Consider the following 69,948-nt stretch of genomic DNA (forward strand, 5'->3'; position numbering starts at 1 on the left):
AGGTTAATTAGCAACATGATTGGGTATAAAAGAGCACCTGAGAGAGGCAGAGTCTCATCTACAGAACAGAATCCAAAGATTCAGAGGATCTGGAGACATCTCTGTGACCTTCAGGCCTGGATGTCTGTGACCTTCAGTCCTGGATGTCTGTGACCTTCAGGTCTGGATGTCCGTGACCTTCAGGCCTGGATGTCTGTGACCTTCAGTCCTGGATGTCTGTGACCTTCAGGCCTGGATGTCTGTGACCTTCAGTCCTGGATGTCTGTGACCTTCAGGCCTGGATGTCTGTGACCTTCAGTCCTGGATGTCTGTGACCTTCAGGCCTGGATGACTGTGACCTTCAGGCCTGGATGACTGTGACCTTCAGGCCTGGATGTCTGTGACCTTCAGGCCTGGATGTCTGTGACCTTCAGGCCTGGATGTCCGTGACCTTCAGGCCTGGATGTCCGTGACCTTCAGGCCTGGATGACTGTGACCTTCAGGCCTGGATGTCTGTGACCTTCAGGCCTGGATGTCTGTGACCTTCAGGCCTGGATGTCCGTGACCTTCAGGCCTGGATGTCCGTGACCTTCAGGCCTCAGGCAGCTCTGCATTAAAAACAGACCTGATTCTGTCCTGGAAATCACTGCCTGGGCTCAGGAACACTTCCAGGAATCATGGTCTGTGAGCACAGCTCAGCGTAACATCCACAGATGCAGGTTAAAGCTCCACCAGGCAGAGAAGAAGCCACATGTGGACATGATCCAGGAACTCTGCCGTCTTCTCTGGACCGAAGCTCGTTTAAGATGGACTGAAGCAAAGAGGAAACTGTTCTGTGGTCAGATGGATCAGAACCTGAGGCTGCGTCCTCCAGACTAAAGAGGAGAGGGAGCATCCAGCTGGTTATCAGCTCTCAGTTCAAAGCCTGCATCTCTGATGGTGTGAGGGGGCATTAGTGCCTGTGGAACTGGAAACCTGCACATCTGGAAAGGCTCCATCAAAGCTGAAAGGTATGAACAGGTTTTAGAGCAACATCTGCTCCCTTCTTCAGGGAAGGCCTTGCATATTTCAGCAGGACAAAGTTAAACCACATCCTGCATCTACTCCAGCAGCCGGACTCTTCTGCTCCCAAAGGTCCAGCAGCTGGTCTCCTCAGTTCCAGATGTTTACAGATGTTCTTAAAAGAAGAGTCGATGCTGCACAGTGGGAAACATGGACCTGTCCCAATATTTATGAGACGTGTTCACACTCAAGATGAGCTGATATTTTTCAACATTTTACATATTTTCTATGTTGTATTATGACTAAAATTTAGTTTTTTGAGTTTTCTTAAAACACAACGTTTTAATTCACAATTCGAGCAGTTTTTTGGGTAATTTGATGTTGTCTTTCACAGATCTGTCGCCTCTCTGATGCTGTTATTCATCTGGAGAAGGCAGATGAGAGGTCCTCTTCATGTTCTGCACATCTTAACCTGTAAGATGGTGCAGGTGCTTTTTGACCTGTTCTGATGGTTCTGGTTGCAAAGTTCTGCTCAGCCTCGAGCTTCTTGCTCTCTGTTCGCATGTCTTTATACTTCATGATTTCACCATCAAACGAGAAGAGATGAACAAAAGCTGCGTGTGTCGATGGAAATGTGTCATAAACGTCTGTAATTTACCTCGTTACTAACAGGAAGATAATGGCTGTGGTGACCGTAAACAGTGCTCACATTTAAACCTGCCGGCTGAACGGAGACGCAGCAAACAGATGAGTTTAGAAGGGAGTCGCTCTGTTAATTGTGTCTTCATTTTCTGTAACACAAACATGCGAGCCGCTGTTTTTCAGCCTTTAAATTTTTCGTGTGTTTCATGTTGTGTGTGTGGGCAGCTGGCTTTTATATTGCCAGTGTGTGTGTGTCGTTTTGTGTGGGTGCTGCCTGTTTGTATGCATGTGTGAGGAGAAGGACGACTGGAGCTCAGCAGAATCTGACACACAAAAGCATGAGAGAATATCAAGTGGATTCAAGGTTGTATCGCAGGATTGTACATAAAAAACACCCAGATAGTAAGCTTATGCACCGGACTGCTCAACAATCATGAGTATAAACCACCACGAATGTATCTAATCTTTCCACGTAAAAATGAAGATGCTGCAGTTTTATTTGTTAAAGGATATGACGGAAACAAATCGGCTTAAAGTTTCCAGATAAGAGGAAACACAGTGAAGACTTTCAGCTGATGATGATCTAAGTAAATCGAGAGTTTTCTGCCCTTATAGTCTCCAAATCTATAACGTGAGTCTTACATGGTCCATATAGTCAAGTAAAATTTATTTGTAGCACATTTCATGTGCAAAACAATTCAAAGTGCTTTACATAAAATAAAATCAGCAGCAGGGAGCAGAAAAAGCATTAAAAGACATAAAAGAATATAAAGTGAATAAAAATGATTAAAAACAAGCAACAGTCTGGATAAGTTGAAATATATCCTGCAGATTTCATGCATAGACACAAGAGAAAAGACATGTTTTTAACCTGGATTTAAAAATGTCTCCATTTGGTGACAGTTTAACCTCTGGGTTAAGGTTAATCTAACCTAACCCTAACCCTATCTCTGGCAGTTTGTTCCACTTGTTTGCAGCATTGCAGCTAAATGCTGCTTCTCCAGGTTTAGTCTGGACTCTGGACTGGACCAGCTGACCCGAGTCCTTGGATCTAAGAGCTCTGCTGGGTTTATATTCTCTGAACATATCACAGATTCTGGGATTTATAAACCATCAGCAGGCTTTAAAATCTATTCTGTGACTGACTGGAAGCCAGAGTAAAGATTTTAAAGCTGGTGTGATGTGTTCAGATCTCTTAGTTCTGGTTTAAACTCCAGCAGCAGCGTTCTGGATGAGCTGCAGATGTTTGATGCTCTGTTTGGGAAGTCCAGTTAAAATACCATTACAGTAATGGAGTCTCCTGAGTTTCTCCTGGTCTTTTTGGGAGAGAAAACCTTTAATTCTGTTGATGTTTCTGAGTTGGTAAAAAGCTGCTTTGGTAGTAAAGCCTTTTGAAACCCTGCAGATTTTGTAGTCGCCTGCAGCCTGAAAAGCTCGATTTAGATCTTTTTTATTGGACTGGAACTGTCATCTGCTGAGGTTTGCAACAAAGGGCTTCACTTTTTGTATTCAAGACAAATAATGAAGAAATCTACAAACAATCACTCAAATGTGTCACGTTGCCATCTTCAAACGCCTGTGTCTGGATCACTGAAATGCACAGAAAATCCTAAGAGCATGACTCTGAGCTCACATAATGACATATAAATCTGATAAAACTGCAGTCACATACAGGGGAAATGACGTTTAAAGGGAAAATACAAGGCATCAAGTCAGGAAACAGATTTAATTGAGGGTCTTAGCAGCCAACTGTACACTCGACAAAATAAAAACAAATTTAATGAGAGTAGAGCTAAATTAAAGGTGGGTTATGCTGACTTGTCCTCATCTGTACTGGGCCTTCCCACACACTCCCAGTGGTACCAGAACAAACAAGGACTACACTCAATCTGAAAAAATAATGTTGTTAGATGATGCCAGGATCAGAACAAAGAGTAGAAATGATGAGAGGCCATTTACCCAACAGACAGACGTGTCCTTGTCCCCACAGGACTGGTAAAGGTCAGTTAGGTCATCTGTCAGAATCGAGTTTATAAAAAGCTAAAAGCTTTTTTAGCTGAGGTTGTAATAATTCAGGCCTTCCAGGGTTATCAAGCTTTTTGCCATTTCCTGTCGCATTGAGTGGATACCATCTTCACTGACTGGATAATCGAGTAATAAAGTCACAAATCTGCCACTTTCACAGTAAATTAGCGTTGTGTTGAACAGTGGAAATGTTCTGCTGTCAGCTGCACTGAGGAGCATGCATCTTCCATCCAGCAGCAGCCTCAGAGGATATAAGAGCCCAGTGGATAAACTATATCTGAGGCTAATGTTCCAGCAGAGTTAGCTAAAGATTGTGAATGTGCAGCAAACACTTTTACATCTCTGGCTTGGTCCATTACTGTTGATGAGAAAGTATTGTTTGCTAGCATCTGCTGCTAACTTACAGCTAACTGCTAACTTACAGCTAACTGCTAACTTACAGCTAGCTGCTAAACTGTTTCCTTCTGGGATCAATACAGTAACTATCTGTATTTATATATAGAGCTGGAGTGTTTCTGACTGCAGGAACAGCTTCATTATGTCTGTGTTACTGCATTAAATCACACGTGTCCAGTTGTGGATAACAGGTAACGCAGGTAAACACACCTGAACTCTCCACAGCAGCATGACAGCGTGTCCTTAGCTAACGTACGAGCATGCAGAAACTAACCCTCCACCAACGTCCTGTTGCAGCCTTGTTGGTAGAACCTCTCTGGGAGCGAACTGACTCCAGTTCAAACTCATATACTTCCACAGTTCTGTCAGAGACAGTCACTTCCTGTTCACAAACTTTCTCCCAGAGCAAGCTTTGGAGTAGCAAACTGGCTCAGCTGAACAGTGAGCCCTTAGCTCGAAAACAGGGCTAAGAGAAAAGCCACCGTGCTTAAACTAACAGGCATTTTGACCAAAGCCAGTCTCGTACAGCTCATTAAGACCTCAGAAAATTCTATAAAATAGTTTTAAAAAAAGGCTTAAGAGGCTTAATATGTCACCTTTAAGCGATGTGTCTTATCTGCACACTGGTGACCTGTTTATATTTCATATCAAATGTCATCACGAGACCTAAAACCTACAAGAAGATCATTTAAAGTGAGCTCAGACACAAGGCTGAGCTGTTTAAGGCTGGTTTCCTCAGCAGTCATGAAGCTCGAACACAGGCGTGCTGAGTGATAACTCATCGAGTGCAGTGAGCCACTCAGTGATGGAGAGTTTGTGTAGGTTGGTTGATGAGAGCATGTTTCCTCTGCAGCCTTCAATCAAACGCTGCCTCCTTAGGTTGGCATTCGATCATAAAAACTTTGAGAACCACGCTTCCTGGTTTTATCTGCCAAGCAGCTAGCTTACTCAGACTCATGTCCCAAACTAAAATCTGCTTTAATAACCTAGTAAAATGACAAAAATCCAATCCAGAATCAGTCAAAGACAGAGTCGGCACAATCGGAGAGCAAACAATACCGGGAAGTCTGATAAATAAATAGGCAGGAGACAAACTAACATAGCACAGGTGTGAGGGGAAAAAATGACAAAAGCAGGTAAAACAAGGTCAGGAAGCAAAATAAATGGGAAGTGAAGCTGACTGAGCTGCAGAATGAAAGAACAAGGTCAACACCAAACACAGAAAACACTGCAGGTGAGCAGATAAAATTACCTTTCTGATTTACAAAGATAAAACGTCTCTGACTGAGGCTGGTAAATCAGGGGTATTCTCACAGAGAAATCCTTCCTGATCAGGAAGCTAGCATGTCTCTGTGGGGTATTTAGGACAAATGAAACCCAGGGTCACATGCATATTGCCCTCCTTTATGTTACAGAACAGAAGTACGAGGATTCTTCTGTTTGCCCGTCCGTCTGACAGCACAGGCACGAACAGACCGGCTGCCTTTGCCGTGAAAATGACTCCTTTTTCTTTTATTTAAGCCGAGGAGAGACTGAGGCAGGCAGAACGGGATACAAGCAGCAGCATGAAGAGGAAGAGGAGATCAGGAGGTGCAGATTATATAAGAGTATAACAAATATCGTGGTAAAGACCTGAGAGGGAGCTGAGCTATTTTAAACCTGGGCTCGAGCTCCGGGAGAGAAGCAGTGTGGGCTGATATGTTGGCCATCGTGGCAAACTGTGCTTTGGTGTGTGTGTGTTCACCTCCCTGCAGAAACCTGGCAGATCGCAGACTGGGACTTTAAAGACTTGTTACATAATGAGGGACGGGCGTTTATGCCTCCAATTCTGTGTTCTGGTCAGATAATTTTCAGTCTTTTTAATGTTTCAGGATTCAGCAGAAAATACAAAGAGGGAATGTGAGTAAAAACATTAGAAATGTATCATTGGATAAAGCCAATATTAGAGATAAACTGCCTCAGCAGGCAGTTGTAAATGGATGGCATGAAAGATGAAGGAGCTATCAGCTGGTACTGAATCATTATGGTGGCCAAGTTATTTTAGAGAGATTTTTGAGCCCAATATGAGTGACCTATATGCAAAAAAATGAATTCATCTGCACTTAAGGAGCAAAATACCTTTATGGACTGCTATAAATTTACAGTGGATCTCCAAAAGTATCGAACAGAGAGCAACATTAAGCAACTGGATCGAGTGTTTCTCAGCTCAGGAAATTAACTAACAAAGCATATAAAAAGGCTAAAAACTGAACATGCAAACAGAATACAAAGAACTCCAAAGTAAAACCGGACTGAGGACAAATACTGGTGAGTCTGGGAAACTGAGACAGAATAAACCAGAAACTGAACTGAGATCAGGACTAAGAGATAAAGACAAGGACAAAACTGAGACTACATCTGATGAATATAAAACAAAAGCAAGAACAACAGCTAAGGAAAATCATAAAAGAGAGACCAGAAACAAAAAGGCACATCAAGAACAGACTAATACAGACGGATTAAATCCTGATTCAGACCCAGAACTCCAAAATACTGAGAACACAAACAAGAACAAGACGAGGAAATCTGACCCAAAGTCACAAAATAAAACAGAAAAACTATGAAATAAAACAGAAAAACTACAAAATAAAACAGAAAAACTACAAAATAAAACAGAAAAACTACAAAAATAAAACAGAAAAACTACAAAATAAAACAGAAAAACTACAAAATAAAACAGAAAACCTACAAAAATAAAACAGAAAAACTACAAAATAAAACAGAAAAACTACAAAATAACACAAAAACTACAAAATAAAACAGAAAAACTACTAAATAAAATGGAAAAACTACAAAAATAAAACAGAAAAACTACTAAATAAAACAGAAAAACTACTAAATAAAAGTAATGTTAAATGTTGTCTCTGACTCAACTCTGAGTTGTAAGGACCAGGTTTCTGAGAATAAATTGCTCTTTTTACGATCAATATAAGTTTTTACTCTGAATCTGATAAAATAATGACTCGGGGATGAACATTTGTTTCTCTTCTGCAGCGTATTCATATTTAGTCGGTAGGACCAGAACTTTCCATTTTACCGGATGTCATAGCAGATGTGATGTCATGGTGGATGTGATGTCATAGTGGATGTGATGTCATGGCGGATGTGATGTCATAGCAGATGTGATGTCATGGTGGATGTGATGTCATGATGGATGTGATGTCATAGCGGATGTGATGTCATGGTGGATGTGATGTCATAGCGGATGTGATGTCATGATGGATGTGATGTCATAGTGGATGTGATGTCATGGTGGATGTGATGTCATGGTGGGTGTGATGTCATGGTGGATGTGATGTCATGGTGGATGTGATGTCATGGTGGATGTGATGTCATAGTGGATGTGATGTCATAGTGGATGTGACGTCATAGTGGATGTGACGTCATAGTGGATGTGATGTCATGGTGGATGTGATGTCATGGTGGATGTGATGTCATAGTGGATGTGATGTCATAGTGGATGTGACGTCATAGTGGATGTGATGTCATGGTGGATGTGATGTCATGGTGGATGTGATGTCATGGTGGATGTGATGTCATGGTGGGTGTGATGTCATAGTGGATGTGATGTCATGGTGGATGTGATGTCATAGTGGATTGATGTCATGGTGGATGTGATGTCATAGTGGATTGATGTCATGGTGGATGTGACGTCATAGTGGATGTGATGTCATGGTGGATGTGATGTCATAGTGGATGTGATGTCATAGTGGATGTGATGTCATGGTGGATGTGACGTCATCTCATTTTGGTTTTTCTGTCAACCTTTCTTTCATTAGTAACTAAAGATTTTCCCCAAGATGATTCTTTCACTGAATCTTCAGTTGATGCTCATTAACTGCTCTAAAACATTTAATCTCTCATGAAAAGCTTTTTTGTTAATGACTATCAGGGGAGGAGTTCAAAGGACACTTAAGCACATTAAATGAGGAAACCAAGCCTCAAACGCAAGACCAGGACAAAGATAATGGACGTCTCCTCCACCTCCTGAGCCACATCAGCATATCAGGGGTTATAAGGCAGTTTCTGATAAAAATCCACTGCATTCGTCAGGGCTGGAGGACTGAAATGTGCTCAAATCGTCTGTTCTGGCTTCTGTCGTATGTGGTTCTGTTTACGTCTGTAAACCAGCGAGCTGTGCCGGCCGATATGACACATCCACATGACGTCCTCTCTCCCCGTGGAGGCTGAGGTGTCTGGTTCACCTTGGAATTAAAGACACTGAGCCTCGTGGGTCTTTAAAAGACATGGAAAAAGCACAATTTAAATGCTGTAACCCTGCAGCCGATGCTGTGCTGTGTCTGCCTGTTTTAAATGACTCAGATCAGAAATAAAGCATTGTTTTAACAGCTATCAGGGCAGCTAATCCTATTTTATGAAACACCCTCCAGGAGATGCCAGGTGGCGTGGAACATGTCACTAAATGGAGTTTAGCGCCCTCTGGTGGTTTACCTATGCATTTACAGACAGCCTGAATACTGAAGGGTCGGTTTCCTCATTTATTTACCTTATTTATTTGCCTTTATTGTCTTTTGACCTAGAATGTGTGCCATCAGTTTATTTTCCGGGGCTGCTTGCTTGGAGCTGCCAGCCGTGAACTGCAGGAGGTGTCAGGATGAGAAAATTACGAGTCAAACCATTTGTGCTGCGTTTTTCTCACACTGAGGGAAAAATTTCAGAGATGAAAGCCCCTAAAGTGAACCAGCAGATGCTGACAAGTCCTAACATTTACCTTTCTCATTGTACAGCACTTTATTATCTTTTGTTAGATCTGCCATGTCTACAACGCGCATGCTCTTCAGCTGCAGCTCAGGCTCATGTTGCTATAGTGATTCCCAGAGGTGAATATATTCAAGGGTTCTTGTCTGTATCGAGATATAACTGAATAATGAGAGATTGCATGTTATGTAAGGTCAAAAATTTTGTTTTTTATACTGTTTTTGTGCTGCCTGTTTACAGTCATGAGTCAAAGAAAGTACACCCTTTTCTAAATCTAAGGATTTTACGTATCAGAAAATATCAAATAAACCCTTTAGTTCTCATCAGGTGTAAAACTCAGTAAATCCAACCCCATGAACAACCTGACAAATTACACTGTGTCATTATTTATTGAACAAAAAACTGAGACAAAACACAGAAGCAGTGTGTGAAAAACTAAGTGAACCCTCACTGCTTCCACAGGAATTAAGAAGGTAAGAAGCAGCCAGGAGCTGCTGATCAATGCTCTGATTAACTGATCATCAGTCAGTGTGAGCAGCTCTATAAAAGCAGAAGTTCTGTCAGTTTTCAGGTGTGTTTTAACATGATGCCAAGGAGGAAAGACACCAGGTGTTGCTGCCCATCAGTCTGGGAAGGGTTATAAGGCCATTTCCAAACTATCTGGAGTCCATCATTCTACAGAGAGAAAGATTATTCACAAGTGGAAAACATTCAGGACAGCTGTCAATCTTCCCAGGAGTGGACGTCCCAGCAAGTTCACCCCAAGGTGAAAAAGCCCAGAGCTACATCTCAGACTCTACAGGCCTCAGTTAGCATGCTAAAGGTTAAAGGTCACCCCAAGGTGAAAAAGCCCAGAGCTACATCTCAGACTCTACAGGCCTCAGTTAGCATGTTAAAGGTTAAAGGTCATACATCTCAGACTCTACAGGCCTCAGTTAGCATGTTAAAGGTTAAAGGTCATGACAGCACAGTTAGAAAAAGACTGAACAAGGATGGCTTGTTTGGAAGGGCTGCAGGAGAAAGCCTCTTCTCTCTAAAAAGAACATGGCAGCACAGCTTAGGTTTGCAAAGCTGCATCTGAACAAAGCTCAAGACTTCTGGAACAATGTCCTTTGGACAGACCAGAGCAAAGTGGAGATGTTTGGTCCTAATGCACAGCAGCACGTTTGGAGGAAACCAAACACAGCATATCAGCACAAACACCTCATACCAGCTGTCAAGCACGGTGGTGGAGGGCTGATGATCTGGGCTGGTTCTGCAGCCACAGGACCTGGGCACCTTGCAGTCATTGAGTCCACCATGAACTCCTCTGGATACCAAAGTATTCTAGAGTCAAATGTGAGGCCATCTGTCCCACAGCTAAAGCTGGGCTGAAACTGGCTCATCAACAGGACAAAGATCCCAAACACAGCAGCAGATCTACAGCAGAATGTGGGAAAAAGAAAAGAATCAAGGTGTTGCAATGGTCCAGTCAGAGTCCAGACCTCAGCCTGACTGAAATGCTGTGGTGGGACCTTAAGAGAGCTGTGCAGAAACCAATGCTGCAAACCTCAATGAGCTGAAGCAGCGTCATGTTTTCATGTGCTGTTGCTCATCTGAGGATGTATTCATGTCATTTGACTGAATACAAACTTTATGTTGTAAATATGTTGTAATATCAGGTCATATCATTCCTTAGTTTAACACGAGAAGAGCCACATACAGAAAATGTGTCCGAGTGGTTAATGATGTATGAGGGTTGGAACAAAGATGGAGCAGGAACCTGAAAGCTTCTCCTTCCGGCTCAGCTTCACCAAACGGACCGGAGCAGCGCCCTCATTACTGCTGACGAAGCCCCGATCCGTCTGTCCGTCTCTGATCCAACTCACCATCACTGAGAACCAGGTCCAGAGATGCTGAAACTCCTCCAGCTGAGGCAGAGGCTCACCCCGACCCGGAGGTTCAGAACCACGCCTCAGATCTGGAGGAGCTGACCTTCATCCCGGCTCAGCTGTGAACTGAAGGTCACGGCTTTAAGAGGCAGAGCTGTAACCCTGAGGTTCCCAAACCAGACGCCCTCCTCTCCCCGACTACACCTGCAGAACAGGTGCAGCCCTGGTGGAGTAAACCAGCTCCGCTTTGTACCGAGAACATGGACTCAGCTCCTACTTTGTTATAAAGGGACTGAAAAGCTCGCAGAAGCGACTCCGGGACCCTGCAGCACGGTCGTCAGCCTTGTTCAAGCTCCAAAGAAAAGCATCTGCCAACAGTTGATAATAAGTTATTTTATTTTACACACAGTTAAAAATACACCATCAGAGTCATCCACAGCCTGCTTTAAAAGAAAGTATTGGACCTTATCACGACATTCAGGATGACTCCAAGTCGAAGAGTATAAGTAGAACTGGTCCTGAAACATCCCATAAACTGTACATAAACTCTCAATCCACATGAAATAATCAGAAACTATTAATGATGTAAAGACAATTTCACAGAGGGCTCATTGTGCTGATTGCATGTTCTGAATGGTAGTTTTTATAGACCAGGTGTACATCCTCTCATGGTGAAGAAGCCCTGCCCCAGAATGTGATCCTGTGGGTTTACCGGCCCGGAACAAAGTTATTCCGGCTGTTTCTGAATGTCACCATTCAGCACGGACCCCCTCCTGGAGGCCTGAGCTCCTCATATCAGCGAGCAGGCGTTAACGCGAGTTTCCCTGGGCTCAAAAGTAGCACGTTCGTGTCAGAACAAGCGCTGTGGAGTTGGACCGGCCTGCAGTGGAGATGATGCTGATTATTCTTAAGGCAGCGCTGACAAATCGTCAGACACTTCTTGGTGAGTGGCTGCAAATGTCATTAAGAGGTCCAGAGCTTTGACAAAAGAAACACCTGCATGCATATGAACCATTAGATCTTTGAGTTTTTAGGCCTTTGGACCCCCAGCCCACCCTTTTACAATCCTGGATCTTCCCTGAGAACACCTAAAGATCTTCGCTCTCAGCTGGTTGGTTAAGGTTTCTCCCTCGTCTTCTCTGCTGAGCGGCTCGGTTCTGCCGGACAGAACAAACCGGGCTGGGCCCGGCTGGTTGTCCGCACATTTCTGCAATGATGCCAAACTGAAAGCCCATCGACTGAAGCAGCTTTTGTGAGGAAATACTGACGGACAGCAAGGCAGCTGCTCATTTAAAGAGCTGTAGAGACCAAATGCCCTCAGGCAGGTCAGGAGTAGTCTCTGCGGGACAGTCGGCATGTTTGCACGATGTTAGAATTATTATTGTGTAAAAAACATGTAAACGTTTCGTCCCACTGAAATTCAGACAGAACGGAGGTCAAAATCTTCCTTTAACTGGAGATCTGTCCAATTCATGCGAGACTCTGTGTCTGTTTGCCACCTGCCAGCTTGATTTGGTCTGATATGTAACAAGTAAACAGGAAAAAGCCTCAAACTGGACACCTGAACGGGGCATTTCAGTGGAGTCAGGCAAACTACGGTCAATAAATTACCCTGTGCTTGAATCCTGAGACAAAGACAGTCGAGTTTTGATCTATTTGATCGGTAACTGCAGCTTAACTTGTAAACATGCTCATAAAGCCTCTTTTTGGGCGATTTTGGGATTACTTTGCAAACCTTTTAAATGCACCAAAAGTTTAAAAAAAGCATAACATGACCTCTTTGAAGAGGTTTCTCCTGACATGATTCACCAGGAAATCAGCTCAAGTTGTGACACTCGAATTCCTTTTCCCGTTTCTGTCTTTTGTCCAACTTTAAAAGTTATTGGCTGACCAGAAATGTGGCTTTAGAGAAGCCGTGCAGGGTAAACGTGGGCCTCAGTGAGAACACGGCCCCAGCTTCAGACTGACAGTGTCAGAAGAAGAAGTAAAAATCCACTGGTTGCAGTCGTTATCTCAGATTAGTGGTTAATGGTGCTGCTAACATGCTAAAGATGTCAAAACACAATATTTACAACATGGTGGAACATTATATAACACATTACATCGTTGATTCGTGATCAGCATCGCCCCACAGACTCCACTCATGCTCTAAAAGACACGACCCGCATGTAGAAATGTGATATCTGATACCTTCAGTCCTCATAAGCAGCCGGCAGTGCCAGTCCTTCCAAAGCAGAATCATGAATCTTTCACGTTCTCTTGGATTACCGGCTTACGGCACACAGGAACGACCCATCATCACACAGCCGTGGTGTCTGTCCTACAGCAACGTACTCGCACACTTTTCTCTGATCTTCTCCCTCTTGTTTAGACTCATCTGGCTCTCGCTTAGAGTTGGATCAGTCCTCCGGTACTGGGACCTGGGAGGGGCAATGATGTTGAGCTCGTGCTGGTCGGCGAACATAACCCTCTCGTTTTCGTGCCGGATCTTTGACACTTTAACGATGCGTTTGCAGATGAGATAAATCATCTCGAGGATACACATGAAGATGCACACGGCGCTGGACACCACCATGAACAACATGAAGATCTTCTTCTCTGTTGGACGGCTGATGAAGCAGTCAACGGTGTTGGGGCAAGGCTCCAGCGAACACTTGGACAGCCTAACAGATCAGGAGAGGAGAGCAGGTTACTACTGCTGCAGAACACCTTTGTTTTCAGTTAAGATTCATTTAAGTTATGAGCATTACCTGGGCAGGTCGTATCCATGGTAGATCCGATACAGAATATAGAGAAACGATGTGTCGAATCCGGCTTTGAAGACCAAACTCAGCAGATAGGTCCACCACAGGCCGCCTCTCTTCTTGCCAGGATTGGCATACAGATGAGAGCCGTTGTGCAGCTCCACGTATTTCCTGTCCTTCCCCTCACGGTATTTAACGTGCGCCATCACCATTAAAGACGGGCAGGTTACAAAGATCAGCTGCAGCGCCCAGATACGGATGTGGGAGATGGGGAAGAAGTGGTCATAGCAGACGTTGGTACAGCCAGGCTGCAAACAAAGTCAAAGGGGTTTATGAGTTACAACTTTCTGGAGCTGCTAATTCCACAGCATTCATGCAAGAGAGAACATATACATGATTTTAAGGTTAAAAATGATAAATACAAAACAGTTTCAAAGGTGTTAATACTGCTTTAAAGAGAAACTTTCAGGAGAATGCCTTTAAGCGTGTTAAGCCTGCATTCTATCTAATGGCCAGCAGGGGGAGACATTTAAAAGTCTGTTAGCCTGAGAAAGTGAGATTTGTGAGCTTAGGAAACATTTTCCTCTCCGTTTTCAGGTCTTATTTAATAAAACTTGATGTTTACTGTGAAAATAAAGATCCCATTTGGAATAAAGTAGAGGGAGAACATGAATGGTCACATTTACTGCACCTGAATTGCAGTGATGACTAAATGGATCACAGTCACACCAACAGATGATGAGATTGTCTACCTTTGGTTATAGTCTTTGGTACATAAATAAAGCGACTGTGCTAGATTAGGTCTAATAACCATTTAATAATTAATTGTCATGGTTGCAACCCCAGGTTTTAAAATCAAGAACTCCAAAAACTAACACGGTGTCGGTACAATGACACATAAGTCACAAACCGACAGGTACCTTTTCTTATTTTATTCTAAAATGATGCCACCAGGATTGGTTTAGAGACTTTAAAAAGGTCCCCGCCTCACTTGTAAAATCAGCAGAATTGATTCACAAAGAGGAGTTAGTTTGCAGCCTAAGTTTGGTTAAAAGACTCTTAAAATGGAAGATTTATCAGTGAAACCATGAATGGTGTTCAGGAGGTTTATCTCTTTTCTCCTTTACCTGGATCTTACCTGCCGTGTATTGCACACAAAGTCTTTGCTCTCGTCTCCCCACACCCTCTGGGCTGCAACCACGAACACCAGCACGCGGAACACAAACACCATAGAAAGCCAGATCCTGCCGAATGCGGTGGAGTATTTATTAACTCCGCTCAGCAGACTCTCCAGTCCCGACCAGTTCATCCCTGCTGCCGCCGCCCGGGACACAGACGGGTTAAATAACTCTGGGTTTTACTTTCTTTGCTCTCTGCTGGAAGAAAAAGTCAAATTCAGACTTGTTGTGGCGAAGGACCAGCCACACCTTGCAGAGTTGCTGACGTGTATACGTGCACGAGCTTGCATGAGACATTCATAATAACGCCACAACAAACATCCCAAACGAAACTTGACATTTAGAAACATCAGTTTAATTTCATGACCACACGACTGACTGAAAGCCTGCGAAGCTCTGATCCTCATATGTTGTGATTCAGGCTCCTCGCGGCCCTCTGGGATGAATAAATCTTGATTATTATCATGATTATATGTAGTGGAGTCGCTATAAGGATAACAAAGATGTGCTGCTGCAGTGGATAGATATGTTTAACATTCAGTTATGAGGATTAGAAAAGGTCTGAGGTATGAGTTCAGAGGCCGATGCAACAGTTTGAGCATAGAAACAACATCCTGAAGTTATAATTCAGACAATTAAACTGAGAGCAAGTACAGTCCAAACTGTACTGTTTGAAGGAGTTTTGCACTCTTTATGCTGGTCTTCTCTTTGGAAAACTAGTGAGATGTTGCATATCTTAGGTTTGTGGTCTGTGCTCAGCGTTCTTCACTTCCTGAAATCTTGGATCGTGTCGGTGCTTCCTTTCTTAAAAGAACAATTCCGCTTTAAAGATTTTTAACCAGTGGGAAAATATACGTTATGAAAGAGAAAATAAGCTCGTCTGAAGCTGAGATGGTGAAACTTTAATGAGGCAAAGTGAACTTTAACAAATAAGAATATCTGCTTTGAAAAGGGATTATTATGTCCTAATAAATTGGTTTTATTTGAGTATAATTGAGTAAGTTACAGTGTTCTTGTACACATGCTGCACTGAGGACGGATGCAGTGAGACGGCGGTGGAGTATTTGTCTTTAAAGCTCACTCTGCTGCTGCTGAACGAGCAGAAGAAACACGGCCAGAGGTTCTGCCAAGCAGTCCAACGCAAACACAACTTCAGGCATAATCCTCCCGCTTTATGTCTGGTTCCTCAGCTGATGTAACCATGCAAATATGTTTCTCCCGTCAAGAAAAACGAGGCACGCAGTCAGTCTTGGGTAGTTTCTGCTCATAGTTTCCATCAGTGGACGGAAACACTTCATTTTTCTCCTTCAGCTTTCGTGCAACACAACAGCAGACATTAATACATCAAATCTGCTGCTTTATTCTGTCACTAAACGGAAAACATACGGCGCTAAACTTGCTGTAATCCAACATTTATCTTTATAAGCTCCATATTACCGATTAAGGGCTCGCTGCCGTGGGGTTTCAGAGGGAAAAGGAGGATCTATCGATGTCCAGTAAGAGAAGTCACAGCTTCTGATGTTGGGTTCACATCAGTGGAAAACAGGAAATAAAACCCCGATGGGCTGAGGAACATTCTCCTCGGGCCCGTGTGCTTTATCTCACAGCCAGTGTTTAGAAAAGAGTGAAATATTTGGGTTCCAGTGACTCAGCGCTGAGGACTTTGTGTGTTCTCTGCTTTTTCACCACTTCGCTGCTGACTTTCTTACCGACTTGCCCAGGACATCTGAGCTGGATGATGCATGGATGATTAATGTAAGAACTTGTCATAACTTGTCTTGGTATTTGCATCTTCCTTCAGCCACAACATTAAAACCACTGATGGGTCTCAGTCTTATAGCTCATATCAGGGTTGGATCTATCAGAATCATTTGGAAATGAGAAGCAAAAGCATCTGAGTGACTTTCTTCAGGCAAATCAGATTTATATCAGTATGATATCTGCACTGACATTTGCAGCTGATCAGATAAGATTCGATTTGAGGCATCGGCCTGTCAGTGTGACTCGCTTATAGGAACCGGCGGGGCAGATTTTACGTATTTCTGTCGCAGGTTTCAGTTTTAATAGTCTTCCTTCGCATGGATGAGTGTGTCACAGGGCTGAAAGATGAGTGTTACTTCACTTTGAAGGCATTGCTTGCTGTGAAAGGTTGTGAAAAGTTAAACTTTCCAAATGGACACCAGGTGCCGGCAGTCAAACTAATCTCAGGAGTAATTGTTGCCACATCCCCAAACAAGCTTTAAGCTTTAATTAAGCTTTAATGCTGTGCATCCTGACCCAAAATGCCTGCAAATACATCTCCTTCAAGAGAACAGAGTGTCTACATGGAGCGTCTCAAAGGTCATTTGGACCAGATTTTAAGGTGTTTCTTTTGCTGCTGGCCAAACTTTTCATGAACAGACAAAAAATGAGTGAACAAAGGCCAGATGACACTGAGAGAACTGGGTTGGGAATCTCCGAAAACAACAGGTCTGTTGGTTGTTCAATGGTTCAACCGATGAAAAGCTCATGAGAGACCAACCGGTGAGCCACCGGCCGGGTTATAGGTCAAAGGTTATAGGGAGTGGAGGCTCCATAAGAGCTACTGTGGCTCAAATGTCCAAAAACCTAAATGATGACGATGTAGATGTGAAACCTCTGATGTTTTTCCCTCCAAAACTCTTTTTTTTTCTTTAAAACCAAACTACAAACAATGAAGAAATCATTCAATATAAGTTTAGTTTGATTGTCTGGAGTAAAATGGATAAACCCGGCTTTTCCACCGTATAAATGGCCAACATGCAGGGAGGCTGCATCTGTAATCTCCCACCGGGTCTCACCGGGTCATACGGACACGCTGAACTGATCCCACTGACGTTAGCTGCTCTGTAGCAGCTGTTTGTGGCGGCCTTTAGCTTCTGGCAGTGGGCGACATCTCTCCCCCTGGGCTGGATGCTGAAATAAAGTTGCAAAAAGCTTGGAACAAACTGGGCTTGTTCCAGGTCTGACTCTGGGGAACCGAACCGGTTCCAAACAGCAGCGGAGACTGGGCCTTTCTTTAGGGAACAAACTTTTCTTTGGCTGCTTTTGCTGCCATCTTGTTGTTTGTGTCCCTGTGTTAAAGAGATAAAACCGATTTTCCTGAAGCACAAAGCTGAATTAACTGATAAAATTCGCTACGATACAGATATTCACTCAGAGGAATCCATAAAGTCCACAAGAATATCTTCAAACTGTTCCAAACCCATCTCAGCTTTCTCAGCCTGATGATAATAAGATCTGCAGCTTTAAGAACAGACTAGAAATAGATTTTATGTGTTTTAATTCGAATAACATGAATACGTGTGTCTGTGCTGGAGCTTTTTTAACTGAACCTGCTGAGGAACTGGCAGATTCAGCATGTTTTTATAAAGTAATTTGAGTCTCTGGCATCTGTTACCTGGCGGTCTTTTTCACCTGGACCGTTCACTCCAGATTCTGACCCTCTGGAGACGCTGGTGCATCCAAATCATGTGATTTAGCAGCAGGACGCCGCCTCGCTGAGTCTCAACTTGTGTTGAAAGTGTGGACTTCTAAGCAAATAGTGGTTTTTAAATTGTGTTGATAGGCCAAGTAAAAGCAGACGGATGATCAATGATTTATGTCACGTTTTGGTGCAGGAAGAAACGGTGAAAACAAGTTATTTTAAAGTGAATTCTCTGATTTTAACTATAAAAAAATCTAACTTTTTCCTCCTCGGAGGATGATTTTTTTGTGTGATTTTAGGTCCAATGTGTGTGAAAACAATATGTTGAAGTGAAAAAAGAACATTGCTGAAAACAATCCCGCCAATCAAGGCCGAGTGAACAGTTTTTAAGGTGAAATATAAATATAAAGGCTCGTCTGAAGCGAACATGTGTGCAAGTTGCTGTAAATCAAGTTGCTGTTACAATATTTAACAGTATGCACCTTGCACACATGTATAACTTCTGTTTTGCACACTGCTGTAAAAGGGGAACTCCGGTGTTTTTAAACCTTATTTCTGGCATGAAATACGTTCATCTGCTCACTGAGAACAGTTTGGTGAAAGTCGGCGTCCTTCGGAAGATATTTAGATAACTGGAGATCCATATAACGGAGTGAACGGGGCTTTGCCAGAACCCGTTCACTCCGTTATATGGATCTAAATATCTTCCGAAAGACACCGTATTTCATGCCAGAAATCAGGTCTAGGTTTAAAAATATCGGAGTTCCCCTTTAATATATTCAGAGCAGGTAACACCTTCGTTGCTCTGTCAGTCGTGAATATTCTTTGTGACTTAATCGTCTTCCCATAAATTTAAACTGTATGTTCCGACTGTGAACGCTGAGCTCCACCGTTTAACCTCTGTGTGCCTGTATGTGGTGGAGATGAAAAACAGGTCCCAGCCTGCAGGACTGGAGGCATCTGCTGCTGTTGTCTTGGTGCTTGACTTCAGTTGTGTTGTAAAGTCCACAATGTGCAGCTGTTTCTGTGGCTCCAGGATCTAAATCTGCTAAAATTTAAGGTGAAAGTGGAAAGTTTTCTGTCTTTGTGATTAATCTCCAGCTGACGACTGGATTTCTTTTTCGCTCCACTCGAGTCTTTTCTGAGTGTTAGTCATAGAAAAAGGAAATGTTTCTTCTGTCATGTTTTCCTATGGACTCTCTGTGGTTTCCTCATCTGTCTTTAATGGTTCTGTGGAAACATTTAAGCAACTCCAGCTACAGTTTCTGTGTTTGCCCCCCAGGCCTGAATGAAATCAATTAAAACCAAGGCGATCTGAGCCTTACCTGGTGCCGAAACGTCAGTCAAACGCCCAAAATGTCGACAAAGCTTCACGGGAAAGCAGAGAGGCTGAATGCAGCAAAGAGAAAAACTCCTCCGGTCTCTTCTTGTTTCTGCCTCCTCGCCCTTTCCTCAGAAATCCTGCCAAACCAGATTCAGCAGCTGCTGCGTCATGAACGCACACAAAGGTGAAAACAAAGGCTTCGCATGTCCTGTCTTGCAAGGAGAGTCAGTTACATTTGAAGAGAGAAACCTAACTCCTCATAAATAGATAAAGAAACGGACACACATGCTGCTGTGAGCACGAGGAGAGAACATCCATCCCAGCTAAGAGGAATTCCTGTGGGTGTGTTTGTGTGCAGCAGAGGAGTTCCAGAGAAGAGGGCCACACCCTGAATGTCTGGCTTTAAGAGAGTTAAAACATGTGTTCTCAGTTCAGCTGAACTAACTGCGTCAGTAACTTTTATTTGGAACTTCTTAAAAGCTGAATGTTGTAGCGGTTTAAGTCACAGCAGAGATACTTTCTGTTTAAATGACCTGAAAGCATCCAGTGAATCTGTCTGGATGACCAGAATAAGACTGATGTTGATCCATAAATGTCACTTTTCTGTTCAGTGGCTGCTGACCTCATCAGAAGGGTAGAGTTGAGCATTTGTTAAAGGGGAACTCCGGTATTTTTAAACCTGGACCTTATTTCTGGCATGAAATGCGTTCATCTGCTCACTGAGAACAGTTTGGTGAAAGTCGGCGTCCTTCTGAAGATATTTAGATAACTGGAGATCCATATAACGGAGTGAACGGGGCTTAGAGGATGCAGCCTCTAAATAAGGCATTATCTGTCTTTATTTCACCAATACTTTAAGAAGAATGAATGAATGAACGTGTGCTATAGCTCTGTTAGCTCATAGCTGCTGTTATGTGGCTACTTGCAGCTATAGGAGAGCTAACGGAGGGATTTCTACACAGGCACTCTACTGGGACCACTTCATCCACACGCCCCCCTGCAGCACAGTTTATTCACTCCGTGCTCTGTGACAGTCGGCTAACTTCACACAGAGTTTGCTGCTGATAGTTTTGTGCAACATGGCAGGATATTTATCAGATTTTGACAACGTTAACGACAACTTTGAGTAAGAATTTATTGAGTAATAAAAAACAGAAAATGTAATTATAAGTTACTGCTCCGACATGATTAAGTGTCTCACTCTCTGCAGACTGCTTATAACTCTTCATACCTGTCTGAGCTTTCCTTGCAAGGATACAAATACAAAGAAATGATTTTTCTCCTGTTTATTTCACTCTCAACGTTAATTTCTCCCAAATAGATGCAGTTCATTTTAAACAGGCCTGTTATCTCTGTCCAATCACTCCTCTTCCTGAAATGGACTGAACTCTGATAACCTCCCTGTTCCTCCTGCTCTCAAACACAGCAGCTCCACTCTGTCCACCCTTCCCTTGTTCCCTCCCCTTCAGTTTCCTTGTTCCCTCCCCTTCAGTTTCCTTGTTCCCTCCCCTTCAGTTTCCTTGTTCCCTCCCCTTCAGTTTCCTTGTTCCCTCCCCTTCAGTTTCCTTGTTCCCTCCCCTTCAGTTTCCTTGTTCCCTCCCCTTCAGTTTCCTTGTTCCCTCCCCTTCAGTTTCCTTGTTCCCTCCCCTTCAGTTTCCTTGTTCCCTCCCCTTCAGTTTCCTTGTTCCCTCCCCTTCAGTTTCCTTGTTCCCTCCCCTTCAGTTTCCTTGTTCCCTCCCCTTCAGTTTCCTTGTTCCCTCCCCTTCAGTTTCCTTGTTCCCTCCCCTTCAGTTTCCTTGTTCCCTCCCCTTCAGTTTCCTTGTTCCCTCCCCTTCAGAGCTCAGAGTAGTTTCAGCTTTGAGGAAGTGAAACTCACTCAGTCGCTGTTGAAATGGCGCAGAAAGGAGATCAGCTGGAAGGAGAAATTCTCCAGTGTTCAATCTGTTTGGATCTGCTGAAGGATCCGGTGACTATTCCCTGTGGACACAGCTACTGCTTCCACTGTATTAAAGGCTTCTGGGATGGAGAGGATCACAAGGGAATCCACAGCTGCCCTCAGTGCAGGCAGACATTCACACCGAGGCCTGTCCTGGTGAAAAGCACCATGTTAGCTGCTTTAGTGGAGCAGCTGAAGAAGACTGGACTCCAAGCTGCTCCTGCTGATCACTGCTATGCTGGACCTGAAGATGTGGCCTGTGATTTCTGCTCTGGAAGAAAACTGAAAGCCATCAAGTCCTGTTTATTCTGCCCAGCCTCTTACTGTGAGAAACACCTTCAGCCTCATTATGATGTGGCTCCATTAAAGAAACACAAGCTGGTGGAGCCCTCCAAGAACCTCCAGGAGAACATCTGCTCTCTTCACGATGAGGTGATGAAGATGTTCTGCCGCACTGATCAGAAGTCTATCTGTTATCTCTGCTCTGTGGAGGAACATAAAGGCCACGACACAGTGTCAGCTGCAGCAGAAAGGACTGAGAGGCAGAGAGAGCTGGAGGGGAGTCGGCAGCAAATCCAGCAGAGAGTCCAGGACCGAGAGAAAGATGTGAAGCTGCTTCAGCAGGAGGTGGAGGCCATCAATCAGTCTGCTGATAAAACAGTGGAGCACAGTGAGAAGATCTTCACTGAGCTGATCCGTCTCCTCCAGAAAAGAAGCTCTGAGGTGAAGCAGCAGATCAGATCCCAGCAGGAAACTGAAGTGAGTCGAGTCAAAGAGCTTCAGGAGAAGCTGGAGCAGGAGATCACTGAGCTGAAGAGGAAAGATGCTGAGCTGCAGCAGCTCTCAGACACAGAGGATCACACCCAGTTTCTACAGAACTGCCCCTCAGTGTCAGCACTCAGGGAGTCTACACCCTCATCCAGCATCAAGATCCGTCCTCTGAGGCACTTTGAGGCTGTGACAGCAGCTGTGTCAGAGCTCAGAGAGAAACTACAGGACATCCTGAGAGAGGAATGGACCAACATCTCACTGAGAGTCTCTGAGGTGGATGTTTTACTGCAGGAACCTGAACCAGAACCAGAACCAGAACCTGAATCAGAACCTGAACCAGAACCTGAACCAGAACCTGAACCTGAACCAGAACCAGAACCTGAATCTGAACCAAAGAGCAGAGCTGACTTCTTAAAATATTCATGTGAAATCACACTGGATCCAAACACAGCACACAGACAGCTGTTACTGTCAGAGGGGAACAGAAAAGTGACAGTAATGGATCAACTTCAGTCTTATTCTGATCATCCAGACAGATTCACTGGATATTCTCAGGTCCTGAGCAGAGAGAGTCTGACTGGACGTAGTTACTGGGAGGTGGAGATGAGAGTGGAAGGAACAGTTCGTGTAGCAGTCGCATACAAGAACATCAGCAGAGCAGGAAGTGGGAGTGAATGTTTATTTGGATGTAATAACAAATCTTGGGCGTTAAGATGTGACCAAAACAGTTATTCATTTTGGTACAACAACAAGAAAACCTCCATCTCAGGTCCTGTATCCTCCAGAGTCGGAGTGTACCTGGATCACAGAGCAGGTATTCTGTCCTTCTACAGCGTCTCTGGAACCATGACTCTCCTCCACAGAGTCCAGACCACATTCACTCAGCCGCTCTGTGCTGGACTTCGGATTCTTGTTTCAGGAACAAGTTGCAAATTTGTCGACTGAAAAACGAAGCAGCTGAAGGTGCAGTGAGCTTTAATCTGTGATTTTTCATTTTGATTCATGTCCAAACTGCTCAGAGATTTTCAGGTAATCAGTGATTTGTTGACGTTGTTCTGCTGACGTTTCAGTTTCTTTGGTTGGAAATCTCAATATTCTCGACTAAAACCGAAGGTTCTGATATTTCTTTATGTTCTGCTTTTTACAGCCAAGATTTTCAGTTCAGTTTCATGTTTGAAGACATTCTGTCGAGTCCAGACAACAAATGTCTGGATTCAAGGTGACGACATGATTTAAATTCATCTGGTGAAGGGAAACGTCTGAATGTGGACGTGATGCTGGTGTTTAGCTCTGCTGCTTGTTGTAAAGTTTGAATGCAGACGTGATTCAAACTTCTATCACTTATTCAGATAATTGATTAAAATGATGATGCAGTCAGTGTTGTTCTGTCTTCAGCTCTTTCTGACTGTTGGGGGAGTTTCAAGCTGCTAAAGGAGGCTTAAAGAGTCACTGAGGTCAGCTGTGGTAGATCCTCCTTCTTTGTTTCACAGCTTTATTTAAAAGCTCCTCGCTTACAGAGAACAAAATGCTGCATCTCAGGAGGATAAAGCACAAGAAATAGATGTTGTATTCGTCAGAGCAAATCCAGACTATCTGAGATACATGTGAACATGTTAGAATTCACTGAATTAGAATTCAGCTTCTTAAAATCAGGTTAATGCATCCAGATGATGAGGCTGAGGATCAGATCACTCCTGCACGTTTACACTCAGCATTTGTTCTGTTGAACTGCTCTTAACTGACCTGAACACAGCTTTAGCTGCTCTATTGTAAACTGTGACTGTTAAAATATACTCGATTGTTGCTTCTCCTTTTTCCTTGTAAGTCACTTTGGATTAAAACTTCTGCTAAATGCATAAATGTGAATGTAAACTAGACTTAAATAAGTCTGGGAGCTCCGTGAATGCTCCAAAGTTCCATCTTTTTTACATATTTTTCCTTTAAAAAAAGAGGAAAAAGGAATAAAAAGCATGAGTTTATATTAATCCTGCTGAATTCCCAATAAAGCTTTTCTCATTCACGTATTTGTCTGTTCCTTTTGTCACAAACTGGGGCTGAAAATCAGCCCATTGAGTGTCAGCTGACTTAAAGCATTTCCAGACTGTCGCTCTAATAAAATCCTGATTTAAAAACCCATCTGACAAAATCCCCGTTCAGGTAACTTAAAAACTGATCGTCCACAGAGTCTGCATCAGACAGACTTCAATCATTAACAGGACTCTCCTCCCATCTGTGCTGCTGACACCAGGACAGAGGTCAAACTGGGACGCGCTACTGATCCTCCCGCCCTTCCCGTGGGTCCATTAGGTCGCTGTTGTCTGTGAATTGTGAACCTGTTTGACCAACATATCATAAACCAACATGAATGGAGGTGTGGAGAGAAAAGTTGAAGCTGTGCATATGTAACGGAGTAAATAGTTATTATTCCACTTGCTTTTATTATTGTGATTTTGGAAGTTACTGCATACTGTGGTTTGTTGGCTCTTGGGCGTCTCCTCCTTAATGCTGACGTGGTTACGTCATCAGCTGCACCTGATGGACGTCAGTATTGGGACGGATGCGTCCGAGATAAATCGGCTCCTTTTTAGCAGTCTGTCTGTGGGAGTTATGTTTAAGTTCCTTCATTAAGCATTTCCATCCCCCTGCAGTATGTGTGAATTAACCGTGCCCGACCAGCAGGAGAGAATAAACCAGTCTCAAAAGCATTCCTGAAACACACCGCAGGGTACCAGCAGAGAAAGACACAACTGAACCTGCCAGTACCGAGGACTGACGTGGTTAAACATATTCTGCTCCTTGCTCATCTTCTTGAAAAGCTGTTCCTGCAGTGTTGCGCCACCATTTTCTCAGTAGCGACACCAACTCAATCTGTGCAGGAGCGGTCAGAGAGGGGCAAGTTTCACCATCATCACCATCACTCACACAGGAGCTGACGGGGAAGGGAACTCGGTGAGAACAACGTTTTTATTCGCCTGCTCTGGTGAAGTTATTCTTATTAATATTGGTTTCTTGGGTGTGAAGTGCACTTGTTGAGAGAATGGCCGCAGCAGCCTCATTAAGGCCCTCAAAACACCAAATATTCCTCATAATGTCACCAACGAGCTAAAGACGAACAAGGCAGGTTAATATTTGAGTGTGTTGTTGGTTTTTGGTGCGTTTACGGCCAACAGTAACCATTCAGGCTCCATAATAAACCGCCTGTTTGTGGAATAACTCTTCGTCATCCATGTATATATATATGTACAAAACACTTTGTAAGACATAGGTTCCGTCTCAGTAAACGCTGTGACTTCGTGTTAAGGGTCTAAGACTTGTTATTAAAGAACAACCAATATCTACAGCATCCTCTGAAAGCAATGATCGAGTAACAGGCTCCAGCTAATAACTGTCCTTAGATAATGAGCCGTTGACCACCGTTGGCCTCCACAAACAGCGGCAGCAGTCGTGGCAGCTCAGGCTGCCATTAGATGTGCCATTTTTTAGCTGCTGCTGCCACGATTTGAGCTCGGCCCGTAAAGTGAACACTGCGCTTGAGGGACAGTTAAACGCACTTGCGCGTTGGAACCGGAGCTGCGCTGGAGCCATCCGGACACCAAGCGGTGGACATCTGGACTTCAGACGGTCAAATGCCGGCCAACGCACCATTTGGGTATGTGGTTCAGCGCATTAGTGGTTCAAGAACATTTAAAAATGATAAATTTAACCACAAGTGAAGGCAGTCGCTCGGTACGGATGAATGTTTCAAATGTTTAAAGATTTCAGTTCATTAAACATGTTTCATTCCTTTTCTTTTCTAAGAGTTGGGTTAAAAAGTAATCCACTTCTGACTGGAAGCACCTTTTGAAACAGTCTTTAAAACTCTGCACATGTTCGGCTGAAGGTGAAACAGCAGATGGCAGCAACGACTTCAACATCCAGTCGCCGTGTGCCTCAAACTCCTGATATGAGCAGGTCGGCGTCCACAAACCTTCAAATGGACTTTGTTACCGGATACAAATGAAATGTGGAATGTAACGCACTGTTTAACGATCTGAAAACTTGTGCAGGAACTCAGGACATTAAAAATGTTGGACTTGATGCTTAAAATTGGACACAAACTTTGAAAATGTGGTTATTTCTTCACAGATTACTTCTAGAAAAACATACACACGCACAGATGCACCGTGTTTCTTTAACGTCTTTACTGCCGTTATTTAAAGATGTAATCGGGACATCTTTGGCCATGAAACTGGGTCTAATTGCACATTTTCCAAATGTAACTGCTCTAAAGTTACTTAACTTTTGTAATCTGATTACATTATCTCAGTCACAAGCAATGTGTATTAATTCCACCTTAATTATTCGTATTTACGCATGGTGTCCATCTGCACATCTGAATTTTTCCTCTGTAAATACTTAACACCAGTGTTGGTGTGTTTAACTTGTTTGTCTTGCATTTGTCCAACAACACCCCCCCCCTCCCCTCCCCCACCAAAACAGCCTTTGTTGCACCCGGTTTCCCCCTTTTTATCACATCACTGCAGGAATCAAACGCTAAAACATCCTTCCACTCTGAAGCGCTGATGCTGCGTTCAGGGAACCTGGGAAAGATGGAGGACAAGAGTTTCCAGGTCAGAGTATCTAAATAATCTCAGTGTTTGTGCGGAATGTGATGTGTGAAAACATGGCTTTATTTAATAAAAGGTGAATATAGTTAAATTAATGAAATTCAGTGACTAGACTTGATCCAAACAACACATTTAAATGTTTGAGTTCTTAACTTGTAAAATCTGTCAGTCAGCAGTTGAGCAGCAACAAAGAAACTTCTCAGTAAACAACACAAATCTGCATCAAACAGCAGTTATTGTGTCTCAATAATTAAAATGAGACGGAACGAGTTGTTGTTTAGCAAAAAAAAAAGATTTTAGGAAACAAACTCACATAAAAAAATTAAAGTTTAGCAACAAAAAAATAATTGGGGAAAGACGTTTACATTTAAAAAAAAAAACGCGTGCCGACACAAAACTAAAAGTGGCAAAACACAGAAAGCGAAAACCAAATTAACAGAAGCCGGAAAGGGAATGTCCTAAAGGCCGGACGTGACGTCACGGTGACCCAAACTTGTAGTACAAACAACTGAATTTGTAGTCCTGCTTCACGTGGAAAGTCAGCGGTGATTTTTGATGGCAAGAACTCCGCTGAATGTGTTTTTTTCTTAAGTTTATGATAACTGAACAATGTGTTTTTTTTGTGGAGTAAATTTCAGCCAGTTTACACTATTTTGTTCTTAATAGTGCCATCAAACAGCAGTTATTGTGTCTCGATGCTTAAAATGAGACGGAACGAGTTGCTTCTTTCAGACTGAGAGACCACACCTCAGATATTAGACACAAGAAGTTTTAATCACGTCTGAATTCAAACTTTACAATCAATAAAGCCTCATTGTGAAGCCAAAGAGAAAAACAGTGAAGATGACAGCATCACTCAGAAGTAACTTCATATCTGAAGCAACACATTAAATCATCTAAAGTCCAGAATGATACAAAAATCAGCTTCTTTGAATCAGAACTCAGCAAAACATTTTCCAGATAAGAAGGTAAAATAATTTTTTCCTGTATTTCCATCTTGTGTTTTAGATTTTCTTCACTGTATGACGACACAAACACAATCACTGCTGTGAAAGGCAACAAGTGACAAAAAAAACACCTTTTTTCTGTGATTAAATTGTTTTGGTAAAGACGGCTGAAAGAAACCGAACCATCAACAGAACTACAAATCAAAGTGCTGTTGAATCACAGTTTGAATGACAGCTGGTCTCTCTGCATTTTACAGATAAAACAATAATGAGCTCAAGACTAAAGCTATTAAAGAAGTGCTGACTGCAGCTTGAGTTTCCTTTTTCTATTTGATTCTACAGAACGCACCACTTCCAAACCATATATAAATCCTAATTCCAGCATAGAGCGGCTGAGTGAATGTGGTCTGGACTCTGTGGAGGAGAGTCATGGTTCCAGAGACGCTGTAGAAGGACAGAATACCTGCTCTGTGATCCAGGTACACTCCGACTCTGGAGGATACAGGACCTGAGATGGAGGTTTGGATGTTGTTGTACCAAAATGAATAACCGTTTTGGTCACACTCTAATGCCCAAGATTTGTCATTAGAACCAAATAAACATTCATTCCCATCTCCTGCTCTGCTGATGTTCTTGTATGCGACTGCTACAGCAACTCCTTTCCCTCTCCACTCCACCTCCCAGTAACTACGTCCAGTCAGACTCTCTCTGCTCAGGACCTGAGAATATCCAGTGAATCTGTCTGGATGATCAGAATAAGACTGAAGTTGATCCATTCTTGTCACTTTTCTGTTCCCCTCTGACAGTAACAGACGTCTGTTTGCTGTGTTTGGATCCAGTTTGATTTCACATGAATATTTTAAGAAGTCAGCTCTGCTCTCTGGTTCAGATTCAGGTTCTGGTTCAGGTTCAGGTTCTGGTTCAGGTTCTGGTTCTGGTTCTGGTTCTGGTTCTGACAGTAAAACATCCACCTCAGAGACTCTCAGTGAGATGTTGGTCCATTCCTCCCTCAGGATGTCCTGCAGTTTCTCTCTGAGCTCTGACACAGCTGCTGTCACAGCCTCAAAGTGCCTCAGAGGACGGATCTTGATGCTGGATGAGGGTGTAGACTCCCTGAGTGCTGACACTGAGGGGCAGTTCTGTAGAAACTGGGTGTGATCCTCTGTGTCTGAGAGCTGCTGCAGCTCAGCATCTTTCCTCTGCAGCTCAGTGATCTCCTGCTCCAGCTTCTCCTGAAGCTCTTTGACTCGACTCACTTCAGTTTCCTGCTGGGATCTGATCTGCTGCTTCACCTCAGAGCTTCTTTTCTGGAGGAGACGGATCAGCTCAGTGAAGATCTTCTCACTGTGCTCCACTGTTTTATCAGCAGACTGATTGATGGCCTCCACCTCCTGCTGAAGCAGCTTCACATCTTCCTCTCGGTCCTGGACTCTCTGCTGGATTTGTTGCCGACTCCCCTCCAGCTCTCTCTGCCTCTCAGTCCTTTCTGCTGCAGCTGACACTGTGTCGTGGCCTTTATGTTCCTCCACAGAGCAGAGAAAACAGATAGACTTCTGATCAGAGCGGCAGAACATCTTCATCACCTCATCGTGAAGAGAGCAGATGTTCTCCTGGAGGTTCTTGGAGGGCTCCACCAGCTTGTGTTTCTTTAATGGAGCCACATCATAATGAGGCTGAAGGTGTTTCTCACAGTAAGAGGCCAGACAGACTAAACAGGACTTGATGGCTTTCAGTTTTCTTCCAGAGCAGAAATCACAGGCCACATCTTCAGGTCCAGCATAGCAGTGATCAGCAGGAGCAGCTTGGAGTCCAGTCTTCTTCAGCTGCTCCACTAAAGCAGCTAACATGGTGTTTTTCACCAGGACAGGCCTCGGTATGAATGTCTGCCTGCACTGAGGGCAGCTGTGGATTCCCTTCTGATCCTCTCCATCCCAGAAGCCTTTAATACAGTGGAAGCAGTAGCTGTGTCCACAGGGAATAGTCACCGGATCCTTCAGTACATCCAAACAGATTGAACACTGGAGAATTTCTCCTTCCAGCTGATCTCCTTTCTGCGCCATTTCAACAGCGACTGAGTGAGTTTCACTTCCTCAAAGCTGAAACTACTCTGAGCTCTGAAGGGGAGGGAACAAGGGAACTGAAGGGGAGGGAACAAGGAAACTGAAGGGGAGGGAACAAGGGAAGATGTGGGCAGGGTGGAGCTGCTGTGTTTGAGAGCAGGAGGAACAGGGAGGTTATCAGAGTTCAATCCATTTAAATCCATCTAGGACTACTAATCAGTCCTAGACCCAAGATTAGTTTTTGCTCTTTTGAATCTCTGATTCTCAGTTTTTCCCAAAGTGGAAATCACAAAAACCTCTTGTGTTTGTTGTTGTGTATCGTCCACCTGGCCCTTATTCTGAGTTTCTGTCTGAATTCTCAGAGTTTTTATCCCAGTTAGTGCTGAGTACAGATGAAGTCATTGTAGTGGGTGACTTTAATATTCATGTAGATGTTGAAAATGACAGCCTAAATATTAACTTTAATTCTATATTAGTCTCTATTGGATTTTCTTAGCGTTCACAGACCTACTCACTGCCTTAATCACATTTATGGTATTGAGAGTGAACAGTTAACAGTATTTCCTCATAACCTTATCTTATCTGAACATTTTCTGATGAACTTTGAGTTTACATTACGTGAAGGTGTCTATCAGATAATGCTGTAAACAGATTTAAAGAGTTAATTCCTTCATTAGTTTCTTCACTGCCATGTGCAGATCTGACAGAGGACGGCTGCCTAAACTTTACTCCACTCACTTGTTGGCAGTGGTGTTTCTCTCATTTAGAAGAGTCTCAATTAGTCTGGAAAGATAGTTTAATAACATATAAGAAAGCCCTTCGTAAAGCTAGAACTGCTTATTATTCATTATTGATAGAAGAGAATAAGAACAATCCCAGGTTTCTCTTCAGTGCTGTAGCCAGGCTGAAAAAGAGTCCGAGCTCTGTTGAGCCATGTATTCCTTTAACTGTCAGCAGTGATGATTTCATGAGATTATTTACCAGTAAGATAGTTTCTATCAGAGAGAAGATTGATGGAATCCTTCCCATTATTATCACTGATGTATCATCAAGTGCAGCAGCTTTAGAAGTATCTGTAGAACCTGATTTGTATTTAGACAGCTTCTGCCCAGTTGATCTTTCTGAGCTAACAACAGCAATAGTCTCTTCTAAACCATCAACTTGTATTTTAGACCCAATCCCAACCAGACTGTTCAATGAGGTTTTCCCCTTAATCAATACTTCCATATTGGATTTGATCAATCTGTCTTTGTTGACAGGATATGTGCTTCATTGGTAACTTTCACCAGTGCTGTTTCTGTGCTATGATGCACTCTGAATCCTGACTGAAACTCTTCAAACAGATTATTTCTGTATTGCCAACTCCCCAGAACCTAAAACTCTGGGTAAATGGAGACCCGCTGTGTTCGTTATGTTCAGGTACTGCAACTCTAAGGCATATTTTGTCAGGCTTTAAGGTTAGTCTGTCACAAGGCCGGTATACGTGGCGACATAACCAAGTATTAAGAATCTTAGCTGCAGGTATTGAAGATAAACAAAGGCAGGTGAATTTAAGAGGGTCTAAGGTGAAGAGAATGGCAATTCAGTTTGTTCAAGTGGGGGACAAAGTTAATAAGATAATAAGGAGGCAAGGCAGCTTAGAGGATGCTTGTGATTGGGAGATGCAGGTAGATTTAGGAGGAAACCTTGTTGTTCCCCAGGAAATAGCCTCTACAAATCTAAGGCCTGATATAGTCTTGTGGTGTAGGGGTAGAATGAATCTATTTCATATAGCCGACTGTTCCTTGGGAGGACTCAGTAGTAGAAGCATATGAAAGGAAAAAGCTTCGGTATGTGGAGTTGGGAGCAGAAGCACAGCAGCGAGCAGTGGCGGGTGGCCGATAGGGGGCGCTGTGGCTCTGCCCCACCAGCTGTTGAGAGGAAAAAGTAAACAGCATTTTTAAAAAAAATCAATGTCCATCCATCCATCATCTGCTGCTTCTCCGGGGGTCGGGTCTTGGGGGCAGCAGCTTTAACAGAGAAACCCAGACCTCCCTGTCCCCGGCCACTTCCTCCAGCTCTGCCGGGGGACCCTGAGGCGTTCCCAGGCCAGCCGAGAGACATAGTCTCTCCTGTGTGTCCTGGGTCTTCCCCGGGGTCTCCTCCCAGTGGGACGGGCCCAGAACACCTCCCCAGGGAGGCGTCCAGGAGGCATCCTAACCAGATGCCACCTCATCTGACTCCTCTTAATGCAGAGGAGCAGCGGTTCTATGTCTGGACTTTTGTTTCAGAAACCACATGAAGAAAGTTCCACCTAAAGACGACATGTTGTTCTGCTCGTACCTCAGAGTATAAACAGGACCTGCTTTGTTAGTTTGAGGTCTTACTTCTGATGCATGCGAGCTGTAGGACCCTGTGCACACAGTATTAAAGAATATTCTCCACTAAAGACTCCTGCTTCCAGCCTCATTGATTCCAGCCTCATATATTTTGACTCTTTGTTCTGATGAGAACAGAACGGCTGCCCAGGAAACCCTCCTTACAGTATCTCTCTCCAACCACTTATGCTCCTGAAATGGACTGAACTCTGATAACCTCCCTGTTCCTCCTGCTCTCAAACACAGCAGCTCCACTCTGTCCACCCTCCCCTTCAGTTTCCTTGTTCCCTCCCCTTCAGTTCCCTTGTTCCCTCCCCTTCAGTTTCCTTGTTCCCTCCCCTTCAGTTTCCTTGTTCCCTCCCCTTCAGTTTCCTTGTTCCCTCCCCTTCAGTTCCCCTGTTCCCTCCCCTTCAGTTTCCTTGTTCCCTCCCCTTCAGAGCTCAGAGTAGTTTCAGCTTTGAGGAAGTGAAACTCACTCAGTCGCTGTTGAAATGGCGCAGAAAGGAGATCAGCTGGAAGGAGAAATTCTCCAGTGTTCAATCTGTTTGGATCTGCTGAAGGATCCGGTGACTATTCCCTGTGGACACAGCTACTGCTTCCACTGTATTAAAGGCTTCTGGGATGGAGAGGATCAGAAGGGAATCCACAGCTGCCCTCAGTGCAGGCAGACATTCACACCGAGGCCTGTCCTGGTGAAAAGCACCATGTTAGCTGCTTTAGTGGAGCAGCTGAAGAAGACTGGACTCCAAGCTGCTCCTGCTGATCACTGCTATGCTGGACCTGAAGATGTGGCCTGTGATTTCTGCTCTGGAAGAAAACTGAAAGCCATCAAGTCCTGTTTATTCTGCCCAGCCTCTTACTGTGAGAAACACCTTCAGCCTCATTATGATGTGGCTCCATTAAAGAAACACAAGCTGGTGGAGCCCTCCAAGAACCTCCAGGAGAACATCTGCTCTCTTCATGATGAGGTGATGAAGATGTTCTGCCGCTCTGATCAGAAGTCTATCTGTTTTCTCTGCTCTGTGGAGGAACATAAAGGCCACGACACAGTGTCAGCTGCAGCAGAAAGGACTGAGAGGCAGAGAGAGCTGGAGGGGAGTCGGCAGCAAATCCAGCAGAGAGTCCAGGACCGAGAGAAAGATGTGAAGCTGCTTCAGCAGGAGGTGGAGGCCATCAAACAGTCTGCTGATAAAACAGTGGAGCACAGTGAGAAGATCTTCACTGAGCTGATCCGTCTCCTCCAGAAAAGAAGCTCTGAGGTGAAGCAGCAGATCAGATCCCAGCAGGAAACTGAAGTGAGTCGAGTCAAAGAGCTTCAGGAGAAGCTGGAGCAGGAGATCACTGAGCTGCAGAGGAAAGATGCTGAGCTGCAGCAGCTCTCACACACAGAGGATCACATCCAGTTTCTACAGAACTGCCCCTCAGTGTCAGCACTCAGGGAGTCTACACCCTCATCCAGCATTAAGATCCGTCCTCTGAGGCACTTTGAGGCTGTGACAGCAGCTGTGTCAGAGCTCAGAGAGAAACTACAGGACCTCCTGAGAGAGGAATGGACCAACATCTCCCTGAGAGTCACTGAGGTGGATGTTTTACTGTCAGAACCAGAACCAGAACCAGAACCTGAACCAGAACCAGAACCAGAGAGCAGAGCTGACTTCTTAAAATATTCATCTAAAATCAAACTGGATCCAAACACAGCAAACAGACGTCTGTTACTGTCAGAGGGGAACAGAAAAGTGACAAGAATGGATCAACTTCAGTCTTATTCTGATCATCCAGACAGATTCACTGAATATTCTCAGGTCCTGAGCAGAGAGAGTCTGACTGGACGTAGTTACTGGGAGGTGGAGATGAGAGGGAAAGGAGTTGATGTAGCAGTCGCATACAAGAACATCAGCAGAGCAGGAGATGGGAATGAATGTTTATTTGGTTCTAATGACAAATCTTGGGCATTAGAGTGTGACCAAAACAGTTATTCATTTTGGTACAACAACAAGAAAACCTCCATCTCAGGTCCTGTATCCGCCAGAGTCGGAGTGTACCTGGATCACAGAGCAGGTATTCTGTCCTTCTACAGCGTCTCTGGAGCCATGACTCTCCTCCACAGAGTCCAGACCACATTCACTCAGCCGCTCTGTGCTGGACTTCGGATTTTTGTTTCAGGAACAAGTTGCAAATTTGTCGACTGAAAAACGAAGCAGCTGAAGGTGCAGTGAGCTTTAATCTGTGATTTTTCATTTTGATTCATTCTGTGACTCATTTAGTCCCATCGTGGCTTCATGTCCAAACTGCTCAGAGATTTTCAGGTAATCAGTGATTTGTTGACGTTGTTCTGCTGACGTTTCAGTTTCTTTGGTTGGAAATCTCAATATTCTCGACTAAAACCGAAGGTTCTGATATTTCTTTATGTTCTGCTTTTTACAGCCAAGATTTTCAGTTCAGTTTCATGTTTGAAGACATTCTGTCGAGTCCAGACACTCAGGTGACAGCAAATGTCTGGATTCAAGGTGACGACATGATTTAAATTCATCTGGTGAAGGGAAACGTCTGAATGTGGACGTGATGCTGGTGTTTAGCTCTGCTGCTTGTTGTAAAGTTTGAATGCAGACGTGATTCAAACTTCTATCACTTATTCAGATAATTGATTAAAATGATGATGCAGTCAGTGTTGTTCTGTCTTCAGCTCTTTCTGACTGTTGGGGGAGTTTCAAGCTGCTAAAGGAGGATTCACACTTAAAGAGTCACTGAGGTCAGCTGTGGTAGATCCTCCTTCTTTGTTTCACAGCTTTATTTAAAAGCTCCTCGCTTACAGAGAACAAAATGCTGCATCTCAGGAGGATAAAGCACAAGAAATAGATGTTGTATTAGTCAGAGCAAATCCAGACTATCTGAGATACATGTGAACATGTTAGAATTCACTGAATTAGAATTCAGCTTCTTAAAATCAGGTTAATGCATCCAGATGATGAGGCTGAGGATCAGATCACTCCTGCACGTTTACACTCAGCATTTGTTCTGTTGAACTGCTCTTAACTGACCTGAACACAGCTTTAGCTGCTCTATTGTAAACTGTGACTGTTAAAATATACTCGATTGTTGCTTCTCCTTTTTCCTTGTAAGTCACTTTGGATTAAAACTTCTGCTAAATGCATAAATGTGAATGTAAACTAGACTTAAATAAGTCTGGGAGCTCCGTGCATGCTCCAAAGTTCCATCTTTTTTACATATTTTTCCTTTAAAAAAAGAGGAAAAAGGAATAAAAAGCATGAGTTTATATTAATCCTGCTGAATTCCCAATAAAGCTTTTCTCATTCACGTATTTGTCTGTTCCTTTTGTCACAAACTGGGGCTGAAAATCAGCCCATTAAGTGTCAGCTGACTTAAAGCATTTCCAGACTGTCGCTCTAATAAAATCCTGATTTAAAAACCCATCTGACAAAATCCCCGTTCAGGTAACTTAAAGACTGATCGTCCACAGAGTCTGCATCAGACAGACTTCAATCATTAACAGGACTCTCCTCCCATCTGTGCTGCTGACACCAGGACAGAGGTCAAACTGGGACGCGCTACTGATCCTCCCGCCCTTCCCGTGGGTCCATTAGGTCGCTGTTGTCTGTGAATTGTGAACCTGTTTGACCAACATATCATAAACCAACATGAATGGAGGTGTGAAGAGAAAAGTTGAAGCTGTGCATATGTAACGGAGTAAATAGTTATTATTCCACTTGCTTTTATTATTGTGATATTGGAAGTTACTGTAGTATGTTGGCTCTTTGGCTCCTCCTTAATGCTGACGTGGTTACGTCATCAGCTGCACCTGATGGACGTCAAAGGAAGTGTCACTAAATTAAACCTCTAAGTGTAAATGTTGGAATATTAACTCCGAACTTCTTACTCTAAACTCTGATCCTGTATTTCACACCTCAAGTGTTAACGTCTAACGTCTGAACACCGCTCTGCTGAAGCAAGAACTGTCTCGACTCAGTCTCTGCGTGTCAATCAGTCTGCTGAAGATGGAGCTACATCTCAACTTTGAAGGGTTACACTGTCTGGTAAGTACATGAAGTAGTATCTGATAATATTGTATTTTATATTAATATTACTCTTCGGACACCCGGTCATTTTGCAATGGTGAGCCACGGTAACTTAACTCGTCACGCTGTTACTAACCACCGGAACACCTGCTTAATGAGCTAGAGGTTAGCATGCATGCCTGCTCGCTCTCACTATAACATAAAAAGTGATTGACGGCAGTAAACAATAAGTTTGGGTTGACGTTTTGGCTGAGTGAGACGATTCATGCACTTTGTAACCAGATATAAAACGTGATAAGATTATGCTAATGGTTCGAAGTTGCTAGCTAGCGTGCTAAAGTGGTGCTAACGCTAGCTAGCATGCTAAAGTGGTGCTAACGCTAGCTAGCCCTTTGACCAAAGTCATTTCTCCTTTTTTTTTGTTGCGAAAATAACACAGCTCTTGGTGAAGTACAATATAGGTTTTTGTCAGTAACAAACACAAACCGTGAAATTGCAGTTTTCGACAGACTGCTCATGTGTACAGCATTATTGGGTGGCAACACCCATTCCGAAATCCCGCCATTCCGACATGGCTTTCCGTTTAAGGAAATGTGTGTTACTCAACAGGTGAGTCCCTTCTTTCTGTTCATGCAATTTATATGTTTAACACATTTTTACAGATAAGCGTTATTAAAAACACAAAGTCTCGGCAACTGGAGGAGGAGAAGCAGTCCGCGGTGGTTTTCAATCACACACTCCAATGCCACTTGTTTCAACTTCCGAAAATTTAATCAAGGAAAAAAAGGCTTACAAATATGGACCGAAACGGCTCCATAACACGCACAAGAATCCAAAAGAAACGAAAGTTAACTAAAAGAAAGCAACTAAACAGCATGAAGTGGTCAAAATCGGTTTTACGCATGCCTATGTGCGTCTGGCACATGCGTCTTCGGGCTCTCCCACGTTGGTTTGTGGATGAAAGCTATATGTTCAGCTGTAATGCCATGTAAAAACAATCTCTACATGACATTTACTCCCAGATGTGACCAGTTAGGTCCTTAAGATATCAACGGGCTGTATAAAGCCTTGCGCAACGGCTGTGTGTTTGTGCCAAATGCGCAAAGCCCATCCGCGCTTCCCATAAGTATTCATAGATTACATGAATAAACGTTTTTACTGCATTTTGTTGTGTTTTACACGTTCTATGCTGTCATTTCTCTCCTCTTCTATTGGCAAGGCAAGGCAAGGCAGAGTGCTCGCAACTGTGTCCTGTGCAGTAGCCGTGATATCTGTAATTGCAATTATTACTTTTGCATATGATGACAGCGTGCAAAAGACGCATGGGCTCTGTGGAGAGCTCCGCTCCAGCTGGCTGCTGAGAGCTCACTGACTGTATTTCTGCTTAATCAGTTTCAGTCTCGCCAGAGTTACATTAATATCTGTATTTTTATGTTTTAAATTTCAGGGGTTTTTGATAATAGATTATTAAAGTTTGTTTGCGAGGCTGTGGCCTCTGTATGTGCAGAGTTTGTGCGCCAGACTTTAGGGCGTATTTGCGCCGGGATATCATTAGTGCAAAATGTTTTGGGTAAAAAATAGGCTATTAAAAGGAACTGTCGGAATGGCGGTATGTTAAAAAAAAAAAAAACATACCGCCATTCCGACCATAGGAGGAAAAAAGTGTCGGAATGGCGGGACGTTTAGTAAAATATTAATTTATATATATTAATATTATTCCGACAATTGGAGACCCATGTCGGAATGGCAGCATGTAACCAGCATTATTAGGTGTGACTCTTTTTACTGGGTCACATCGAAATATCACGAGTTATATTTCTAAGTGTCATATGGTTTATCTTGGGAGACACTTCAATGTTGGTTCCCTCAATGACATAAAAATAACTAACAATAGTTATTTTTTTTATGTGCCTTATGTCTTTTAAAATGTGTTGATGCGTTAATGTCTCCTGGCATTTCTTGTGGTAATATATTTTTATTATATGGGCTAAGCTGCATGATATTGGCTCACATTGACTTTTTTTGATTGATTTTAATAACAGTGGGTCAGATAAACTCTTCATAAAGCTATCCTCTCTTTTAATTCACTGAATTCATATAGAAAATGCTGGCAAAGGTGGAATACGGAAGAGTCCAAAAATACATCAAAATTCCACAAATTGATGAAAACTTTTGACTTCCAGAAGTTTCTTCAAGAAGGTTTGTCTCATTTTAAGCTAAAAAAAAAGCTTTATAGGCCATTTTAGAGAATATTTTCATTATGTTTTGTTTTTAAGCTTTTATGCTCTAAATGTTTAAATGACATGGTTGATAATAAACTTAATGTAACTATTTTATCTTATTTTTTCCCAGTAACGGACAGATTTAGTCTGCAGGCCCAACTTGTGACTGAAGGTGTGCTCAGCTTGACTGAGGTTGATGCCGACACATTCGATGAGCTGCTCAAGTCAGGGGTGAGAAACTGAGAAACTGTTTTTTAGACATTGCTATTACTTTGGATGCATCAGATTCATCTGTATTACCAGACCCATCACCATCTCCAGCATCACTAGCTTCGACGCCAGCACAATCACCGGCTTCTTCCACTTCATCAGATTCTTCTATTATCCTCCCAACCACAAAGAACAGGAAGAGGCCCATGAAACGCCTGGATCGCGATGAAGCAAGACAGGTAAACCTTGAAACCAGCTACACATGTACTAGATCATAAAATTAGTGCTAGATAAGAGGCTGCACTTGAACTATTTATATTAGTTTAATGTAATATGTGAAACTTAACTAAATTTAACCAAATGTAGTCAATTAATTTGAAGCTAAGGGTTAAAAAATGAATGTTGTCTTTGCAGAGGGTTGAAAACTTAAGTGCCTTGAGATGACAATTGTTGTAATCTGGCGCTATATAAATCTATATATAATCTATATAAATAAAATTGAATTGAATTGAAACTGCTCTGAGCTCTAAGCCAAAGGGTGAAGAAATCTTCAAAGAGTGACAAAACCAAAACACTGATGGTAAACATTCTGATTGCAGAAATGATAGAAACATACGGGTAAGAAATAATTTTTGATATAATGGCAAAGGAAACATGACTGGACACATCTAATAAATAATTTGTTTCTAAAGGAGGATTCCACCAATGCATGTCCGGGTCAGTTATGCACTTGGAATTGTGACCCTTTTTCCATATCTCCAAGATCCTTACTCAAAACATGGATATGTAAGTTTTAATGTGTCTTTTAACTCCAAAAATGTGTTGTAGAACTTATTTCATTAGGCCATGTTTCTGCTTTATATAAGAGATGCACAATATTATATCCTTGATATCAGCTGAGAATGACTTTAAAATGAAATATCACCATCGGCCCAAAACTAACATCTCTGCTGATATGACAAACCAATAAAATGATGCGTTATATTATGTTGTTATTATTATTACATAGTCTAGGTTGAAGTAGTTTCCTTACATTGCCCAGTATGTTTTGTAAAACCTTTCATTTATCTCTATCTACCAGTGGGCCATCATGGTATGAGGAGGCATAATGTAGTTTTTTCACTAGGAAAGACTTGAGATAATCTGAAATTAGGTGAAAAAATGCCTGATTCATCAGAATCAGTATCTGCAATCACTACTACTTTATATTTGAAGCGTGTAGGAACACTACTATGATCCTCTGGCCAATACTGGCTATCTTGCATGGAGACTCAAGACAGTACAACCCATGATGGCTTCGGTGAGTGTTCCAGGCCTGATTTCCAGGACAGTCCGAGAATCTGTTCACTGGTGATCAGCTCCTTGGTGAGGAGTGCAGGGAGGCTCTCTCCATAATGAGACACTCCACAGACAAATCTGTGGTTAAAGAGAAGATGAGAGTCTCCTTTGACTACAGACAGAAGCTGGTTCATGACCAGGATGCAGCAGCTTCCCTCGTTTTCTGGTAGGAATATGTAGAGATTATGATTTTTATTGTAATTTATTTACAATAAATAATGCAAAGTGCATTTTAGTAAGCTGTATATGAACATTGTGCCTATGTTTAAAGATTGAACAGGATTTATCCATGATGTTCGGGGACCATGTATGTTTCTGTATTTATCAGACGCTTTTATCCAAAGCGACTTACAAATGAAGATATAACAGCTTTATAAAAAGCTAACAATAAGCTCCATAGAAGGAACCCAGGAGTCCGACTCTGTCAGAGGGGACAGAGTAGAGATAGGGTGCAGGCATAGAAGGAAGTGCAGAAAGACTTTATTATTCCCGTTTTAGCAGTTATTTGGTTAATTTAAGTGCAGATGTTGTCACAAAGGCGCATCTTCAACCACATCATTGTGAAATGTTGGTTGACAAATCCATTTTTAGACAAAATGTGACCTTTTCTTGTAGAATTTTGGCTAATTTTCGGGTCCTACTTGCACCGAGGATTTTCTTTTGGGTGCCAGGATTCTCAATATTGACCTTAAAGTCAGAGTAAAACTGAAATAACTGCAGAACAATGTGTTATGAACTATTAGGTCAAGCATAGAGTTTATATCTATGTATTTATCAGACACTTTTATCCAAAGCGACTTAGAAATGAAGATATAACAGCTCTATAAAAAGCTAACAATAAGCTCCATAGAAGGAACCCAGGAGTCCGACTCTGTCAGAGGGGACAGAGTAGAGATAGGGTGCAGGCATAGAAGGAAGAGCAGAAAGATAAAGTGCAGAGATAGAGGGGGGAGGGAAGTACAAGGTAAGTGCTGGGATAGGAGATGCTCTCTGAAGAGCTGGGTTTTCAGGAGCTTCCTGAAGATAGACAGGGACGCCCCTGTTCTGGTAAACCTAAAGACTGTTCATAAGAACCATGATGAACTGGTCGATACTAACCAGGAAGTGGCCACACAAAGACATTTTGAGTTTGAATCTTTAAGTGAACAGCCAACAACTTCTGCAGGTTCCCCCTGTAATTACACAGAACTCACGGTTCAGTTGTTTCACACTTACAAACCTCTGGTTGTTCTCAAAGCACTATCCAAACGATGGAGGAAGTTCTTAGTGATGTTCAAGGTCGAGCACAAGAAGCAGTTCTCCAAACATTTTCCTCAGAATCTAAGGAGTCGGAAATTTATAAGAAAGTAGAGCACTGTTTAAATCAATTAGACAATCCCTTTTCAAAATTGAATACACAGATGAAGAGGCATAAATATTATGATGAAAAATGGGAAATAGTTGAGCCTAAAGAATCTGTCCTTGGTGTGAGAATGGATACGTAGAAATAGAACTACAGGTGTATATAATCAGATTCCTCTAAAGTACATGTAAAGTACATGTATGTGACCATTTTAGGTACACTGAGATCCATTTTCAAAAATAGTGAGATAAGAGACACTGTAAAAAGGGGACATATAAAGACATTAATGATGGGTTTTATTTCCAAAACCATCCTCTTTTTTCACAACAGACACATGCTCTACAAATTTTACTCTATTATGACGATTTAGAAACGGCTAAATCCGTTGGGTTCTAAGAAGGGGATCCACAAACTGTGTTTATTTTACTTTAAAAAAACCTCCCACCCAAGGTGAACTCTGTGCTAATGAACATACATCTTACAACTATTTTCTACACCCAAGATTTAAAGACGTACGGTTTTGAAGAAATATTAAAGCCTCTAATTGACGATTTGAAAATTTTAGAAACCGAAGGAATCCAACTTCCATTTATTGCTGAACCCGTGTTTGTAATTCAAGTCACAGGAGATAATCTCGCTTTAAATACTTTGCTCGGCTTTGTTGAATCTTTCAGTGCAACATACTTTTGTAGGTTCTGTCTGACAAATAAGGAAGAAATTCAGTCTGTTTTTTCTGAGGATAATCCAGGACTTAATCTTCATATTGAACATTGTAATGCACTAAGTGAAGCTCCTGCTCTGCCTACTGTTTATGGTGTAATTATGGTGATATTATGCGTGATTTGTTGGAGGGTGTCGTACAGTATGAGCTGAAGCTGTAAAATGGTCACATCTCCATCAACACGTTGTCAGATAGGATAGAGTTTTAATTATGGACACATGGAACGTAAAAACAAACCGAGTCACTTAAAAAATTAGGACAAAACTGTAGGTTTAAATGCAATTCAGTCATGGTGTATTCTACGCAATACCCCACTTATTTTTGGTGATTTGGGACAATAATCACTGGAATTTTTTGCTCCTCTTGATACAGATTGTTGATCTAGTCTTCTCCCCTTATCCTTACTGATGGTAGGATATGTTACCTAAAACATTTGATCTGTGACCACCATAACATGTTCAAAACTTTGTTCCATCATAAGAAATTGATTCCCAAACACCACTTAATGATACATTATCCAAGGATTATAAAAATTATACACATTTGAAGCAAAACATTATTTTTTTTTTAAAGAAGTCTGTAAAAAATTTTTAAAAACCTTACTAAATCTCTAGTAAAGCAACACCAGCGTCAACTGGCATTTTACTATGAAAATTATTATTTTAAGCGGTTTGAGATTGGTCCTTTAAAAATAAAAAGCATTGATAGCTTGGAAGGTGGAGAATTACTCTGTCATACATTACAATTAGATCCATGTTCAGATGTTTCCACTACATGTTGGGTCAGAAATGATGGCACCGAGTACCAGGTTGACTTGTTTGTATGCGCTGGAACATCCCATGATGACCTGCCTGTATTTAAGAAAATCTGTAATGTCATAACACAGGAACAATAGTGATGGGATGATGCTACCTCAAGGAGTGTATTGACACACTACACAAACTGTGTTGGTCACTCAATAGTGCCCCCTTCAGGTGTTCTGGAATCATTGCAGGTAAATGAAATAAGAAGAAGGACCAGGTAAAATGCGGCAAATCCAACATGAGCCTGCGAGACATTTAATCACCAGTCCTTTATTTAAGATATAATCTCATTATTGTAGAACTTCATTCGCTCAATTTGTGAGTCAAGTTGTCCATGAGAAGAGTTCAAAATAGGCTTCAAACCTTGTTGATGTAAATGCTAAACTGAGTTGGTTTGTAAAATATAGCGAATTTGTATTAAAATTCAGAGTTCAACTTTTTATCTTATGTGTGGAAGTTTGTTAACGTAAGTGTTAAAGCATACAAAATAAAACAAATTACATATAGATTCATTTATGCATTTTTATTGAGGAACAACCGTTTTTGTAGGGTGTTTGCTCCAAGGCGATTTCTCCTCTTACCAGTTCCCCTGCCTGGGAAAAAACTCTTTCACAGGGTACAGATGGAGAGGGCGAACACAACATTTTCAGTGCAAGTTGATGAAGGTTTGGATAACAACAAAACTCCATCCAACAAACCCACAACATGTTGACACAGTTTGCTTTCTTAAAACACAATTTGGCGCCGTCACATTTAAGCGACACCGTTCCTGTATCGGTCACGTGATTTTTTTCTTAAAGCGATACACGCACCAATACGGGGTTTCACTCTTGGGCTCTCAACACAAAGCTGACGCACCAGTGTCGTTCGTCCCATCACTAATGAACAACGTGCTTAATAGTGCAACTTATGCTATAATAGGCTGTACTTCGATGGACATTTTCATGCATACTGTATATTAGAGCAAAATCATGAACATATTGTGATTTTCATTGACCAGCTGACGTATTTTAGACCGTTTGATAAGCAATACTCTGAGAGTGAGACGACATATATTGTGCCTTACTGTTGCATGTTTTAATATTTGTGGTGCAAGTTTGAAAATAAATGTTTTTAAACTGACAAACATGACTCATGATTCATTTTTTAGGAATATGTGAGAATTATATTGACACCTTCTAAGTGTTATGGGGGTAACACTTGTGTAGTTAATAAATAGTCCTCTGAGAGTTAATTGCTAACACTACGTAGAAGTGTTAAAAAAAAACTAACACTGGTTGGTGTTAGGCAGAGTTAAATTTTAACTCCAAAAAGAGTCAAATTTACACTTAGTGTAAAGGTACCAACACTCAAAGTGTTAAATTAACACTGAGGTGTGGACCCATATAGACACTTTAAAAGTGTTAAGATCAACTCTCGCAGTGTTAATTTGGGTATGCTTATTTTACTGTGTATATTTATAGATATATATCTACATCTATAGATATATAGACTAGAGGGGCGTGCCATCTTGATACGGTGCTCCTACAGTACATTATATCTATGGATGAATGATGTTTCTACACAATAAAAGTGATCATAAATCACTCGGTAGTCAAGCTATATTCACAGGTATGTTTGTCAAACATCATAGATGTACACAGACATAGATAAAACGAAAATAACCCAGAAAACGTTGAGGTGTATTCAGGTCTTTATTTCAAGAACCTTTATAAAATATTCAAATTTGCATTTCCATTTTACCTGAGGAGCATTCGAGCCCGTCTTCCAGCTCTCATGAGGTTTTCTCCCTCAGATCCAGACTCTCAACTCTCACTAAGTCTGGCCTTTAGAACAGTGGGAGAAGCAGGCAAAGCATGATTGTGGTCCCAGTGGAAAGAGGGATGGAAATATATAGTGATGTTTATAACTCATCACTCACTGATGTAGCTGGCCCACAATTTCATCCCTCAGTCCCGCTGCTTGCACCCTGGATATGAGCTCAACTGTCTCAGCGACAGGAATATAACACAGCTTGTTTTATTGTGTACTCAGTGTGTCTAAAATGAGTGGCAGAGAGCAAATGCAATACTACTCAGGTCAGAACTATTTTCTGAGGGGGGGGGGGGGGGAGCATGCAACACTTATCAATAATTAAGGATTTGATTTTAAGTTATTTTATGATAGCATGCAGTTATAAAAGAACTAGAATGGATGCACACGGCATCTTTATTGTTAAGAAAATGAAACTTTGATGATTAAATTAAGCCATCACAGCATTATTTGTGTCCTTGAATGTGTCGTTTATTCAGTAGCGATGCTTAACACACCCAGGCACAGCAGAAAAAATGAAAAGTCTGCGCTCATGACTCAGAACTTTCACGCACTTCCAAAAGTGGACCTTCTCTCATTCGACCCACTGATGAAAATAAGCAGGGTCGAGACATGGCTTTCATCCATAAGGTTCATCATGGCCAAATGTGTTGGTCTCGCCTGCGTCACAGTGCTGCGCAGCCTGCAGGGCTGAGAAAGAGCTTTCAGATACAGGCACGTTCACACAGAGGATATGGAGCTGCAGGTTTGCAGGATGGACACACATCCCTCAGTATGTCCAGCTCAAGGCTTAGCCGTCAGTTCTGGGGAACCAACATCCACTCGTTTCCCCTGAGCCGCCTCAGGAACTGCCTGCTCCCGCCCTGGGCTGCCGTAGTCAGGCAGGCTGCATTTCACAATAAAAGCATAGATCTACGCATTAATTATATGAAGGAGATGAATGTAAGTCAGATCAATTTGGTTTAAATTCAGATTCTTTATTTTTTTACAGCGTAATGCAGTGGGTAGGGAGGCTGATGGGGGGGGGGGGCGCACCCCTGGTTCTGGCGTCTATGCTGTGAGTTCCCGTCCATGTAACCAGCCAATGCTGTGGGACTTCTTCAGCTAAGTTGTTGCTCCTAGTTTCGGGAAGATGCTTTGAAGCCGTCGTACGAGAAGTCGTCCGAAACTTTTTAAGACCCAAAAATGAGTCAACAGTGACCTGGTGCCTTTGGATCATTCTCAGATGTGTCATTTATAGTTCCAAAATACAATATTATTTATATTTATATATATGTATATATGTGTAAGTATGTTTGTGGCGACCCCTGCTGTTGAGGCAGCAGCCTTTCAATGACATTTGGGTTTGTGGGCTGGGCCCGGTGGCCTGAGGTCACAGAAACCCAAGGTTGATTCACAGCAGGGGCCCCGCGGTGTGGCAGCAGCCATGTCAACCATTCTTTTTCCCTTTCACTTATCTGCTCTTGACAACACACATTCACTACATCTTACACCACTGATAAAACTGACGCCCACCTCACATTTTGAATGTAGGTTCATTTTTTCTTTGTGTTAAATAAATAAACATGTTAAACCTTCTAAAAACGGTCTTGTCATGGCCCAAAGAGCCAGTTTGTGACAGTATGTATATATGTTTTTGAATATGTATGCATATTTGTATGTATGCATTTATATACATGTATGTATGCTTATATTCATTTGCATGTATTTATATATCCATTTGTACTTATGTATGTAGGTGAGTAGGGGTTTGTGTGAATTTGCGGCTGTAGAAATCAGGGATGTTTCTGATGTGTGTGTGTTAACAAGGACGTACAGCACGGTACTGTGAAAACGTTTTGAGTCACACCTCATTTCTTTACGTGTTGCCATGGAAACGGGAAACAGATGCAGTGATTTATTGAGACATTGTCAAATATAAACCCAGAATATGAGGCAAAAACAGAGTTTGTCTGTGTGTATTTGTAGATGCACATGTATGAATGTGCATGCAGTACATGCACATGCATGCAGTACATGCACATGCATGCAGTACATGCACATGCATGCAGTACATGCACATGCATGCAGTACATGCACATGCATGCAGTGCATGCAGTACATGCACATGCATGCAGTACATGCACATGCATGCAGTACATGCACATGCGTGCACATAAAGGTATGTTGATATGTTTTTGTAAATGTATGTTAATGTTTGACAGATCGGACATAATAGTAAGACATTTGGGACAAAAGGAAACGACTCCAGTTGCCAAATTGTAAACATTTATTCAGACTGTACATCTACAGAAAACGTTAGAAGGAAAAACGAAGACAGCAATCGTCTCCAGGAAAGTTCCACCATGATGAACGTGTTTGAGGGGGTCAGCGCCTCACATCCTGACAGAAAACTGAGCACAGAAAGCTTTTCCAAAATGGACACGAGCACGCCATTACAGACACAAACGATGAGAATGAGCAGGAAGGTGTCCCCATCGGTTAATCTGCAGTGGACTGGCATGAGAGTTTATGTCACCTCCACCACCTGCCTCAGCTCCTCTATGAGTGGAGCCAACTCTTTCTCCAGACTCATGATGAGACCTGCGGACACACAAAGTGGACAGATGGGGTTCAGGCTGTGTTGCTCAGAACAGATATTCACTTTAAAGCTGCTGAGAACTGATAAAAAAAAACTCTGTTTTTGCCTCATATTCTGGGTTTATATTGGACAATGTTTCAATAAATCACTGCATCTGTTTCCCGTTTCCATGGCAACACATAAAGAAATGCGGTGTGACTGAAAACCTTTTCACAGTACCGTGCTGTACGTCCTTGTAAACACACACACATCAGCTGCGTGATGACAGAAACACCCCTGATTTCTACAGCCACGTCAGTTTGTCACACTAAACGCAGACTGATGAAACTCACCTGTGTTAGCATTGCTGCTGGCAATGAAGCTGATGACCAGAGGGAGTCGATTGAACTGCACGATCTGTTCAACACAGAAACACAGCAGACGTGTCATCGTGGAGAAACTAAAATTCTATTAAATGCTGATACAAACTCCACATTCTGTACCTGAGAAACATCCGTTTGGTTCTAAATAAGTGCTCTGCAGTAATCTGAAAGTGTACCAGGAACAAGTCAGATACTGGGCAAATATATCCTCCTTATACACCAGGAACAAGTCAGATACTGGGCAAATATATCCTCCATATACACCAGGAACATGTCAGATACTGGGCAAATATATCCTCCTTATACACCAGGAACAAGTCAGATACTGGGCAAATATATCCTCCATATACACCAGGAACATGTCAGATACTGGGCAAATATGTCCTCCTTATACACCAGGAACATGTCAGATACTGGGTAAATATGTCCTCCTTATACACCAGGAACATGTGAGATACTGGGCAAATATATCCTCCTTATACACCAGGAACATGTGAGATACTGGGCAAATATATCCTCCTTATACACCAGGAACATGTCAGATACTGGGCAAATATATCCTCCTTATACACCAGGAACATGTCAGATACTGGGTAAATATATCCTCCTTATACACCAGGAACATGTCAGATACTGGGCAAATATATCCTCCTTATACACCAGGAACATGTCAGATACTGGGCAAATATATCCTCCTTATACACCAGGAACATGTCAGATACTGGGCAAATATGTCCTCCTTATACACCAGGAACATGTCAGATACTGGGTAAATATATCCTCCTTATACACCAGGAACATGTCAGATACTGGGTAAATATATCCTCCTTATACACCAGGAACATGTCAGATACTGGGTAAATATATCCTCCTTATACACCAGGAACATGTCAGATACTGGGTAAATATATCCTCCTTATACACCAGGAACATGTCAGATACTGGGCAAATATATCCTCCTTATACACCAGGAACATGTCAGATACTGGGTAAATATATCCTCCTTATACACCAGGAACATGTCAGATACTGGGTAAATATATCCTCCTTATACACCAGGAACATGTCAGATACTGGGCAAATATATCCTCCTTATACACCAGGAACATGTCAGATACTGGGTAAATATATCCTCCTTATACACCAGGAACATGTGAGATACTGGGCAAATATGTCCTCCTTATACACCAGGAACATGTGAGATACTGGGCAAATATGTCCTCCTTATACACCAGGAACATGTCAGATACTGGGCAAATATATCCTCCTTATACACCAGGAACATGTCAGATACTGGGTAAATATATCCTCCTTATACACCAGGAACATGTCAGATACTGGGCAAATATGTCCTCCTTATACACCAGGAACATGTCAGATACTGGGCAAATATATCCTCCTTATACACCAGGAACATGTCAGATACTGGGCAAATATGTCCTCCTTATACACCAGGAACATGTCAGATACTGGGCAAATATATCCTCCTTATACACCAGGAACATGTCAGATACTGGGCAAATATGTCCTCCTTATACACCAGGAACATGTCAGATACTGGGCAAATATGTCCTCCTTATACACCAGGAACATGTCAGATACTGGGCAAATATATCCTCCTTATACACCAGGAACATGTCAGATACTGGGCAAATATATCCTCCTTATACACCAGGAACATGTCAGATACTGGGCAAATATATCCTCCTTATACACCAGGAACATGTCAGATACTGGGCAAATATGTCCTCCTTATACACCAGGAACATGTCAGATACTGGGCAAATATATCCTCCTTATACACCAGGAACATGTCAGATACTGGGCAAATATATCCTCCTTATACACCAGGAACATGTCAGATACTGGGCAAATATATCCTCCTTATACACCAGGAACATGTCAGATACTGGGCAAATATGTCCTCCTTATACACAGAGTGATTATTCTGAGGCTGCTGGGTCACCTGGTAGGTGTTGTAGTAGCAGATGATGCTCTTGTTCTTGGACAGGCCCAGCTTGCTGCCCTGATCTGTGGCCAGAGCGAACGTGGACAGGAAGCCAGGTCTCAGAGCGTGGACCGGGGCGTTGTCATTGGCAACTGCAGGGATACAGCAACTCCATTAACCTAATTTCAAATACTGTGTGACTACATATGCACAACATACAGTAACTGAACGAGCCTCCTCTTATAAGCAACACAAATTATAATTAAACCAAATAAAGGAGAAATATGAGCCCAGGTCATCTCCATATCTGGGCTAACTGTTGATACAATTATGGAAAACTAAGAAGCTTGAATGCGTCAGATGTGGTTCCAGGAATTAGGAGAAAACCAGAAACTTCCTATAGAACAGGGGGGCTTTTTAAAAAGTGGAGACCAGAAATCAGTCTGATGGAATATTTGAAATGAACTGTAAAAACAAGATGGTGTCGCACAGCTTAAGTTCCTGTAATTTATGTCACAAACAGCTAAATGTGGAAAAATCAAGTCGTTCTGGAATATTTCTGCAACAGGTGCACCAACAACAAAAAGTCTGAAAGCATGAGAAGAATACCGTGTAGAAAAGCTACAGTTATGTGATGCGAGAGCCTCATTAAGGCGATGTGGGTGATCAGGGAAGAGCGTCTTACCTTTGATGACCGGGACGCCGTCTCTGTCTGTCACCACGATAGCATGAAGACCTTCAACACTGAAGGAGAGCAAAGAGCAGCTTTTAAAGAAGAGTCACAGAACATGGAGAACACCGTGTTGCTTCGTTAATACACACCTTTGCAGCTGTTTGTACAGGAATCTCTTCAAATCCTGCACAGAAAAGCGTAAAGAACACCACAGACGGACATTAATGACGGTTTCTGCTCTCCTCTGCAGACTCCTCTGGAAACTTTTCAAAGCACAGGTTAATTCAACAGACTTCTGGTCCAAAAGGAGGCTTTTTAGTTCAGGTTTCCACCTCGTTCAGAGATTAAACGATAGAAAGATGTGAATTTAGCGGTTAGAACATTAGCGGCAGCGGCACTGAACTGCTTCCAGTTTGGCTTCAGAGTCAGAACGTCAGAATAGATTCAACAGATGAAAAGTTGCACAAAAAAAAGTGCAAATCAAGAAAATGTTTTAGGTTCTTTAGTTACTTCGATTGTTCTTCATCATTTGGACACACGTGCGTACAGAGAGCTCAGCTAACCGAAGTTAAATCCCTTGTACGTGTGCACATACTTGAACACAGGAGCTAATTGTGCTGATTGTGATGTGGAAAACATCAAATCTAAACATCTTCTCTGCAACATGAGAATCGGGTTTTGTTTTTGGGGAACTTTGCTGGTTCATGAGTTCAGCACCGCCACCTCTCAGTGACATTAAACTCGAGTGAAGCTTTGAACTGTTTAGAAATGTAGAATTAATAAATAATACATTTAGAAAAACTCTTTAACTTGTGCAGCATACATAAATTGGCCAAATGTGGCTATAACTGTATACTTTTTAGTTTGCATTTGTCTGTGTAAACTATAAGAACTCCTGGAACATGCGTGGTCAGCAGATTTCTGTGCGTTTACTTTGTGTTTGTGAGTCACAGCGTCGCTGAGACTCGTGACCGTCCGCAGGCTCTGGAAGCTCAGAAAGGTCACAGAAGCCACTGTGACACCCATAAACAGCACAGAAAGGATGCAAACTGTCAACAACAGCAGCTCAGACTGAATCCCTGCTGATGTGCTGCCCGTTCTTTCACAAATCCATCATCATTTAGCTCAGCTGTCACGTTTAAAACCCGTGAAGAGTTCCTGAGGCAACTGCTAAAAGAAAAGGAACAACGGTTTATACTCACATCAGCCATGATGCTTTTTTCCGTCTTCACCTCGATAACTGTGTGAAGAAAACGGACTCTGTCAGGTTAAAATATCCCACACATGAAGATAAACTAAACGAGTCTGAGCATCAGTGTTAAAGTAAGATAAAAACATGCTAACGGGTTAGCTGGTTAGCTAGATGAGCTCTACCTGTGAGTGGAATTCAGCGACAGCTTCGGTTATCAGCTGCCTGCTCAGTAACACACGAATATCCAAGCACATTAAAAGAGTAAAAGCGGTCACATACCTTCTTTAAACTACTTTTTACACAGCTGCTTCAAAGCAGACAAGAAGCTAAATATCACATGACATACTTGCTTGTTTCCGGTCCTGCTCTAACTTCCGGGTTTAGAAGCCGTGTTGACGGAAGTCAGCACTGCGCTGCACTGCGCATGACACGCAACCGCAGTGTGACGTTACTATGGCGACAAAGTAGAAAAGAGCTGATCATTTTCCTACAACGATCCAAAAAAAGAAATGTAAAACATTGTGCTGTAGAAGCAGGAAAAAGAACAGTGAAGCCCACATTTACATTGACTTTTATTTCTCCGTAGTCTCAATGAACCCAAAACATTTAATGTTTTCTCGAGTCAAATTAATGCAATTTGTTTGCTTGCAGTATTTCATATTAACGCATGGAAAAAAGGAACGAGTTGCAGTGATTTATGAGAACATAATATAAACAGAGTTTGTACAATTCTGAGGAGCTTTAAAGTGAATGTTTGGTCTGAGCTCCTTTATTCTTCAACACAGCCTGAACCCTCCTAAACAAGCTAACTCTAAAAAGAGGTCATAATAAGAAGTTACATTTCTACTGCAGAAAAACAAATTGGTCGTTTCAAAATGGCACTGAGCGCTGCTGAACAGTTGTTAGGCCCGGTCCAAATATAGCCTCCTATTAATAGTCTGGCCTCACAGACCAGACTTCACATGTTCTCTTCTCTGACAACACAGTGAGGAAGACTTCTGCCTCGTTCTGCTGTTGACGGCAGACTCAAAGGTGAGTTTATTGAAAGGAGCAATGGATGATGCTTTTGATTTGGAACATTTGTTTTTTTCCGTGACCCAGAGGCAGTCACAACTGGACTTAAAGTTTGAGTGATTAACACATTCTCGCTTGTGAATCACAGCTTAATTTGCTGCATTGCTATGTATTTGGTGCAGGACATTACCTATTCATGACTGTTCCTGTGTCCTGAAAATGACAAATGAAGCATTTTAAACCTCACTGCATCAGTCTGTTTTCTGGATTTCAGCTAATTTGCCTTTTTTCAGTAAATCTGATCTTTAAACTGCTGGTAATTATGGCAGCAGTGAAGCTGAGTTCTGTATATTGGCTCAGATGTGTTGCATTCACGTGACAGTAAGAGGCACTAACTGGTTTTAAACTAATATATTTCATTCAGTCTTGACTTTTCTCTGATCAGCATGGGAGACTTCCAGCAGTTTGAGCAGGACTTCTACCAAACAGGGTATTATATCGATGACCAGGGTCACACTGTGACTTATTACGACCCCTACAGTACAAACAATGAGTGAGTATTCCCCTCAGCGACACTTCAGCTGTTGAAAATGTGCCTCTTGTACATCCCTTTTGAGTCAGTTACATGCATCAGACTGATAAATACTCAAATTACAGAAGAACAAAGAGGTTTAAAGGATCCTAAACTAGTTTCACACCACATCAGAAACTGCTCTAAAAGGCTGAAATATTTAATACTGCGGTTAAGCTTTATGTGCAGGTTTAAAATCATTAAAGTCATCTTTGCAGTTTATGAGGAAGGAAATGCTTTTAACAACTCTGCAGCTGTCATACAATCTATTTGAAAACATCACAAAACATCTAAAAATGTTTCCATCCTGTTCAGAAAGCATAAATTCCACCAATTCAACCAGCTGGGGGCTGAGAGGACAGGAAAGAGGGGACAACAAGCAGCGTAACACCAGGCCAGAGATACCTGCTGAGAGAGAGAAACACAAGTTAATGACAGCAATGATGTCAGAGGGAGGAGAGGTGCATCATGGGAGCTCCCCCAGCAGGCTGGGCCTATAGCAGCAGAACTATGGGATGTTTCAGGCTCACCTGAGCCATCCCTAACTATAAGCTTTATCAGAAAGGAAAGTTTCAGCCTGATCTTAAAGGTAGAGAGGGTGTCTGCTTCCTGAAGCCAAGCTGGCAGCTGGTTCCACAGAGTGGGGCCTGATAACCGAAGGCTCTGCCTCCCATTCTACTTTTAGGGGCCTGATAACTGAAGGCTCTGCCTCACATTCTACTTTTAGGGGCCTGATAACTGAAGGCTCTGCCTCCCATTCTGCTTTTAGGGGCCTGATAACTGAAGGCTCTGCCTCCCATTCTGCTTTTAGGGGCCTGATAACTGAAGGCTCTGCCTCCCATTCTGCTTTTAGGGGCCTGATAACTGAAGGCTCTGCCTCCCATTCTGCTTTTAGGGGCCTGATAACTGAAGGCTCTGCCTCACATTCTACTTTTAGGGGCCTGATAACTGAAGGCTCTGCCTCCCATTCTACTTTTAGGGGCCTGATAACTGAAGGCTCTGCCTCCCATTCTACTTTTAGGGGCCTGATAACTGAAGGCTCTGCCTCCCATTCTGCTTTTAGGGGCCTGATAACTGAAGGCTCTGCCTCCCATTCTGCTTTTAGGGGCCTGATAACTGAAGGCTCTGCCTCCCATTCTGCTTTTAGGGGCCTGATAACTGAAGGCTCTGCCTCCCATTCTGCTTTTAGGGGCCTGATAACTGAAGGCTCTGCCTCCCATTCTGCTTTTAGGGGCCTGATAACTGAAGGCTCTGCCTCACATTCTACTTTTAGGGGCCTGATAACTGAAGGCTCTGCCTCCCATTCTGCTTTTAGGGGCCTGATAACTGAAGGCTCTGCCTCCCATTCTGCTTTTAGGGGCCTGATAACTGAAGGCTCTGCCTCCCATTCTGCTTTTAGGGGCCTGATAACTGAAGGCTCTGCCTCCCATTCTGCTTTTAGGGGCCTGATAACTGAAGGCTCTGCCTCACATTCTACTTTTAGGGGCCTGATAACTGAAGGCTCTGCCTCACATTCTACTTTTAGGGGCCTGATAACTGAAGGCTCTGCCTCCCATTCTGCTTTTAGGGGCCTGATAACTGAAGGCTCTGCCTCCCATTCTGCTTTTAGGGGCCTGATAACTGAAGGCTCTGCCTCCCATTCTGCTTTTAGGGGCCTGATAACTGAAGGCTCTGCCTCCCATTCTGCTTTTAGGGGCCTGATAACTGAAGGCTCTGCCTCCCATTCTGCTTTTAGGGGCCTGATAACTGAAGGCTCTGCCTCCCATTCTGCTTTTAGGGGCCTGATAACTGAAGGCTCTGCCTCCCATTCTGCTTTTAGGGGCCTGATAACTGAAGGCTCTGCCTCCCATTCTGCTTTTAGGGGCCTGATAACTGAAGGCTCTGCCTCCCATTCTGCTTTTAGGGGCCTGATAACTGAAGGCTCTGCCTCCCATTCTGCTTTTAGGGGCCTGGTAACTGAAGGCTCTGCCTCCCATTCTGCTTTTAGGGGCCTGATAACTGAAGGCTCTGCCTCCCATTCTGCTTTTAGGGGCCTGATAACTGAAGGCTCTGCCTCCCATTCTGCTTTTAGGGGCCTGATAACTGAAGGCTCTGCCTCCCATTCTGCTTTTAGGGGCCTGATAACTGAAGGCTCTGCCTCCCATTCTGATTTTAGGGGCCTGATAACTGAAGGCTCTGCCTCCCATTCTGCTTTTAGGGGCCTGATAACTGAAGGCTCTGCCTCCCATTCTGCTTTTAGGGGCCTGATAACTGAAGGCTCTGCCTCCCATTCTGCTTTTAGGGGCCTGATAACTGAAGGCTCTGCCTCCCATTCTGCTTTTAGGGGCCTGATAACTGAAGGCTCTGCCTCCCATTCTGCTTTTAGGGGCCTGATAACTGAAGGCTCTGCCTCCCATTCTGCTTTTAGGGGCCTGATAACTGAAGGCTCTGCCTCCCGTTCTGCTTTTAGGGGCCTGATAACTGAAGGCTCTGCCTCACATTCTACTTTTAGGGGCCTGATAACTGAAGGCTCTGCCTCCCATTCTACTTTTAGGGGCCTGATAACTGAAGGCTCTGCCTCACATTCTACTTTTAGGGGCCTGATAACTGAAGGCTCTGCCTCACATTCTACTTTTAGGGGCCTGATAACTGAAGGCTCTGCCTCCCATTCTACTTTTAGGGGCCTGATAACTGAAGGCTCTGCCTCCCATTCTATTTTTAGTTTTAGGGGCCTGATAACTGAAGGCTCTGCCTCCCATTCTGCTTTTAGGGGCCTGATAACTGAAGGCTCTGCCTCCCATTCTGCTTTTAGGGGCCTGATAACTGAAGGCTCTGCCTCCCATTCTGCTTTTAGGGGCCTGATAACTGAAGGCTCTGCCTCCCATTCTGCTTTTAGGGGCCTGATAACTGAAGGCTCTGCCTCCCATTCTGCTTTTAGGGGCCTGATAACTGAAGGCTCTGCCTCCCGTTCTGCTTTTAGGGGCCTGATAACTGAAGGCTCTGCCTCACATTCTACTTTTAGGGGCCTGATAACTGAAGGCTCTGCCTCCCATTCTACTTTTAGGGGCCTGATAACTGAAGGCTCTGCCTCACATTCTACTTTTAGGGGCCTGATAACTGAAGGCTCTGCCTCACATTCTACTTTTAGGGGCCTGATAACTGAAGGCTCTGCCTCCCATTCTACTTTTAGGGGCCTGATAACTGAAGGCTCTGCCTCCCATTCTATTTTTAGTTTTAGGGGCCTGATAACTGAAGGCTCTGCCTCACATTCTACTTTTAGGGGCCTGATAACTGAAGGCTCTGCCTCCCGTTCTGCTTTTAGAAACTCTGGGAACCACAAGGAAACCTGCAGTTTGAGAGCAAAGTGATTTTAACAATATTACGAAGGTGAAAGAAGGCAGAAACCTGTTTTATATGTGAGTCAGAGTACAGATCCTGATCAGAAATAACTCCAAGGTTCCTCACTGTAGGACTAGAAGCCAAGAAAATACCATCTAGAGTAACTATATAACTAGACAATTTCTCCCTAAAGCATTCAGGTCCAAAGAGAACAACTTCAGTTTGTCTGAGTTTAGAAGCAGACAGTTATATATGTGAGGAGAAGAACCTTAAATTCTACTCTGACTTTAACAGGGAGCCAATGAAGAGAAGCTAAAGCTGGAGAAACATGATCTCTGCTGTTAGTTCTCATCAGAACTCTGGCTGCAGGGTTTTGGATCAGCTGGAGGCTTTTCAGAGAATCTGTGGGACAGCTCAATAATAAGGAATTACAGTAGTTCAATCCTGAAGTAACAGATGCATGGAGCAGTTTCTCTGCATCACCCTGAGACAGGAAGTTCCCGATTTTAACAATATTACGAAGGTGAAAGAAATGTGTAACGATATCTCTGGAGCAGCCGGTTCAGAAAATAGATAAATATGCATAAATGGGATAAACACGAAAGAATAAACCTCTTGTTTTGTAAACTTTGACACGTTGGAACACATTTAATTAAAAAAAAGAGTAGAAATCTAACAAAAAAAAGCGTTATGACATATTTTTTGCATCTGTGTTGCTTTCAGAGGCTCACAAGATGTCATGCCAGGCAGTCTGGATCCCTTCACGGAGCAGCAGTACACCGGAGAGATCTACCAGCCAACGATGCAATCTACAACCTTTGAGAGCGCCGGCTCAGAGTCTCCTGAGGAGGAACCTCCCCTTCTTGTTGGTAATGAGACTTTTCTGTATGTATTTCCTTATATTAGCCCTTATATGAGTCCATTTGGATGTGCTGGACCCAAAAAACAACCACTAACCTATAAACTGACAGCACCTTTATGATATCCTCACCAAATAAAAGCCTCCTGGCGTTACGACAGCTTTTCAGAGGAAGGCTGCAGCTTCTCCTTGACCAACATTCTGCTCGTCTGTCTGGATTTTTCAGAGCTTGGAGTTGATTTTGATCACATGTGGCAGAAGACGCTCACAGTGCTGAACCCCTTTAAGCCTGCAGATGGCAGCATTATGAATGAGAGTGACATGACGGGTCCCGTCCTCTTCTGCATCGCTCTGGGTGTCATGTTAATGATGGTGAGTCACTGATATGGTCGTTTCAAAACCCGCTCTCTGAGGTTTACTCTAAACTGTTTACTGCTCTTTCAGCTACAAAGAGATTTAGTGGATGTCTGTTCCTAATTCCCCAAATCTGGTCTTCTCAGGCAGGTAAGGTCCACTTCGGTTATGTCTATGGGATCAGTGCCACTGCCTGTATTGGGATGTATGTCCTGCTGAGTCTGATGAGCTCCCTGTCAGTGTCATACGGCTGCGTTTCCAGTGTCCTGGGCTACTGCCTTCTGCCCATCGTCGCCCTGTCTGCATTCGCCGTCTTCTACTCTTTGCAGTAAGTCCATCCAGCTGTTGGGTTTTGTCATCAAGCAGCTGTGATTTCATGAGGAGAACCAGAAGATGTAGTTTAGTTAAGATTACGGTGTGATTTCTGAAGGCTGTCAAAGCTCCCGCTTTTTTAAACATTTAAACTGATCTGATCATAACAAATAAAAAAACCCCACATATCTATTTCTTTGGAAAATCATCAAAGAGGAGATCCGCTTCTTTTCCTGCTGCTGGCACAAGCCGGTTAGAAGTAATGATGAAAAAGGAAAAGAGGCCACATTACTGTTCAGAAGTCCTGATCCAGCCCTCAGTTCTTCATATATTTCCAGGAAAACAGCTGATGTGATTTATTTTATATATGTGCTAAATAAATGTAAAAGAAATTATAAATATAGAATATATAGAACATAAACCCAGAATCTGAGGCAGAAACAGAGTTTTTTATCAGTTCTCAGCAGCTTTAAAGTGAATATCTGCTCTGAGCTCCTTTATTCTCCAACACAGCCTGAACCCTCTGAGACAAGCTTTCTGTCATTTCTTTAAGGAGTCTTCAGGAATAGTTCTCCAGGCTTCTTGAAGGACATCCCAAAGCTCTTCTTTGGATGTGGGCTGCCTTTTGTTCCGTTCTCTGTCAGATGATCCCACACTGCTTCAATAATGTTGAGGTCCGGGCTCTGGGGAGGATTCATCCCTCCATAAGACCTGTTGCCACTGATTTTCAGTCCACTTCTTGTGTCATTTGGCACAGCTCAGCCTTTTCTCCCTGTTTCCCTTCCTTAAGAACGGCTTCTTGACAGCCACCCTTCCATGGAGACCATTTCTGATGAGGCTTGGGCCAACAGTAGATGGATCAGCTGAAGGTCCAGATGCATCTCTCAGGTCCTGTCAGGTCACAGCTGGATTTTTTCCTCTTTCTTAAGGACATCACTTTCAGATCCTGTTCATCTGCTGGAGATAGTTTTTTAGTCCTGACACTTCTTCTTTTGTCCTCCACTTGTCCAGTTTCCTCAAATGTTTTAAGGACACACTGCACACCATGCTGAGATATGCCAAGTTTTCAGCTAATAGCTCTTTGGGAATCACCTTATTGCTGCAGAAATCCTATTTTCTGTCTGTCAAACTGTGTTTTCTTTGCTGTTTTTCATAGATGCAGCTAAAGAAATGGGAACAAATGATGAGTCTTTGTGACAGGCTGCTGGTAACAAAGTGCCTAAAGATCCAGTTTAAAATGGCTTCTTTGCTAAGTTGTCTGTTCTGTGTCGACACAACACTGGTTCATCTCTTGAGTTAGGAGCCTTTTTTCTGCCTGAATAATTCATGAGGCAGCATCTTTTTTCCTAACTAAGCAGAGGAACCAATCAGAAGAGAGGAGTCCTCCACCAGTGACTCCAATTTGAAATGTGTTCAGCTGGAAGTTGTCCCGGGTTAATAAAACAACGTTGGTCATACAGATATAATCTCTTTTAAGTAACATAACTCAGCCCTAACCTGAACTTGTTCACTCTAAATCGGCCGGTTTGTACAGACCTGAAGCCAGAACCTCGTGGGGGTGCTTTCATAGCTCATCACGGTTAACAGATTCATGTTTCTTTACGTTTCCAAAGCAAAACTGACCTTCAGGGGTGGGCATGAGCTGCTTCTAACAAAGTGCCTAAAGATCCAGTTTAAAATGGCTTCTTTGCTAAGTTGTCTGTTCTGTGTCGACACAACACTGGTTCATCCCTTGAGTTAGGAGCCTTTTTTCTGCCTGAATGGGTCAAAGGTCAGAGTTAAGTGGCTGAACTAAGAAAAAACACTGAAAATGCTCAGGTACAAGGACTGAAGATGAGTGAAAAAGCAGAAAATGTGTTACATGGTGGTGTAAAAACAGTTCACTGACATCAGGATGTGGCTGATTGTGTTCACCATCTGGTTCAGCTACATTCCTGCTTTGGTATGCTGCTGCTGGATGATTCTCCTGCATGTATCACAGATACTGTTCATGTGGAAGGCCTGATAATGTCTAAGTATCACGATTAATATTTAAAAAGATTAAAGCCTGGAGAACTATTGCTCAAGACCTCTTTAAAAGAAAGAAATGAGTTCTGGATCAGGACTTTTTAACAGAACAATCTGTCATGTAATCAATGAAAAAATAAATGTGCAAGAAACCAGGAATCACCGTCCGTTATTTACAGGCTGGAATGTATTTCAAAGTCTGTTTTAGTTGATATTTAGATGATATTTGACGGTCCGTCAGAACTTCTTTTGGTTTTTGTTTTGACAGAGGCGTCCTGGGAACAGTTTTAGCCTCTTCAGCCATTTGTTGGTGCAGTTTCTCTGCTTCTAAGATCTTCATCTCCACCCTGGACATGCAGGACCAGCAGCTGCTGGTATTCTACCCCTGTGCCCTGCTGTATGGGCTCTTCACACTGCTCACCGTCTTCTGACCATCTGCTCATTAAACCACAAATATTATCCTGCTAGTGGATAAAAAACACATCCATTATGTCACAAATCAAACTGACTTTTAAACAGTTTCATTAGTTCTCAAAAAAAAAAATCCTAAATAGGATATTTAATAGATTACTTGATTTTTATGTTGTATTTACAATAAATGTTTTTTTTTTTACAAACTATGATGTTTTTGCTTATTTTTTAATGAACAAAAAGCTTTTTCCTGGAAGAAAATAGAAATATGTTTCTGTGGGAAGACAAACAAATTACAACCTACCGAGAGGAGATGGTAACCAGGCTCTGAACTACTGCTGCCTCTAAAGGGCCTTCGAAGAACTTCCAGGTTTGATTCAGACACGTTCCTTATCATCTGGTCTTTACAAGATCTTAAAATTAGGTCGATATAGATATTTACATGAGGAATATGTATGAATTAAGAGCAGCCAGGAGCTGCTGATCAATGCTCTGATTAACTGATCCTCAGTCAGTGTGAGCAGCTCTATAAAAGCAGAAGTTCTGTCAGTTTAACACGATGCCAAGGAGGAAAGACATCAGCAATGATCTCAGAGAAGCAGCTGCTGCTGCCCATCAGTCTGGGAAGGGTTATAAGGCCATTTCCAGACTATCTGGAGTCCATCATTCTACCGAGAGAAAGATTATTCACAAGTGGAAAACATTCAGGACAGCTGTCAATCTTCCCAGGAGTGGACGTCCCAGCAAGTTCACCCCAAGCTGAAGAAGCCCAGAGCTACATCTCAGACTCTACAGGCCTCAGTTAGCATGTTAAAGGTTAAAGGTCACCCCAAGGTGAAAAAGCCCAGAGCTACATCTCAGACTCTACAGGCCTCAGTTAGCATGTTAAAGGTTAAAGGTCACCCCAAGGTGAAAAAGCCCAGAGCTACATCTCAGACTCTACAGGCCTCAGTTAGCATGCTAAAGGTTAAAGGTCACCCCAAGGTGAAAAAGCCAAGAGCTACATCTCAGACTCTACAGGCCTCAGTTAGCATGCTAAAGGTTAAAGGTCACCCCAAGGTGAAAAAGCCCAGAGCTACATCTCAGACTCTACAGGCCTCAGTTAGCATGCTAAAGGTTAAAGGTCACCCCAAGGTGAAGAAGCCCAGAGCTACATCTCAGACTCTACAGGCCTCAGTTAGCATGTTAAAGGTTAAAGGTCACCCCAAGGTGAAAAAGCCCAGAGCTACATCTCAGACTCTACAGGCCTCAGTTAGCATGCTAAAGGTTAAAGGTCACCCCAAGGTGAAAAAGCCCAGAGCTACATCTTAGACTCTCCAGGCCTCAGTTAGCATGTTAAAGGTTAAAGGTCACCCCAAGGTGAAGAAGCCCAGAGCTACATCTCAGACTCTACAGGCCTCAGTTAGCATGCTAAAGGTTAAAGGTCACCCCAAGGTGAAAAAGCCCAGAGCTACATCTCAGACTCCACAGGCCTCAGTTAGCATGCTAAAGGTTAAAGGTCATGACAGCACAGTTAGAAAAAGACTGAACAAGGATGGCTTGTTTGGAAGGGCTGCAGGAGAAAGCCTCTTCTCTCTAAAAAGAACATGGCAGCACAGCTTAGGTTTGCAAAGCTGCATCTGAACAAAGCTCAAGACTTCTGGAACAATGTCCTTTGGACAGACCAGAGCAAAGTGGAGATGTTTGGTCCTAATGCACAGCAGCACGTTTGGAGGAAACCAAACACAGCAGATCAGCACAAACACCTCATACCAGCTGTCAAGCACGGTGGTGGAGGGCTGATGATCTGGGCTGGTTCTGCAGCCACAGGACCTGGGCACCTTGCAGTCATTGAGTCCACCATGAACTCCTCTGGATACCAAAGTATTCTAGAGTCAGATGTGAGGCCATCTGTCCCACAGCTAAAGCTGGGCTGAAACTGGCTCATCAACAGGACAAAGATCCCAAACACAGCAGCAGATCTACAGCAGAATGTGGGAAAAAGAGAAGAATCAAGGTGTTGCAACGGTCCAGTCAGAGTCCAGACCTCAGCCTGACTGAAATGCTGTGGTGGGACCTTAAGAGAGCTGTGCAGAAACCAATGCTGCAAACCTCAATGAGCTGAGGCCAAAACATTTTAGTTTTTCCCGTATCTGTATGGCTGGAAAAGATGTCGCCTCTGAAATGAAAAATAAAATAAACTCATGGTTTGGTTCCTACTTTTTCTTCATAGTTATTCCAACATTCAGCACATTTATAAAGCTGAATGAGATAAAACACACCTATTCCACTGACCTTTCTCTTTGTCTAACAGGTTAAAGCACTTAGGTCACAGAGTGGGTCGAGTTTTGTTTAGGCTCCTTATCTGACTAATAAGCAACTGATTTATCTTCTGCAAGCAGATATCCAGTAGTGGGAGTTCAAAGTTCTTCCTGTGTCCAAGCTTTTTTAAAGCTTCCAGCTCTGTGCATCATGAGTTTATGTTGTATTCTGCTGTAGAGAGGGTCCATTTTAATGCCCCTCGTTTAAAAATTCAGCTGTCACCAAAGCAGCCGTTCCTTCTTTCTGCAGCAGAGGGAGCTAAAACATCACAGATGCTCAAGAGGAAACCTGTTTCCTTCCATCTGAGGTGTATGAATTGATAGAATGAAGTGCAGTCTGAGTTTTTTTTATGGTTCCAGTTCTTCAGTCGCGTCCAGCTTTGTTTTTTCAGTTCGCTGCACAAACATTTCTGATTTAGTCAAAGCTTCAGATGAAGAACGAGCTGCATTATCTGTGTGAGACTGTGAAGGAGGATGTTAACACAGCTGTGAAGAATTCAGAGGAACAGATACAACTCATTTTCACACAGCTTTTAAGATGTATGGGGCTGGGAGCTGACTCTGACAGCTGCAGAGTCAGTGATGTTCAGCAGACACCTTCCCAGGAGACAGAAGGGGACATGAGGGGGCGCGGATGTCCACACAATTAGCTGTGATATTAACAACAGGTAACTTCTGAGGGCCTCTGGTCAGGTGGATCTGGTCCCTCAGGTGCTGCCTGAGCTGATGGGGTCAACCCCTGAGGGAACAAATACTGGGGTCTCAATCGTTCCCTGCTCTGTGTTTCTTCTGGCTGTGAGAAACTGATGACACCGAGGCTGAGCTCCACCACTGAGACCTGGACAGAAACACTGCAGCGCTGGAGGATTCAAAGAGTTGTTTCTCATCAACTTCGGCTGCTCTGCACAAAATAATCACTTACAAAGCTCATAGACCAACCAGCCAACAACTTTTGTGGTTAGAAGTCAGCTTTAAAGTATCCTCACAGCAGCAGGATGTTTGCACTCACATGTCGATCCACTCAGTTCTGAGCTCAACAAAGACACAGTCAACAGGTCGCAATCACTGGCAACCCTGAAGTTCGAGCACTTTGGATAGCTTCAGAAATCAGAGCAAAGCAAAGTTACAGAACTGAAAGAAACACCTTTCGTGAGGCTTATTAAAAGAATACAAACTTAGCACACACTGCATGACCCTAACATTTAGCGCGGCTGACTGATGGCAGGTTTCAGTCTTCTTCTTTTTTTTTTCCCTTGTCCTGTTCAGCTTTATGGCAGCAGAATTGTAGTCTGAATACCTTTGATGCCAAACAGATTTGCTTTGCCAAGGGAAATTTTATAAATGTAAAGCTCCCCTTGATTATTTATGATTTATTTATTTCTGTTGACAATATATAACATGTAATAGAGCTGAACCGGACCGGGGGACAAGGAAAGAAGAAGAGGAAAGAAGAGGAAACAGAACAAAAATAGAAACAAAAACCAGACAACCAGCTGCTACAAAACAGACAACAATCCATGGCCTCTGAGGGGAATCCAGCCTTAGAGCCTCCAGGAGCACCTGAAAGCAGACAAGCAGAGAAAAAACAAACACACAAACAAACAAAAACAAGCACAAGAAGCAGCAATCTGTGGATATAGATGACCTGAGACGACATGATAATACATCAACTGCTTAGCGAGCTACTGGACTAATGAATGTGTGTGTGTGTGTGAGAACATGCACAGGACCGACATGATAACCCTGCTTAGTTATGCAGAGCCACAATCCACAGCCCCCCCAGATTTCAGTCTTCTTTAAGGGTCTGATGGTCCAAACTGATGTGAAGAAGCTGCAGCAATGAGAGGCCCTTTGCTGGGTCTCTTTAAGTCGTGAGCATCTGGGTAAACAAAATGGGACTTGAACGCACCACAAAGACGACGTCCAGCTGCCGGACACGATGTGCAATCAACACGGGACTCATCTGGTCTTCAGGTTCTTCACATGTTGGAAAGAAATGTACTGAAAGAATGCACAAATATGATCAATGCAAATATAAGTTAGCCTTCTGCTTTCTGCCCTCATTCTGCACACATAATCTGTTCTGAACCAATCACAGTGAGGCGTCCAACCACCATCCAGACGTGTCCAACAGCCAATTGTCGACTGAGTTTAAGGGCCTTAAAAGTTTGAAGTGGGATTCAGGTCAAGAAAAGGGCAAGAAAGAAAAGCAGCGGGCTGGACTTAGGGGGTGAATTGGGACTGGGACAGATAAAAGAGCTGTTGGACTATTCTCCAGGTAAGTTTGGTGTTTTAGAGTTCAGATGAGAAACACGGACTTAAATATAGATGTGAGACACTTCAATGACAAGTGTGAGACGGGCAGATGATGTTAAACTAACAGTCAAGGTCAGGGAAGGGCATGGTTCACTTTATGGGCGTCTAAAACACACTTCAAGGCCTCTCCGAGGTCCACAGGAACATGTGTGATTACAGGTAAAGTGGGAAATATACATGTTTAACTTCCCTTGACCTGTTTTCCTTCTGTTTGGCTTCCAGGTCTTAATAAAGGGTCTGTTTCAGGGACATTACAATGCAGTGGTAATAATATATGTTCATGTTCTGTCATTTGACTTGTAAAGTTTGAGCTTGTAGCTTAAAAAGTGAAAGTTTCTGTGAACTCCTGCCTCACGGTGTCCTTTCTTGTCAAAGAGAACTTCTTTTCAGACTCTAACCCTTGAGGCTAAATTGCAGAGCCAAACCAAAAGTGTGGCTCTAACCTCAGCTGTAACCCAGTGTAACATAACCCTTTAATTGGTAAATTCCACTGAAGGTCTTGTAACGGAGTCAGAATACTTGATCCTATATCCTCGGTCTGAACCAAAGAAAAGCACACAGTTAGCTGAAGTGATAGCATAAACAATGGCCAAAGATTGTGTTTATATTAGTGAGTGTACACCCCCCCACAGAGGGAATATATGTGAGGGAACATGTGTGCATGTTTGACAGAAAGCAGAGGGAAAGGAAAGGACAATCCCACGGTGGGACTGTGAGGAGCAGGCCCAGTCTTTCTTCTCCTAACTGTTTGGATTGGTTAAAGCAAACAAATCCCCCTGGCCAAGCGGTAGGCTCAAGACAAGCGCTCCCTGGGCCCCGCGTAGTCCTCTCGCTACTTTACACTAAACTCTTCCAGATGATTTATGGGCTCTCTTCTCAGAGGCTCGCTGCTGCTCACCTTTCATTTGCCAGAGCACGGCTGACAGGGATCTCTGCTCGGTGCGCTGCGACCCATCATTAACCAGCGCACTCTGCTTTAAATCGCCTCTTCCCTGCAGCGGTTTATAGTCTCTGTTTAAGGATGTAATGTGGATCAGCAATGTTTGGTTTGCTTCCTGCTTCTGCAGTCTGCTGCCTTAATGTTGAGATGAAGCCTGAGGGTTTCCTGGAAGGTTGCATCTGTTTGGGGATTTTAGCCCAGACTGTGGGCTGATGATATAACATTTTCACTTTCCCTGAATGATCACACCACCAGGACTGTGAGGACAACACAAAGGCCGTATCCTCTATTTTCAAATTAATTTTGAGGTAAAATACCCTGGAGGGAGTTCTCACCCCACGGTTAGAACACACATATGGTCGGGATTTTATTTGCTCACTCACAGCCTTTATTTTCTTTAGTGTAATAAAGTTTCAGAGTCGGCTGTGCTGAATAACATCTGCCATTTCTCAGCAGAGCCTAGCTAGAATGTAACGTATTAAAACAAATGCAAACAACTACAAGTTTAGTATCTGATGACACAGGAAGATCATGGATCTTTATTCAGAATTATACTAAAAGGTTGCTCATGCTACCAGATAATCCAGAACGCATGTATGTGAATGTAAATGCAACATTAATTAGGTTTGTTTTTCCACATTTTCCTGACAATAACTCTTCTTTTTGTTTCATTTAACCAGAAAACAAGAGTTAAGATTGTTCTGGCTGAGGCGGGTCGTAGTTCAGAACAGAAAAAGTACTGAAGTGTAGATATACAGTTCTGTGCAAGTCTGGGGTCACCCCTCATTTTTATACGTTTTATCAGGAGAACAGGAACAAATCCTATTTTCTGTCTGTCAAACTGTGTTTTCTTTGCTGTTTTTCATAGATGCAGCTAAAGAAATGGGAACAAATGATGTGTCTTTGTGACAAAGTGCCTAAAGATCCAGTTTAAAATGGCTTCTTTGCTAAGTTGTCTGTTCTGTGTCGACACAACACTGGTTCATCCCTTGAGTTAGGAGCCTTTTTTCTGCCTGAAGGCTTCATAGCTCAGAGTTCAGTGGCTGAACAAAGAAAAAACACTGAAAATGTTCAGGAACAAGGACTGAAGATGAGTTTCTAAACATAACCAAGTAGCTTTTAATGCCTAAACACCAACATATTAAGACTAGTTTATCATGATTCAGCGTAAGGTCGTCGTTGAGCTTTCGAAGTTCTGCGTCGAGGGAACACGTTGCTCTGAAATTCACCGCTAGGTTGGTGTGTGTTTGTGTGGTTTCAGGTTATAGCCGAATCCTTGCTTTCTCTTCCGGTCACAGTTAACAATGGAGCCCATTTCTGATGAGGCTTGGGCCAACAGTAGATGGATCAGCTGAAGGTCCAGATGCATCTCTCAGGTCCTGTCAGGTCACAGCTGGATTTTTTCCTCTTTCTTAAGGACATCACTTTCAGATCCTGTTCATCTGCTGTAGATAGTTTTTTAGGCCTGACACTTCTTCTTTTGTCCTCCACTTGTCCAGTTTCCTCAAATGTTTTAAGGACACACTGCACACCATGCTGAGATATGCCAAGTTTTCAGCTAATAGCTCTTTGGGAATCACCTTGTTGCTGCAGAAATCCTATTTTCTGTCTGTCAAACTGTGTTTTCTTTGCTGTTTTTCATAGATGCAGCTAAAGAAATGGGAACAAATGATGTGTCTTTGTGACATTGGTCAGAGTTAAGCGGCTTAACAAAGAAAAAACACATTCCTCTGAAAATGCTCAGGTACAAGGACTGAAGATGAGTTTCTAAACATAACCAAGTAGCTTTTAATGCCTAAACACCAAGGTTGGTGTGTGTTTGTGTGGTTTCAGGTTATAGCCGAATCCTTGCTTTCTCTTCCGGTCACAGTTAACAACAGTAAACAACGGCAGCCGAGGTGGAGCAGCTGTATTTGCAGCTGGAGCTCATCAGTATTGAAGAACAAACGCTTATATTGCAAATGTTGAAGCAGGCCGAGGCTGAACGGGTGAATTTACAACACTGGTTCCTCCACTGAGGGACCTGTAGTTTGATTTTTTTGGAGGTGCCAGTCAGGCTACGGCGTGGGATAAACTAGCATAAACTCGGCTCAAGGCTGCATTTCAGGAAGCTTTTTTGAAGAACTAGCAGCAGGGTTAATTTTCCTGACTATTCTACCCTCAAAAACATGCAGGTAAGAAGTAGATTTGATTCATGAAGGGAGTGAGATCACAAATACAAGTGGCAGAAATTTAATTAGGGGGGCTGGTCTTAGGGGCAGGTTGAGGAGCTCGGTCACCAAGGAGAGATTCAGATTAGAGTCGCTGCCCCTCCACATCGAGTCAGTTGAGGTGGTTTGGGTCTATGGTCAGGATGCCCTCTCAGGAGAAGTGTTTCAGACATATCCCACCTGGGGGTTGGCTTGGGACAGGCCCCTCGGAACAACTCGGTGTCCCCTCATAAGAGCTTGAAAGGCGGATCTCTGCCTCGCAACCCGGCCATGGATAAGCAGCAGGAAATGGATGGATGGACGTTGGGTTTAGCAGCTAATCTAAAGACTGAGAGACTTTCTGAGCTGATGAGTCGAGCTTTAGTCTTTAAAAAGATGATGATCGCTCTCAGTGATATATGGAGTCAGACAAAAACAATTTTCACATTACTCATTACCAACAGTATAAACATTGGGGAGTTAGAGAGCTAATTTTAGATTCTCTGCAATAGTTACACAAGAAGAAGAAAAAGGTAGGTACGTCGATTTTTCATAGAATGGGGAGAAAGTTGAGAAGTTCATTTTGGTGGTCTCAGGCCACAGAAGTGCAGAGCACATTTGGACGTGCAGAGCCAAACTAAACAGTCAGGTTGTTTTCCTCCCGCCTGCCGTAGGCTTGGTGCTGCTCCAGCTGGTGTTAGGAAAGCAGATGAAAGACGCAGATAAAGAACTGGCACGCCGTTCCCGAAAGTGTCAGAATCAAGACCGATTAGAGCTTCAAATCATTCAGTGAAAAAGTCCACAGCATTGCAAAGAAAAACCTGAGAACACAGATGAGGTTTTATGATAGTCAGTTACCGGCTGAAGCGATCATTTCTCTTATCCATGCTGTCTGTTGTAGATGAAGCACGAAACCTCCTGTTTACAGTGTCAAATCCATCACCGGGATCCTTGTGCAGTGTCAGAAAGTAAAGAAATAAAAAGGTAAGAGAATCAAGTTTCGAAGGAGCAAACTGAGCAGTTTAACCCGTGCTTTAAGTTAGGGTCAAATGTTTTACTTGTGATGTTATTTAACCTGGGATGGACCTGTCCAGGTGTTCCCTGCATGTTGCCCATGAACAGCAGGGATAGACTCCAGAGTTGGACTGAGCGGGTGTAGAAAACGGATGGATGGATTTTATCTAAGATCATCCCTCTGTTCCTTATAAAACATTAAAGTGGTGCCTTTCTGTTGCCTTGAAGTTTCTGGTGTCCAATTAAAAATAAAGAAGTAAAATAAAATAAAAGCTTACGGTTTGGTCCAGTTTGACAGCTCGTTTCCACCGGCTGGTCTCGTGTTCGTTATTTTGTGTAACATACTGAACTGCACCCTCTAGTGTTCAGTATAAGTAAAGCAACTCCTGTTTTCAGATAAATGGAAACTTAGTCAAACCAAACAAAACTAAATCCAAGTTAAACTGACGAGGGATGAAGCTGAAGCGGAGAGCACCAGAGGTGATACTGTTTGTGGTCAATAGATGCTTCTTAGCTCTTTAAATATAATGTCATTTAAAACTCTTGCTCCTGACTCTACATTTAAACTCTGCTAATTATTTTTGTAGTAAAACCGCAGCTCGTTACATTTTAAACCTCTTAAACACAGCTGCAGTGCTGTCGACATATCTGAGGGATATTTGGGAGTAACTGCATGAAACCATCAATCTTGACATCTTGATATAAAACCCCGATCTTCCCACACATTCTTTTAGTATTTTCCATCACCCTCTTTTTGTGTTGCTGCAGAACGCTGTAGCCTCAGTTGCACCATCTTCATATACATCAGCCACTGCGTTTGGCCTCGCTGGGGAGGAAAAGTCTTTGGAGCGGGCTCTTAGAAAGCAAATAAGTGACCAAAAACACCGAACCTGCGCCTCGTTTTGTTCGTGTTCAGACTCTCTGATGGACCAATACATTCAGCCACTGTTCAACACACATTACAAAGTGTAGGTGAGTGCAGTCACAGCAGCCCGTATATAGAGCTCATATGTGACCACGATCGCTTTCTAACGAGGAAGAAAAGGCAACAACGTCACAGATA

The 69,948-nt window shown here is 42.9% G+C and overlaps 6 protein-coding genes and 1 long non-coding RNA gene across 11 annotated transcripts; 4 read left to right on the forward strand and 3 right to left on the reverse strand.

Annotated features, from left to right (window-relative positions):
• Positions 1 to 12,218: 12,218 nt before the first annotated feature.
• LOC140270502 (gap junction beta-7 protein-like) lies at positions 12,219 to 14,748 on the reverse strand. Its single transcript, XM_072365671.1, has 3 exons — positions 14,556 to 14,748; positions 13,424 to 13,725; positions 12,219 to 13,336 (listed from the first exon to the last, which is right to left on the reverse strand). Exons 1-3 carry the CDS (start codon positions 14,724 to 14,726, stop codon positions 12,994 to 12,996), a joined length of 816 nt encoding a protein of 271 aa, XP_072221772.1. The 5' UTR covers positions 14,727 to 14,748; the 3' UTR covers positions 12,219 to 12,993.
• Positions 14,749 to 21,203: 6,455 nt separating this feature from the next.
• LOC140270625 (tripartite motif-containing protein 16-like) lies at positions 21,204 to 23,501 on the forward strand. The gene has a single exon (XM_072365824.1). It carries the CDS (start codon positions 21,256 to 21,258, stop codon positions 23,014 to 23,016), a length of 1,761 nt encoding a protein of 586 aa, XP_072221925.1. The 5' UTR covers positions 21,204 to 21,255; the 3' UTR covers positions 23,017 to 23,501.
• Positions 23,502 to 27,431: 3,930 nt separating this feature from the next.
• LOC140270567 (tripartite motif-containing protein 16-like) lies at positions 27,432 to 29,737 on the reverse strand. The gene has a single exon (XM_072365750.1). The coding sequence runs from the start codon at positions 29,683 to 29,685 to the stop codon at positions 27,952 to 27,954; it is 1,734 nt and encodes a 577-aa protein (XP_072221851.1). The 5' UTR covers positions 29,686 to 29,737; the 3' UTR covers positions 27,432 to 27,951.
• A 2,744-nt stretch (positions 29,738 to 32,481) lies between these two features.
• LOC140270594 (tripartite motif-containing protein 16-like) lies at positions 32,482 to 35,340 on the forward strand. The gene is made up of 2 exons (XM_072365791.1): positions 32,482 to 34,348; positions 34,467 to 35,340. The coding sequence occupies exon 1, from the start codon at positions 32,534 to 32,536 to the stop codon at positions 34,229 to 34,231; it is 1,698 nt and encodes a 565-aa protein (XP_072221892.1). The 5' UTR covers positions 32,482 to 32,533; the 3' UTR covers positions 34,232 to 34,348; positions 34,467 to 35,340.
• A 313-nt stretch (positions 35,341 to 35,653) lies between these two features.
• On the forward strand, positions 35,654 to 40,392 carry LOC140270315 (uncharacterized). 3 transcript variants are annotated; one of them, XR_011907703.1, is made up of 4 exons: positions 35,654 to 36,094; positions 38,178 to 38,275; positions 38,429 to 39,294; positions 39,724 to 40,392. It is a non-coding gene; the product is annotated as an uncharacterized lncRNA (long non-coding RNA). The 3 variants fall into 3 exon arrangements; XR_011907702.1 differs by having other exon boundaries at positions 38,429 to 38,529; positions 38,671 to 40,392; XR_011907701.1 differs by having other exon boundaries at positions 38,429 to 40,392.
• A 6,383-nt stretch (positions 40,393 to 46,775) lies between these two features.
• lamtor3 (late endosomal/lysosomal adaptor, MAPK and MTOR activator 3) lies at positions 46,776 to 51,666 on the reverse strand. Of its 2 annotated transcripts, none has more exons than XM_072365650.1 (7): positions 51,560 to 51,666; positions 51,291 to 51,328; positions 50,238 to 50,272; positions 50,101 to 50,159; positions 49,434 to 49,567; positions 47,438 to 47,501; positions 46,776 to 47,107 (listed from the first exon to the last, which is right to left on the reverse strand). In XM_072365650.1, the coding sequence occupies exons 2-7, from the start codon at positions 51,297 to 51,299 to the stop codon at positions 47,034 to 47,036; spliced, it is 375 nt and encodes a 124-aa protein (XP_072221751.1). In that variant the 5' UTR covers positions 51,300 to 51,328; positions 51,560 to 51,666; the 3' UTR covers positions 46,776 to 47,033. The 2 variants fall into 2 exon arrangements, with proteins under 2 accessions (XP_072221751.1, XP_072221752.1); XM_072365651.1 differs by lacking the exon at positions 51,560 to 51,666 and adding an exon at positions 51,463 to 51,551.
• A 489-nt stretch (positions 51,667 to 52,155) lies between these two features.
• On the forward strand, positions 52,156 to 60,304 carry LOC140270481 (protein YIPF5-like). 2 transcript variants are annotated; one of them, XM_072365648.1, is made up of 6 exons: positions 52,156 to 52,312; positions 52,719 to 52,847; positions 56,907 to 57,052; positions 57,269 to 57,414; positions 57,543 to 57,724; positions 59,984 to 60,304. In XM_072365648.1, the coding sequence occupies exons 2-6, from the start codon at positions 52,741 to 52,743 to the stop codon at positions 60,144 to 60,146; spliced, it is 744 nt and encodes a 247-aa protein (XP_072221749.1). In that variant the 5' UTR covers positions 52,156 to 52,312; positions 52,719 to 52,740; the 3' UTR covers positions 60,147 to 60,304. The 2 variants fall into 2 exon arrangements, with proteins under 2 accessions (XP_072221749.1, XP_072221750.1); XM_072365649.1 differs by having other exon boundaries at positions 52,740 to 52,847.
• The last annotated feature ends 9,644 nt before the right edge of the window (positions 60,305 to 69,948 follow it).

This window comes from Leuresthes tenuis, unplaced genomic scaffold, assembly GCF_036924035.1.
Source record: "Leuresthes tenuis unplaced genomic scaffold, fLeuTen1.0.hap1 SCAF_15, whole genome shotgun sequence".
Classification (NCBI taxonomy): Eukaryota; Metazoa; Chordata; class Actinopteri; order Atheriniformes; family Atherinopsidae; genus Leuresthes; species Leuresthes tenuis.

Coding starts and splice junctions, on each gene's coding strand:
- LOC140270502 (XM_072365671.1), bottom strand. CDS start 14,726: ATGAACTGGTCGGGACTGGAGAGTCTGCTGAGCGGAGTTAATAAATAC. Junction 13,726..14,555: donor TTGTGTGCAATACACGGCAG/GTAAGATCCAGG, acceptor CTTTGTTTGCAG/CCTGGCTGTACCAACGTCTG. Junction 13,337..13,423: donor CATGGATACGACCTGCCCAG/GTAATGCTCATA, acceptor CTGATCTGTTAG/GCTGTCCAAGTGTTCGCTGG.
- LOC140270625 (XM_072365824.1), top strand. CDS start 21,256: ATGGCGCAGAAAGGAGATCAGCTGGAAGGAGAAATTCTCCAGTGTTCA.
- LOC140270567 (XM_072365750.1), bottom strand. CDS start 29,685: ATGGCGCAGAAAGGAGATCAGCTGGAAGGAGAAATTCTCCAGTGTTCA.
- LOC140270594 (XM_072365791.1), top strand. CDS start 32,534: ATGGCGCAGAAAGGAGATCAGCTGGAAGGAGAAATTCTCCAGTGTTCA.
- lamtor3 (XM_072365650.1), bottom strand. Junction 49,568..50,100: donor CGGCGTCCCGGTCATCAAAG/GTAAGACGCTCT, acceptor GTATCCCTGCAG/TTGCCAATGACAACGCCCCG. Junction 47,502..49,433: donor GCTACTACAACACCTACCAG/GTGACCCAGCAG, acceptor TGTGTTGAACAG/ATCGTGCAGTTCAATCGACT.
- LOC140270481 (XM_072365648.1), top strand. CDS start 52,741: ATGGGAGACTTCCAGCAGTTTGAGCAGGACTTCTACCAAACAGGGTAT. Junction 57,053..57,268: donor GGAACCTCCCCTTCTTGTTG/GTAATGAGACTT, acceptor TGGATTTTTCAG/AGCTTGGAGTTGATTTTGAT. Junction 57,415..57,542: donor TGGGTGTCATGTTAATGATG/GTGAGTCACTGA, acceptor TGGTCTTCTCAG/GCAGGTAAGGTCCACTTCGG.